The sequence below is a fragment of the Trifolium pratense genome, linkage group LG2 (genome assembly GCF_020283565.1).
Source record: "Trifolium pratense cultivar HEN17-A07 linkage group LG2, ARS_RC_1.1, whole genome shotgun sequence".
In the NCBI taxonomy this organism is placed as follows: Eukaryota; Viridiplantae; Streptophyta; class Magnoliopsida; order Fabales; family Fabaceae; genus Trifolium; species Trifolium pratense.
In genome coordinates, this window is record NC_060060.1 from 28,033,783 (window position 1) to 28,093,923 (window position 60,141).

The window sequence follows — 60,141 nt, forward strand, 5'->3', positions numbered from 1 at the left end:
CTTATTTTTATAATTTTTTATTTTAGGCTTTGGGTCATCTTCTCTTACTCAAAAGAACTGAACTGTGAGGTTGATGCTCTTGACATATGTCCCTTTGGAATATTTTTAAAAGGTATGTACCCTTTAATTTTATTTGTTTTATTTGAGTTTTTCTAATTCTGTCACTATTTATATATGTCAATTGTGTAACTTAGATTTTGCCACATCTCTTTTCATCCAATCCTTTGTTTATTTTGAAATAGATTCATATGTTGTGCGGAGATATATCATATTATTCATATATATATATATATATATATATATATATATAGTTATTCTGTTAATTATGTAAAGTAAACCATAATCCTTAAACCAATAATATTTCTTCATTTAACCACAACAATCAATTACAATGCCACATCACTTCTCCTTAGAAAATAAATATTTTGAATCTGTGATTCTCTATTTTATTATTATTATTTTAATAATATTTAATGTTTCAGTTTTATGCAATTATAAAATAAAAACAATCGCATCACACCCGTGCATCGCACGAGTAAATGTCTAGTTTGAATAAAAAATAAATAAGTAATGAGGGGCAAATATATTCATAAGGTTTAAAGTTAACGGAGTACTGCTCTGTCTCAAAATAGAAGCAAAAGGAGGTCAACAAAAGTGAATGTATCTAGACTAAATTTTAAATCAAATACATCAACTTTCATTGACCAATTTTTACTTATATTTTGAGACGGAGAGAGTATTTCTGAATCTTTGTGCTCAAGTCCAAAAGACTAAAGTTTCGGTACCGACTAAAATGTTAGATGTATTTTTGTTAAAAAAATGTTAAAAGTCTTACTACGTTTCGAGAAATCAAATGCACGCGAAAACGCCCCGTTAAAGTTCGAAGAGCAGAGCAAAAAATAATTTATATTGAACGGGTGTGTGTTTTTCTCATTTCAACTAAACAATTGATCATTATAAATTTATAATAATCAACAACGTTAGGTTAGATCTTTGATTTGGATCTTCATTTAGGGATTCAATTATGGATAGCATAATGAACAAGCTTCGGAATCTCGATGCATATCCAAAAATCAACGAAGATTTTTATAGTCGCACGCTTTCTGGCGGTGTTATCACTCTCGCTTCTTCCATTCTCATGCTCTTGCTTTTCTTCTCCGAGCTTCGTACGTCGTAATTCCTCTTTCTTTTCTCGTTTTTTTTTTTTTTTTTTTTTTTTTCTCGTTCTTGTTCGATTGAATCTCATTTGGTTCCGTTTTTTGTTACTGTTTTAGGGTTGTATCTTCATGCTGCAACTGAAACTACGCTTGTTGTAGATACTTCTAGAGGAGAAACGCTTCGTATCAATGTAATCTTTTGTTAAAATTTTATTTTATTTTGAACAGTTGTTTTGGATTTTTGTTTTTGTTCTAAGAGCCAATCGGTGAAATTTACACACTAAGTGAGTTGAAGATGTTTGGTTATGCGGTGACGCCGGTGAGTAAAATTGATTTTGAATGAATTGATTATGTAGAATTGATTTTTTTTAAAAATTGAGTTGAAGATAAAATGATTTATGTTTGAATACATTCATATGACTAAAAGTGAGTTTAACAATAAATTTGAGTGTGAAAATCAATTCTAGAATGATAAGTGTGGGCGAGTCCGGGGGAGCTCGGGAGAAAAAATGAGCCAATGCTTCAGGACCATAAGTGAGGGAGATGCCACATCTCCACCCAAAATCTTAAGGCATTAGGTTCATGGGTCACCTCTCTTTATATATCCAACATTCTTCCCATTTATAGTCAATGTGAGATTTAACTACTCACACTTGAAACCCAACAATACGCCACAAATTTTAGCATCATGTAGAATCAATTTTACTCTGAAGGAATCATCAAACATGTTAAAATCAATTTTACATCTCGAGAATCAACTTTGGCTCCTTCAAAAGTGGAGCTAAACATAGATGTACTTATGGGACTTGGAAATATGATATTACACTGTGCTCATTGTTTATGTATTGTGAATTTGTGATGTAATGTGGTTTGAATTGTTTGTTTCATGAAGTAATTGATCTTTGTTTTTTGATGTTGAAAGTGCAGTTTGATGTTACATTTCCTGCACTAGCATGTTCGATACTTAGTCTCGATGCCATGGACATAAGCGGAGAGCAGCATTTGGATGTAGTATGTATCATCAGAAAAACTTGCTAGTTTAATTTTGTTTTGTTTCAATTTTGCGGTTTAATTCATCTTTGTGTTGTTTCTAATGCATATTTTTAACATGTTATTTGTCATTTCATGTATGAGCTCAGAAACATGATATAATCAAGAAAAGAATAGACTCTCATGGCAATGTGATAGAAACAAGACAAGATGGAATTGGTTCTCCCAAGGTAAATAATATTGTTATTTGTCTTTGTGACAAATGTATTTTTGTAATTAATATTTTTATATTGGTTTGTTGATTACTACTGTAATTAGATTAACATTCTTTTCATTTTTAGTTTCTATATCCCACATTGTAAACCTTTTATTAAGTTTTACAAACTTGAGTGCTTGACTAGCTGAAATGATTTACAGGACATTTTCTCTTTAGGAAGTTAAATTTTATAAATGGTCATGTTACATGTCTCATTCACTTAAGATGGAAAACTATTTTCCCTTCTTAATATCATACTAGTTGCGCTTTATCCAGAATTTCTTTATATCTCCCTCTCTTGCTCACACTTGATCCGGACAGTTTTTTATAACTCCCTCTTGCTCACACTTGATGCAGACAGTTTTTTATATAAATATTTTTTTGTCCAGATTGAAAAACCCTTACAAAAACATGGAGGCAGGCTTGAGCACAATGAGACTTATTGCGGATCCTGTTATGGTGCTGAGTCGGTAAGCCTCGTTTAAAGTAATGTTTCATAAGAATAAGGATGTTATATTTTAATGCCTTATTTATGGATTGATTTCATTGCTATATTGAAGAGAGTGAAGGTTTTTCAATGCTTTGTTGCATAATAACTAATAAGAAATCTGGTATATTATAAGAATAAGGATGTTAAGTTTTGATGCCTTATTTATGATTGATTTGATTGCTATATAGGAGAGACTGAAGGTTTTTCATTGCTTTGTTGCATAATAACTAAAAAGAAATCTGTTATATTTTCCACTCCAAAAAATTTATGAAAACTTACTTGTACTTGATGAACAGCTTTTAACAACTAGGCAGTATTAGTAGTCAAGTCCCTGCAACTTTCTTCCTTCTAGCGGATATAATTGCATATATTCATGAAATGTTAATAGAAAACTGTTGGTCCAAACATTAAGAGAGATTTAAAGGTAAATAGTCTGGTTTGGATTTAATACTTGATATGATTTTATGGTGCCGGCTAATCAATGTAGCTGATTCCATCAAGTGGGAAAAAACTTGATTGATATTGCTTTTATATTCATAATATTATCCTACTTCCTAGCATTTCAGTTTTGATGCCTACCTGAATTTTACATTTGTGCTTGCAGTCAGACGAGGAATGTTGTAATTCCTGTGAGGAAGTTCGGGAAGCATATCGAAAGAAAGGTTGGGCACTCTCAAACCCGGATGTAATTGACCAGGTTTGTCCTTATGACATTTTGACTTTCAATTCAATATTATTCCTAAACGCATCCAACACATTGTTGACAAATATGTTCTTTTTGGGTGGAAGGAAACTTTATACTTTAATACTTATGCCTAAACAGTTCCAAAGTACACTGTTTATAAGCACCCAAGCACTTGGAGAACCCTCCCTTATAAGCTTTCAATCAAGGGAGAAGAAACAATCAACTTTAGTTCTCTACTGAACATCCCATACTACTCACTGTGGCACTTGGACTTCCCATAATACCCAAGTCCCTATCAGCAGTTCTCAGACTCCCTGTATATATTTTATTTATATTAAAAATAGTTAACTATATTTGAGATCCATTTGGTCACATTGTTCATATTTATACTAATCTTGGATTTCAATTGAAATACTTGCTGTCATCTGCAATGCAGACAATGTGGTTGATGTATTACTTTGTTTTACCGCTCTGTTTTCACTTTTCACTGTGAAAGAAAGTATTTTTCCTAACAAAACTTGTTTCCTTTATACTAACATTTTTATTCTTAAATGTCAAATGAACTGTTGTTCATAAGCAATCATTATTTTGTACTGCAGTATCATTTGATGAGTAAACAATTATGGTTTTGTCCTTTTACAAAGAGTTAATCTTACAGCATGTTCATATTGCTTGTTAATTGTGTTTTCAAATGTATACTAGTTTGTTAAATATACTTGGCTATATATGATGCCTTTTCCTGTCTATTAAGCTTATATATCTTCTCGAATTTCTCTTTGCTGAATCTTCAACAACGATTGGTCTTGTTCTCTTTCTCTTCTATTTATGTAATTTTGCTGCCCAAGTCAAATTATTAATCTGATATACCCATTATCGTGTATGATGTGAATCACTTAGTGCAAAAGAGAAGGATTCTTAGAAAGAATCAAGGAAGAAGAAGGGGAAGGATGCAATGTGTATGGCTTCTTGGAAGTAAACAAGGTGGCAGGGAATTTCCATTTTGCTCCTGGGAAAAGCTTTCAGCAATCTGGTGTACATGTGCATGACCTGCTAGCTTTTCAAAAGGATTCATTTAATGTAAGACATGATATGATTTTTGTTCACAGTGGTGACTTTTTATTTCAATTTTACTGCATTTATTTTATTAAAATAATAACAAATGGACAAGTGCCACTTTGGGGTTGGAGGGTACGAAAGGAGGTGAGGTGGTTATAAAAAATGTGAAGTGGGGTGGTGGTGAGTGGTGGTGCGTGTGGGGTATGATGAATGCGAAGTGGGAATTCAGGGGCTGCATATTGGGTGATTCCTATCTTAGAAGGGGTGCTCCCACTATTGACAGTATCACATACTTTCTTCCTATTGCAAGGAGATTCATTTCCATCCATTTTCATTTCCTTTACTGTTTTATTGCTATTGTATAAACTGAGTTTGTCAATAATCCATTTCCAACAGTTTCGGTTTATCATATTATTTGGTTCTATTCTACTTGGAGCTACCGGTATTATCAAAAGAATGGAGCCATGATGAGATGATTGGAAGAGATTAGGAAGATGATAGTAGGACAGAAACACAGGGAAGTTTTGATAAGAAATATGGTGGAGACTTTGGAGAGGCGTAGCAGAGAAAGGAAAATGATATTGCAGATTCTAGGAAACCAGGACCATGAAGAGGACAGGAGCATGGAAGAAGGCAGCAAGGTGGAAGCAAATTATCACTTTGAAAAGATGAGGTGGAGAACAAAAAGTTAGTGGCAGAAGAAAAAAAGGTTTCGACTGTCGTGCAGTTTTGGATCTCGCGTATGTTGTTCAACCAACAAACGCTTCCAGAAGCATTCAATTTGATTGAGGTCACTGAGGGAGTAGTGGGATGGCTCTTCAACAACGAGAGCTTTGGGTCTTTTAAGTTCCACTCGAAATACCCCCCACTAGAGCCACCAGAACAGTTACAGTTTCAATACCACCGGTTGTACCACCTAGCTCGAGTACAACAGTTGTGTGAGGAACAGATTGTGGGTTGTACTCAAACTGATTTGTCGGCCAATATAAATAAAATCCGCCGGACCAAGGCAATCGTGCAAAGAAAAGTAATTGGGGCAAAATGAAAAGGGTACCCGTGGGACTCTGCTTTCTAAAGCAAATGATTTGAACACAACCCAATAACAAGAAGAGTCGAGTCTTAAGAAATGTGGAATGAGTCCGAAAATGTTTTACCCTACCAAACTCTATACAGAAAGAGGGCACTCCCAAACCAAGAAGCTCTAGCATTAATGAGTCAAGCCAATGTGAGGAAAAGAAAATGTGGTCTGTTCACAGAGTTGAATAAGATCCAAGACCAGGTGATTAGAGACAAGGCTTATTTACTTCAGCAGCAAGGATGCTTAGTGTTTTGGCAAAAAGTACCACCCAAAACAGAGCATTTGATCCCAGGGATGTTCTTCTGCTTTATGCCTTGCTTGGTCATCATCCTTCAAGTTATGAGACCCCGGGGAATTTAGTTTTCTGTGGTGTATCCCTTTCACCTTGAGGACAAGGTGAATTTTGTTGGGGGCTGTATTGATAGCCACGTCAGAAATGTAGTGAGTATTGAGTGAATATGAATGGTTAGAAAGGGAGAGGGGAAATTATAACAAAATAGACAGGTGACACTTTGGGGTTGGAGAGTATGAAAGGAGGTGATTTCAAAGGAAATGAGGGGGGTTGAGGGGTATATGAGTGTGAAGTGGGAATTGAGGGCCCGAGTATCGGGTGATTCCCATCTCAGAGGGGGTGCTCTCACTATGGAGAGTATCATTTTTACATTCTTCTTTTTGCAAGGAGATTAATCTCCATCCATCCATCCATTATCATTTACTTAGTTTAGTTTTGATCTTGTAGAGGATTAATCCCCTGATTTTGTCATTAATTCCATTTCCCTCAGTTTTATTTATCATTCAGTTTATTTCTATCATAGCTTATGTGTATATAACAAAGTGAAAATAATTGTATTTGCTTATTAAATTCTTCCATCACTCACCATATTTCAAGACTCTAACTCGTCTACAACATCTAATACAGTTAAGTCACCACATCAATAGAGTAGCCTTTGGTGACTATTTTCCCGGTGTCGTAAACCCTCTTGACCGGTGAGCTCTTTATGTTCTCATAGCTGCAAATCAAATCAACTGTTTATCATGCTTAACTATCGTATTCAGATACATTCCAACGCTTTCTTGATTATCAGTGTGCATTGGACGCAAGAATCACCAACTGGGATGTATCAGTATTTTATTAAGGTTAGTGTCCTAGATCTCTATGTACTGCATACTAGTCTCATTCTGCAGAGGTAATTCTCAAATTTTAATATATACTAGACGCCGACCCGTGCGATGCATGGATTTGTTATACTATCATATATGATATTCAATTTGGTTTAATACAATTGTACTTCACTGTTAAACGTTTTATAATTCTGCACGGTTTTGAATTTTTGTTCATGATGTACAATTTTTGCTCATAATTTGGTCATGATAGCAATGTGGGAAAAAACTTAACTGTTGATATTATAATTAAGCCATAAAGGTTATTCATATGTTGATCCCATGAAGAGACAAAAACCGGTTAATAATATTCACATCTTCAGTAAGTTTCTTCACATTGGCATCGCTGACCTCAACCTTAAACAACATGCTTTTGTCCACAATTACATTGAGTTCTGGTGGATAAACCATATTCTATTAACAAATAATTCAATTAAGTAATTTTACTAATTAAAGGATGAATAATTGTTTGATAAAAACACAAATTAATCCTAAACTAAATTACTTGATCCATAGAATCAAGCAAATCTAAATAATTTGAGTAAGTAATTTTACTAATTAGAGGATGAATAATTGTTTTATCAAAATTTAATCCTAAACTAAATTACTTGATTCATAGAATCGAGCAAATCTTGCACATTTCTACCCAAAAATTGGGAAACAATCCAATCAAACAATATGAAAGTTGTTGACCCCGAATGTCCATCACTTGCACATGAACGTTAAACCTGAAAATTTGAAAGCATAAACATGATATCCATAGAAAATAAATAAAATGATAGTAATCAGATGATCATAGATTAAAATGAATATGATTCACTTGCCTAGGAAAATCATCCTTTGGTTTCTTGAATTTTACACAATACATTATCCCAGCTTGTGCACAAGCTTGTGTAATTACTTTTGATCCACATTTTGTGCAAGCTTGATAATACCATCCCAAATCAGTCTTTAGCTCACATGTCCTCGCCAAAACAGATCCAACACATTTCTGTCAATGTTTTTTATTAGCAACTGAAAAATAAACTGAAGATATTTACACGTACCTCAATCAAATCATGAAAAATTATGTTATAAATATTGTAACCAAACGACATACCTCAGTTTCTTCGATCAAATCCTCAATAGTCATCTGTGTCTGAAGCAAATCATCCAATAGAGATAGTGTAACAGGCCCAATTATTTAACTCGCAACTGGAGTTTGTTCAGCTTCTTTCCCATTGAGCCTGCTCATATTTTACAAGTAATTTAAGGGGGTTCAGACAGTGGAACATACTCATAATTAAATATGACATTAAAAAACTGATAAGTGAAAAGTAGGCATATGAATAAAACCTAAACATTCATGAACAAAAACCAGCAAATAAGCTTGATAGTTATAACCCAACACTTCTCAAACATACATAATTATGATAACAAAAAGTAGGCATATGGATAAAAATTTAACTTTCTTGAACAAAAACCAGCAAAAATGCATTTAAATTATCAATTAGCGAGATAGTTATAAGCTTTCTCTTCACATCCATAGATAATTATTATGATAACAGGCATATGAATAAAACTTGAATTTTCTTGAATGTTTAAAAATAACATGGAAATAGTCTTAGAGAATGTCACACACAAACACTATAAAAGCACATCATACTGGAAAGGCGTGCTGGAAAGTTGCATAAGTTAGATGAAAAAATGTCACACTCAGTGGATCAAATTCCATGTAGTACGTCCTCATCATCATCATGAGCTCGTCCAGACGGATCGAATTGGCCACCATCATTTACTTGAACTGTAAGCATGTAAATGGAAAATATTTTAATACAAATTAGTGTGATAAAAAAATCATCCAATAATAGATTTGATGTGAAAAGTTGAGAACCTTTTAAACCAAGCAAAGCATTGCAGCTTTCTCGTTATTGCTCTCATTGATGTGGGAACCTTCAAATTCATAGCAGCATGACAAACTTATTTTATGTTTTTCAATTAGAGCATCACCCCAAACTCTGGAACCATAAAAAGAATAAGCCAATGATAGGTTTGAATGTGAAGTAATTAAAGCTGAAAAACTTACACAAATTGAGATTTGAAATTAAGGAAGCAACTCACTCTAAATCTGAATTTGAAGATAAGCGAAATTTTTTACTCTTCGTGTCTCTCTAGTCGCTGAATCCAAACTGCCTCTGGGGCAGAAAGCTTCAATGGAAGCTTTAGAGATGCCAAAAACTTCATAGATTGGATAAAGAGTACAAATGAAGAAGATATAGATGGGATATTAGATGAATTGAAGAAGCAGATGAGAAAGGTGGAGAGTAATTTGTGGAAAAATTAGAGAAGGCAAAGGGTTAATTTTTTTATTCTCCTTGAAAATCGAACAATAATTGAGTGTGGCAGATAAGATTTGCAGCCGCTCTGTAGGCACTTAATGATGCTGTGCAAGTCTCTTCTGGAGAGGAAGAGGGCATGATAGCATGTTTATTATAGCATTCTTTTTTTTTCTTTCTCAAAAACAGGTCTATTATTAAGGAAGTTGATTGGAATTTGAAATTCAAATTTGTAGAGAAATTAGGAGGGAATTGGGGTAGTCATAATAGGGGTCATTAGGGGGGAAAAGTTGTTGCATTAGGGTTTTATCACACTATGCAACTTTTATATTAATATTAATTAAGGTTAAGATAAGATAAGATGAGTTAAATCAAGCTTCACTTTCCTTGATGAATATTGCTTGTCTATCTTTATGTCGACAGACCGATACATAAAAAGGTGCTGTAAATTTTACCACTTGTTTCGTGTTGTTTTTCAGGTTGTGCCAACTATGTACACTGATGTGAATGGGAACACTATCCAGTCAAACCAGGTTATTGATAAAGATCACTTTTTTGACATTTCTTCTGCGTTCTTACAAGTACAATATATTAAAAAGTGAAAATGTTTTTGCAGTTCTCTGTGACAGAACACTTCAGGACTGGAGATGTAGGCCAATTGCAGTCCCTCCCTGGAGTTTTTTTCTTCTATGACCTTTCTCCAATTAAGGTGGTTTTTTTTTTTTCTTTTCATAATAATTACTAGGTGTTTGAAATTTTTCATAATCAGTTTTTTCTTCTTTTTACTGTTTTCTTTTATAAAAAATTCTAAATCAATTTTCTCAGTCTTTTTTCATGCCTTTGATATTGCATTATATTGGAATTTCATTTTGCAGGTTACTTTTACAGAAGAAAATGTCTCGTTCTTACATTTTCTTACTAATGTGTGCGCCATAGTTGGAGGTATATGAATCTTCCCCTATTCGTCTTCAGTCTTGCATAATTGGAATGAATAAGGTCACAAGACTTGTATAATTTCATTTTTGTGAATCATGGCATAACCATGCTTGCTATTTGTTGCTTACAGGTGTTTTCACTGTTTCTGGAATACTAGATTCATTCATCTATCATGGCCAAAAGGCTATCAAGAAGAAGATGGAACTCGGTAAATTTAGCTGATAGTTATTCTCTCAGCACATACCTCACTGTTGTTGGAGTACTTTCCAGTGAATGATGGCTCTCAAGAGACCAAAGAAGATCAACTAATGAATGAAATTCCCCGTGCGGTTCCCTGCGATCTATTAGTTTCAACCTGAGGTGTGTCCTCAGGTCTTGTCATCAATGAAGTTTGAAACGCTTGATCATATCATGTACAAAAAATGCCAGTTTGCCATGATTCATATCTTTTCTGAAACAGCTGTGGTGGTGTATTCATGTCAATGTTACATACTTTTTGGAAAGTAAAGGGACTTTCATTTATAGCCATGGACTTACAGAACTCCTTTCCAGAAACATCAAAATGAGATGCTATAGGAAAACTTAAATTAAATCGAAGTGATAGTTTAAAATGACATTTAATTCAGTAGCTGCACTTTATTTTCTGTTTTGATGTGAAGAAGCTTTTATTTTTATTTTCTTTTAAGAAGCTTTTATTTTGAGTCTGTGATTTTACTCTTCCCATAAAATTGCGCTATTATTTATTCGATTCTAGGTGTTTAATTAAATTTTACTCGGGTAGTGTACTCTCTGATTATTAGAAGAAAAATTCAGCTTGACGCTGAATGATGATCTTCTGTAAAAAGCAAAAAGAATGGTAGTTAAATTCTTTTAATTTGGTTGAATGCCTTGGAATCTCCAATTTTTTTAATGAATGGTATTTCAACTTTTGCTCTTTTTTTTAATTTTATTTTTTATTTTTAAAATAAACTTATTGATTACAAGAGCATTTTGTAATTTTATAGGTTTGGAGAGGGTATATAGCTGAGGGGAGTAACAAGTACCGGTCAAAATATATATTTTTTACCCTCTTCATTTTCTGCCGATACTATAATGAAGAGAAAAAAAATACATTGGATGCTATACATTCCAACAAAATTAACCCATATTGATTACACCTCTAAAGACCCATGATCAGATGACTAAATGCAAAGCCCCGATTTGTCAAAAACAGCGTTCTAAACTTCTAATGAGTAATGACTTGCTTCAAAAAAAAAAATTCTAATGATTTTTTCACAATTTATTAGTTTGATTGTAGTTGAATAGTGGTTTAATTAATGTTTTACATCATTGAATCAATAAGTCTTATTATTGGATTAAACGAGATGTGATTTGGCATTTTAAATTAATAATGAGATTTATCGGTCCAATAATAAAAACAAATTTGTCCATGACGCAAAATTTGAGTCATTCGTGCACAATAAAAACAAGCTTCTATCATGATTATATAATAAATCAATGAGTAAAAAAACTAATAAAATGACCCAATATATTAAGGGAAATTTCATTTTAAAAATTTGGAAAAAATACAAAATCTGAAAAAACACAGTTCGCTACTTAAATACAAATTCATTTCGCACTTTGAACTAGTGTACCTTTTAAAAATCAAATTTTTTTGTCCCCCTCACTCCAATGAAAATATTTTAAATGAAACCCTGTTCGTGAGTTAAAGTGCGAACGCTTCCTTTACCTTCATGAAAATATGTTGAATGAAACACTATACGAGTAATTGAAAAATGAAAAAGTTGTTTCAATTTGTAGAATCTAGCTTGCGTGTGATTGATCATTGTTATGTCATAGCTGCTCCAGTGGCCAATTTTGACTGGCCACCAAAGGGGTTGTAACATTTCATCGACCAATCACACACACCCTATAATACTATAAATTGAAACTTTTTTTTTCTTATTTAAATTTTTCAATCGCTCACTCATACAGTATTTCATTCAAAATATTTTCATGGGAGGGGTGAGGGGGCAAAAAGATTAGATTTTTATAAGGTTAACTAGTTAAACTGCATACTAAGCTAACACTTTAAGTAACAAAAAATTTCCGTTCAAAATATATCTTTACACGTATGTCTAGTTTACTATTCTTGACAACAACAAAAAAAAAGTTTACAATTTTATCTTAAATACTCTTTCCGTTCAAAATATAAAAACTATTTGACCACCACACGCACACCAATGCATAACTTTTTTTTTTTTTTTTTTTGAAACTGCAATAAATTTATTGAAAAAACTCCACCTAAACACAAGTAGTGTTTGGTGAGAAAAAGACAGAATACAAAAAGTGGCATATAGGAGCTAGCAACAGAAACAACAAGAAAAGCTCAACAAGGGAGCCAAAAAAGCAACACAACCACAGCCACAATACAGAGAAACGAAAAACACCTATATATAATAGCATAACTTTGATTATGAATATCTTTAATTGTCCATTGATAACAATTATAGAAATTTGATATTTTGAAAATACTCGTCGAAACCAATCAAACAAGATCTTATATGATAATATTTACATTTATATACTTGTAAAAAAATACGGTCAAAACAAGACATATGAATAGTGCATTAAGTAAAATGAGGTCTTATAAAATGGAACAGAGGGAATAGTTTACTAGGAGAGTCTAAAGGATCATCTAGACTAAGATCAACTTTTATTTTTTTAAACAATGTAACACTTCCAACCTCACAATTGCTACGCAACTATAACGACATCGGACCAATTACAAACACGGATTGAATGCATTGTAAACTGTGTAGTTGAAAGGTATATAGTTTAAGGGGACCAATTCCACCGCCCATTTGAGGGGGCCCATTTAAAGCTAAAGTTTTTTTTTGCTCAGTATGGACTTAACCCACCAAAATTGACACAAGGGGGAATCGAACCTGAGACCTTGAGAGGAGCATACTCCAAAGACCCAAGCCAACACCACTAGACCAATCCTAGGAGGGTTAACCACCCGTTATTTAATCAACAACATGCATGGTAGAGGGATTTGGATCCTCTCTGAGAAGATCGAATCACATGGTTCTATAGATACCAGAGCAACAATCCATTTATGAAGCTAAAATAACAAGCAGTAATTGCTCCCTCCAACAGCAGCAACAACTCATATTATTAAGATATAGTCACATTAATCCAATTACATCGATGCCAATTACTCCCTCCGGACACAAATATAAAAAAAAAAAATTGTTTACGTGGTGTTTAAGAAATTTAGTTAACTGTAGTTAATTTTTTTGATTTAATGCAAAACATGAGTTACGTTTACTATATTACCCTTTGAAAAGTGATTTATGTCTTGGAAATCACTTAAACTTTTGAAAAGTGAAATAACCGTAAAAGCGATTAAATAAGGGTATATTAGGAATAGTAATATTAATTAGTTTAAAAATAGTTAACTCTTGCTTATATTTGTTTTCAAAATTTGAAGTATTTTTTTTTTTTATATTTGTGTCCGGAAGGAGGTGCTAACCAATACTAACACATTACACACATACCATTGATTAATCAACACTTATAAAAGTTTCTTGTATTTTTACACACAGACACATGTATAAAAATAAACACCTATATGCTCGACTCTCTATGTGGGGACCAATACTTGATCGATGTCCTCAAGTTGAGGGTAGACACGTCTATGGATTGGAGGGAGATCCATTATTGAGTAGTATCTCAATGGCAAAATAATGCATTACAGAACCATATGCCTTGTAGCATGCTAGCTACTAACTTAGTAATTATTAAAGCAATCAACAGTACTTGACTAATAATGATACTAGGACCAGTTGTCGTGGCTTCTAAGATTATTTCATCATGGGAACCAAGGCTCTTTTGAAAATCCAATTTTTTTTTTTTTTTTTTTTTTTTTTTTTGACAAAATCCAAATAATTAAGTTGTATTTATAATTTTAAATTGTGGTTGCGGTAGCAGTTGCAGTACTTCAAAAAAACGGTCGCAGTTGCAGTAAAGTTATACTTTGGAAAAATCGATCTCTTTCTCTTTTCATCGTCGTTTATGATATCTAAGGTGGTGTCGAGGTAGTGGTACCGACAAATTTGTACTGATGATTGCCAATCCTCCAACAAAATGCGGTATTTTATTAGAAACATGTTTTCGAATAAACAATCGTTTTCGGTAGTTTATTTTAAGAGAAAATATAGAGGTCGGATTGAAATCTACATTAGTACTGTCAAAGTTAGGCTCAACATCATATCATAGTAGTGAAGGGTTACAATGCTGAGTGTATTTTAATCAGAAATGACACACTAAAGGTCCATTCCTTTTCTTTTTTGCTAGTTCTTTCTAGTTCTCAGGTGTGCTTTATTTGAACAAAAAGGACACAACCGAAAGCTCTAAAAAGATCATGAATGATTGACACATACATTGTCCAATTTAGGCATCATAAAAAGTGAAGAGTGGGTTCAGTCATATGTATTATAGGGTGGTGCCCATTTTTCTACCAATAATTGGGCCCTTCTAAGAGTTTGGCTTTGGTTTATTTCAGGTTAAGACACCAATGATGAACCTTGAATCTATTGGTAACCTACCTTTACACGTATGAAAATAGAGGGTTAGGGTTACAAGTCCTTGTTTATGTTTAGTTTGTTTTGAATGTGTCAAAATTTTAGATATTTCCACATGTTCAAATGTTTTTGAAAATGTTTTTTAATAAACTTATTTTAGTCTTTAGATTCGAACTTGTAATTTGGATTTCATAGTTTATAACTCAAAACAAAATTTTAACACTCAAATTTATTATTTGATTTTAAATTAATATTAATAAAATTTTAATTGTATTTAGGGTCCGTTTGGTAAAAATAAGCTATAAGCTAGCTGATAGCTGATAAGCTAGCTGATAGCTGAAAAGCTAGCTTATAGCTGATAGCTGAAAAGCTAGCTTATTGAAATTAAAGTGTTTGGTAAAATTAGCTTTTAAAGTGGTTATTAAATATAAAATTACATAATTGATAGTGGGTAGTTTATTTTTTAGAGTGGGTAGTTATTAAATTAAAGGGTAAAAATGGAATAAAGTGTAAAAAACTATAAGCTATAAGCTCAAATGCTACTTGAAATAGCATCTGAAAAAAAGCTATAAGCTAGTACAAAAAGCTTGTTACCAAACACCTCTAATTTTTTGAAACAAGCTTATAAGCTCATATAATAAGCTATAAGCTAGCTTATTTGTGTTACCAAACAGAGCCTTAGTTCAAATTTGTGTCTAATACACTTTGATTTTTCTCTTATATTTGAAATTGGAGAGACAATTATTCAACTCACTTTTACTAATATAAATCACTATATATACATTTAACATATTTTATTCAAACTCAATTTTACAAAATTAATTAATTTAAAATCAAAATTAAATAATTAATTTATATTTTTTTTGTTGTGTAAATTAAGTATCTTCTGCGCGCAACTGCAAAGACTAATCCCTCGAGTCTTGTGGGATCTAAATAAGTAGCAAACTCTCCCTAAGAATTTTAACACTGGTGCATGGCCATGTCAGACATCAAACTCAAAACGATGATTAAGATAGAAGAGAACCGCACAATCTTATCTAATTACTATTGGATTAATTAATTTACACTTTGTAGAAGCATGTTTGATGCCTCATTAAGAATCCTTTATGGCTTCTTTAAGTGGATTCCAACTCCTCTTCCAACTAGTTATAAGATTCACCAATTAGTGGATTTCCCTTTCACAGACCTAACCCTTTGAAAAAACAAACAAACCATTAAATTAGAAGCTAGATCTCTTGTATATTATAAAAAAATTACTATTTCAAGATCCCACTTTGATGATAATTAATTTTTTGATTGAGTTTGGCTCTGTCAAATCAAATCAGGGTGCCCAATGGTTTAGGACAATATCACTTTGTAAGCACTTAATTAAAGACTCTATAGGGTTCAATATCCTAATTAAAAAAGATGGGGCTTTTAATTGTTAATTGTAGGGATGTTAGGAATTAGGAATCAAGATCAACTTAAGTGCTTCTTTTAATTAATTAGTTACTTTATTATACCAGATCTCATTTGATCTTTATTAGGATCTGCCTTAAATCTAAAATGATTTTAATAATAATATATATGCATTAGATTTAGGTTCTTCATGTTAGTCCTATTAAATCTTCTTCTTATATTAAAAAAAAGTTTAATCCTTGTGCCCATTCCTTTTCCAATCTTTGTCTGACAAAAGGGTGAATATGGATACCCCTGTATACAGGTTGGGAGGTAAAGGACCAAGGATATTTCTGTACTTTGAAATTGGAACTATAATAATTGTACTAATGTATGTGATCTCGTTATTTTTTTTTGGTACATACATTATTGTTTTTTTTGGGTACATATATGATCTCGTTAGTTATTTACTAGCCTATGTTTGGTAATAGCGTGACCGACTTATTTAAGGATCAATCTTGACCATAGTCCTTAAGGAATAAGGGTAGTTGGTATTACTGGAATGATTTTAAGACTTAGTGACACCTAGTTATATTGTGTAGGTACATATTTTTTTTATATACTATAAATTTTGAGGGTAATGTAAATAGTATCTCCGAAGCACTAGTTAAAAATATAATTTTTTTTATTGGAAATAATACTTTATAATTTACAAATATATTGACAGTACAAGTTTTAATTTAATTTTACTATATTGAATTTTTTTAACTAATACTTTGGAGTACTAATTGACATTTTCCATAATTTTTTTTTGGTCTTAGCGATTTATTAGCTTTAGAAAAAAGTCTGCTAACAAAGTCATCAACATCGAAATTCAAACTCAGATCGTTGTAAGATACGAGTTCTAATATTCTTGCTAACTAGATTAACCTATATCAATATCAAATTATTTTTGTTATGGACTAAGCCACAATCCATACCTCCACCCCAATCTACCAGGGTCCAATTTTCTCAACGTCCGCTCACATCAACATAATAGAGGATATCTAGTGCGCCTTACACCACCATAATATGTCCCCATAAACCTCAGCGACTCTTTGCACTTCACACCATTTCATTTGGATACGTTTAGGACGTCATTGCCTATATAAGCGTTACAGTGTGTCATGTCAAGGTACAATTCACTACATAATTGCATATTCTCCATCTCAATCATACATTGTCTTAAACATTGAAGTCTTAACCTTTTTGCATATACACTTGCCACCGTTAAAGATTAGTTTTTGTCATGTCTTGGAACTTCCTCCATTCTACCGGAACCTTAATGTGGTGAACACCATCATCATAATCTCTTAGTTCTGATCCTCATCGGAACATTATTGCTAGGGATGGACATAAGCTACTTTCTCTTTAGCCCTTTAACCTTGATTGGAGCAATTATATATTCCGATACACCTATTAATTACATTGCTTGAAATCAAGGTCAATGATAGTTTATTTACAATACCCATTATGGGCTCACACAACATAGAAATCAAACAATACCTCAAAATATACTATGTACTTAGAAGATGGAACCAAACAATTTCTTAATTTGAATGGTTAGGTCTTTTCAATATCATTTTCATAGGTTATTAAATTAGTAATGGGTGTAAAAAGCATAATTCGCGTAAGGAAAATGTGAGCAACTAAAAAAGAAACATGAATAATTGATTAGCAGAAGCAACTAAAGAATCGATGTATGCTCCCACCTAAACTTTGAATTTATACCTTTTGAAGAATTATTCCATGTTCATTGAGAAAAGACGTAAGGCAAAGCATGATCATTGATTGTTAAAACCTTTCTATATAATCACAACGTGCATTTGTCTCTAATGAATTTTATGGCTGTTACAACACATGATTCGTGATGATAGTGACAAACTTATGACTTATTTGTCACTCTTTTCACAAGAGATCCACCCAACCATAATAGTCATAACAAACTTGCAACATTTGTTTTTTTTTATTTGTTTTAGATTTGGAAGTTAATTAGACCTGTTTCTCTTTGTATCTCTATTAAGGATTGCAATGTGGTCATTTAATTCAGGATCACGCTAGGCGTGAAGGTGTGTGTTAAATGTGTAATTGTGTTGTTGAAGTTTTTTTGAAGTCTTATATTGCTTATGTTCATGACCTGTTGAGTGTATAAATATGTCTAGACCATCTCACATTTGATGGGAGACTTTTCAACATACCCTGTAATGCTCATCACTATTTGGTTTGATGTATGAATATAAATTGTGGGTGACCCGATAGCAGATGGTCCAATGAATTTTGGAAAGGCTCTGACACCATCCTAAAATTGGGAGTTGGACCTAAGTTAACACTACAAAATTGGATTGTAAGGTGAAAATTACCTCTTACATATAAACTCATGTTTAAACCAACTTAATTCTAATGCGAAACTTCTTAACTTTATCTAAATGAATAAATACATGAATGCTCTTTTTTTTATAATCAAATTTTATTAGAAGTAAACTAGTACAAGTTGAGAATAGCTGCTGCCATAGAAACTAGTTGTTGAATACTCAATTACTTCAATATCTTAGATCGATAGTTGTTGAGAAATCCTACACAATTTTGAAAGAAACATGATATCAAAATGTGTTTATAATAGATAGTCGTCAATTTTAAAACCAAATTTATAGAGTTGAATAAAGTCTAACTCAAATTTTAAAATATAGTCTAAGCGATTATTATACATAGATCAAAGATTTTTATAGAAAAATGTTAGAGGTTTTAGTTTGTTAGGATTGAATAATGTACGATCCAAAATTTAAATTGTAGATAAATTGGAGAGTTAAATATGTTTTTAGTCCCAACATTTTGTCATATAGTCAAGAATAGTCTCTACATTTTCTTTATAGTTAAAAAAATTCTACACTTTTTTCCGTTATCAAAATTGGTCTCTGTCGTTAATTTTTTTAACAAAATGTAGATGTGGTGCAACTGACCAATAACATGATGGCACATGTCTTTTTCCACAAGAGTTATTGTGCACTTTTTCACACCAAATCATCTTAATGTATTTGCATTTCCAGATATAAGTGTTTACAGAGAAATACAAATACAAATAAAAGATGATTTGGTGTGAAAAGGTGCACAATAACTCTTGTGGAAAAGACACGTCTCATCATGTTATTGGTCAGTTGCGCCACATCTACATTCTGATAAAAAATTTAATGACATGGACCAATTTTGATAACAGAAAAAAGTGTAGGATTTTTTTTAACCATAAAAAAAATGTAGGGATTATTTTTGACTATAGAGCAAAATGTAGACACTAAAAACATATTTAACCCTAAATTATATTAGTGTTCAAGATTTGTTAGACTGCTATCGGATCACTTCTCATTCTCAACTAAAATTCTTAAATTAGTAATATACCTATACATAATACATGCATGAAGGGAGTAATGCTGGGAGACCCAAATTATTATTTTTTTTTTTGGACTGAATGAAGAGGACCACCTTGAATGATATATGGCCATAAATTTATTATTGTATTTATAAAACACTTTTTTTAAAAAAAAAATATTAATTTAATCTCATGACAAATTCATGCCGAAAAATTTAGTGTTTCCAACTCAATTAGCCATCAAATAATTTGTGAGTGTGCTAGGCATGTCCTCCTCTTAAAAAGACAAACTTGCCAATTAATTATTAAAGCCTACCATATTTTATTTTTGATAAAAAATCCAAATTTCAATACACGCGTGCACTTCCAAACAAGTGAGTTCCATTTTACCAACATGACATGAGAAAGGGTATCTTGACAACTGTATTAATTATATACAGTTGTCACTATTTTTGCGAGTTTTTTTTTCTTCCTTTTTTATTATCAGTATTCGATTTATTTGACTGTTTAATTTGATTTGGCCGTTGGTTATGACATCAAGTTATTTTAACCTTATTTCGATCGCAGTTGTTAGGAATCAAACTATATTCCTCTTGTCCTTTATATAAGGTGATTCATATAATGTGGAAATTTTGAAAGTTTATTTTTAAAGTACATTTAATTTTAAATGCTTAAAGTAAAACTATTAGTGAAGTCTTAAAACAACACAATACTTATAAAAATAAATTAAAATATTATATTTTGCCAATATGTGTTTAATTGTTTTGAACTTTTTGGGGTATTTTGTTTTGTCCTAAAATTTTTATGCTTAAAATTCTTGTTTGTGAAAATCTTGTTTGTGTTGCTTGGGCTTTAGACCAGTCATGCTAATACGAGTTTAATTATATTGTTAGGGATTTGGCTAACAAGTGCACTATATGGTGCATAGTGCACAAATTGGCTAATGAATACGAATTTTATAAAATTTATCGTTGGATTGAAAGTTTATATCATATGGATCATTCATATAATTTTTTTTAAAAAAATAAAAATCATTTAATATGATATTGAGACCCGTCAAAATTAACGGTTTATGAATTTTTATTAAATACCGTTAATCTTTACGAGTCTCAATAACATATCAAATGATTTTAAATTTCTTTTATGAATGATCTATATAATATATATTTTCAATCTAACGGTGAATTTTGTAAAATTCGTATTCGTTATAATAAAATCGCCGACTTGTTCACCATGCACCATATGGTGCACTTGTGCATGTTAGAACTTGCCTTTCAGTAAATGTAAAATGGTATAAAAGTCATTTGAAAAATAAAATACATTTTAGATTTTTTGATATTTTTGGGGGAATTTTCTTAGTCATAGCTTAGAATCTAATAAATACATCTTAATTAATTATTACTAATATCTAAATTATTTAATTTTACTATAATTAATCTTCTATCACATTATTAGCCCTCTAAAATACATACTATAAATTGTACCCAATAAAAATAAATAAATACTATCATATGAACAACATATCATTCATAATAAATAATATCCTTTGTTTTGTATTATGAGCACTTAGTTTAGTGCTCTTTGTTGTAAGGGTTTGAGTACCCCTTTATACTTCTTTATAATAAATTTTTTATTATAAAAAAAAATTCATAATAAATAATGAGTCTTGTTAACGAGTGTCTCCGTAAACTCTTTAAGTATTCAATTTAAAGAAATTATTTATTCAAAAAATAAAATATTTCAATTTCCAATGTGTTGACTTCACACATTTCCATAAATATTTCACAAAACATTACTATATAATGTAGTATTTAAGGTACTTAAATAGTGCCCAGAAAACACAGTTTAACATTTTCCATAAATAAATAAATAAATACATTTTCCTTTACTCTAGTTTTCTTTACTCTTAACCTTCACTTAATTTTGTTAAGAAACTTCACTTAATAGGATGTTCGACTAACTAAGCTGAATTCTTTATTAAGAACCCCAAGAACACCGATATCTAGAAGTTTTCTCTCCGGTTATAAAATTTATGTTGGGACACCAATCAACTATGCTTAAAAATTTACCAAAACCAAGAGTCAAAATTTATTAAACCTATGTTAGTTTGCACTTTTATAGGGACGTAAATTTGACTCATATCCAATGAGCACTCGCAAAAAATATTCATAACGGATAGGGTAAAAACTTGCATTTTGGTATGGACGGACGAGTATGGGTACGGGTAGGGGTACCTTAGTACTCACCCCGCCCCATACCCACATAAGATATATTTATTTTATATATTATTATTATTATTATTATTATTATTATTATTATTATATAGTAACATATGTTTATCGATTTAAAAAAAATACAACACTATTAAATTATTACACATTATTAATAAAATGTTTATTTATAACCTAATACAAACACAATATAATATGTTAACAAATAAATGAATTAGCTTTAAACCACTCATGATGTTAATCAAATTTTTGTTTATAATTTTCATGAGTCGACATTAAAATCTTTTAAAAAAATTAATTATATTAAAACGATATGATATTTTATAATCGATCGATTTATTTTTAGTAAAAATGTGGGTAACGGGTACGAGTATGAGTACTTAGGTACCCATTGGGTATGGACGAGTACAAAAGTTGTTACCCACACGGGTATGAGGATGAGTACGTGTATTTTTTCAAACTGCGGGTATGTGAATGACTACTATAGTACCCTACTCATTTGCCTACACTTTTATTTTAATTTCTTTCTTCTTTTAGTCAACGTATTTTCCGCGCACAATTGTAAAATAAAAAAATCAATCTTCTAAAATAATTGAAATTATTTAAGAATTTGAGTTATCTACAAATATTTTTTTATACGCAGATCACTCATGTATAATTAAAAGATCACCTGTCACATGTTGGTGACTTTTGTTTGTTTTTGTTTAAGAACTCAAATTTACATCTAAATTATTTTATTGGTGGTCCTTAATATAAGAAACAAATTATTTTTTAAATTTATTAAATTAAAAGTATATGGTCTATAATACATTTAGATATATTTATTATTCAATTAATCTATAAAGTAATTAAATTATTTCTTATATTAAAGATTAGAAAGAGTAATTTAACAATTCCTTCGTTGAGGGATGTGTTCTAAGTACCAGAACAAGGCTCAAAATATAGTAATAAAATGCTTAAACACATCAAAGAGAAACTTCTATTATATTATACTCCATTTTTTATTTTATTTTGTGGTATAAAAAATTAAGGTGAGGAGATGGTATCCCTCGAGACAAGTTAGAGAAGACTTTAGAGCTCTTAAAACAACAAAAACACTAGCCGGACTCTCTTTTATACTCCATTCTCACGGAACATTATAATTTTTACTTTTTATTTTTATTTTTTTAATTGCATTATAACTCTTACTAATAAATTAATAAACAGATTTTAAGCGCAATAAATCCTAGCCCCCTTTTTGTTTTCTTCTTCTAATCACAGTTCTTGCTAACTAACAATATTAATATTATTACTAGGCAGGAACCTTCATCTGAGTTGCAATCTAAAATCTCACACTCATGTTTGAGTTCATTTCATTTCGGCTAACTAACAAAAGATAAATAAATGTATAATATTTATATATATTTTTTATGGAAAGCCATGCATATCTCCTTTTATAAACTCATTAATTTTGAATTGATGATATATATGATTGTCAAAATCAGCTTTTCATGGTTGAAGTCGGCAATTTCCATTTTCATTACATTTTCCACACGTACAATAATAAGTACAATTGAGAGTAAGAAAGTTATAAACGTCCCATTTTGCAAATGAGGCATAAAACATCTGTCTTTCACTATCCGCATGCGCATGCAAACGTGTGAAAGATCAAGAATAGAGTTATACATACATTCATTAAAACCAAGAAAAGAAAATAGATAATCCTATTTGGACTTTCTAGCTAGTTAATTATAGTCCCCTAAAAATTAAAAATATTTCCTATTTTCAACAAGGAAAAGGGTGCCCCATTTGAACTATCCCTTGACCAAATTTTTAATTTGGGTCGGTGTTAAATCCCTAAACTCATCGTCCATTGATTCTCTCCTAGCTCTCTACAACTTGTGAGAATGAGAACTCGTTCTTTTCCAATCCACCAAATGCCGCAAAAATTCCCCAACCTATATATATACAATAATAGATGAAAATAATTACATCGCCAATTTTATATAATTTTAATATAAATTAAATTAAATAAAGATCATTGCTTGAATTTCTTACCTCAGATGGATCTTGCAAAGTGTATGAAGCGTTGGTTTCTTTTGGAATTTTAGAGACAAGAATTCCACTCCCTTGGCCCCTATTGCTTAAAACCTATATTATTAATACATCCAAAGTCACAAGTTAGTATAACATAATATAATAGTAATTAATAATTATTTTTAACAAGATAGCAAGTGAAGTGATGACATTTTTACCTTGAAAGCATCTTCGTCAGTTCGATCATCACCAATATAAATTGGAAATACGTTGTTAGAATTTGCAAAACCTATAAATAAATAAATAAATAAAAGTTAGTTAGGATATCATGAAATATAATATATATAATTTTAATTAGTTATCAAATTAAGAAAGACTTCTTTTGCATGAAAATTAACTTACCAAGTGACTCTAATAAAAATTCAAGAGCCCTTCCCTTGTCCCATTTAATGGTTGGTCGAATCTCCAACACTTTTCTCCCTTGTGTTAGCTTTAGCTTTGGGTACTCATTCAACACTAAGCTTACTTGTTCAGCCAATGCTGCCCAACTCTAAAACAAATTAATAAAAGAAAAAATGGTTAGAAATTACTTAGCTATATAAAAAACATTTTTTTTATTTTTTTTTATAAAAAGTATATATTATTATACCCATCAATTTTTAAAAATAAAAGTATATATCCATGAATTAACGTGTTTAGTACTGTCCAAAATATAATTAACGTGTTTAGTGCGTGTGGTGCGTATATTTGCTTGCTAAGCATTTAATTAATTAAATTTTCTAATTATTGTTTTGTTGACCGTTGTTGTTACCTTTTCGGCAACACGGCGAAAATGTACAGATAAACAAAACTTGTTATTTTCCACCATAGCCCCTGGAACACACTTTGTTTTTTCCACCAAGATTTTATAAACCTGACCCATATATAAAAAAACAAAGAAAAATTAGGCACATAGAAAATCACATACCTAATAATTGGAATATAGATTCAATTTGGTGGTATAATTGTAAATAATCATAAATAATTAAAATTAACGAACCTCATTTATCATGGGCAAGAATTCATTAGCAGGCTGCAAAAGTACCCCATCATTATTACCCTGAAATAATACATGCACGAAATTAGTAAAATAAAAATAAAAATAAAAATACTAATAATCTTAGACGCAATAATTTGGTTAGAGAAAATTATTTCTCACTTTCTTAGTGCTTCTCCTATTTGTTGGTCCCTTAATATCCATCCCATGACTTCCAGCATAGTATAATTCTGACAACCTTACAAAGCTAAATAGCTACAAAACAAAAATTATAAACAAAATCCAAATTAGTATACATATATATATATACACAACATAAAAAATGTTTATTTTTTTAATAAGAAAAATGGTGAAATTATTTTCATAAAATAATATACCTTGTCTAAACACCTTCCACTAACGATGGCTGTGGGGAAATGCTTTGCTATATCCTTCAAAGTCGCTCTCATCTAATTTAATTATATAAAAAAAAAATAGTTATATTCTATTCTATGAATTTATGAATTAGTATGAAATTAGAATCAAACGTGAGAGAAAAGGGTAAAATTGTAAACCTTTTTACTCATGAAAGCTCTATCTGGATCTGTAACAATTGGAGATAGAGTTCCATCATAATCAAGAAAAACTACGATTTGTTTCCCATTTGAATTGTACATTATTTGATTAAACATGTTTAACGCCGACGGATGGAAAAGCTGCAAATTACAGTTTGAAAAGGACAAATCAGTCAAATAATTGTTACGAACGAACATAACATACCATAAATAAATATCATCATTCGTTCTAAATTGCGGTATGTATTAGTCTCAGTCGCATATATCTGCATCTACATAATCTGAGAATCACAATTGTGACAACAACCGCAATTTAGAACATAGTTTTGTGTATACTAATTAAATAATAATGCTTACGGTCCAGTGAGTTTGGTCCCGATTTTCAGAACCGTGTTTGGTTCGTGCAGGAGAAGAAGCTCTCATGGAATCAATCCATGAGTTAACTTTAGTTGTTGTTCCTTTGCCGTTATTATCTTCCAAAGGTTTAATGAAATTGTTTTTGGGCTGAGCCAATATTCCATCAAACCAAGCCATTAATTCTGGTACTGAAGTTCTTGGTAAAACATTAGAGTTTGAAATCGACATTGCTAACTCCATAAGCCTCTCATTCAAACGTGATTTTCCTAACACATTTTGGTTTGTCATATTTTAAGATAAATAAAACAATAGCAATAGCAATAGCTTATGTTGAATTCTCTTATGAGAGGAAAAATAAGAAAGAGGGAAAGACAGAGAAGAACAGAGAGGTGAGTTTGTTATGTTTATGTGACTTGTTTCTCTATGCTCAACGTGGGTTTTATAGGGGAAAAAAGTTTCAAGAAAAGGAAAAGGCAAAACAAAAAAAAAAAAAAGAAAAAAAAAGAAGAAGAATCAAAGGCACTTTTTACTCGTTGGTTGGTTTTAGTTTTAGTCATGATGAATTAGTTTAGGGGTATCTATGGTCAATTTATAACTTCCGTTACACGGCATGAACGGACCAAAATACACTTATTTATTTTCTTGTACTTTTTCCCAAAACTAAAATTGGAGGATGGTACCAACCGTTAGTTCATTTAGTGGTGATTGCCGCTGAATTTGATAGGGAGGATCACGATTCAATCCTCCTCAATTGTAATTGGGAGAGAGTTGGAACCACTTAATGCTAGAACTGATCCTTCCTCGAACAAGATTAAATTAGTGGTAAAAGTAAAAAAATAATAATTGGAGGATAGACATCCTATGAGTTTAGCTCATTGGATAGGAATGTCTTATTTTATATTTAGGGTTGAGGTTCAAGCCCCAGACATCCTATAGTAAAATTTCTAGTCATTAAACTATTTTAAAAAAAAAAGAGAAAGAAATTGGAGGAGGAGCCGCATAATAATCTAACATGAACCTTCTTTTTTAGATATTTTTTTTATCTCTTTAATTAGTTTTTATGTTTACAATTGGGAGAAATTTCACTCATAGATTATTTTCTTTGATTTTAGTTTATAGAAATAAAGTGTTGGTTATGAGAAGGTTTGAAAATCATCACAATTTTGAACAACAATACAAATAAAATTGAATATTTATGTCATTTCATGGGTGATTATTTGCACACACTTGACACACTAATATAAAATATTTGTTTTCTAATTTTGTTGATAATTAATCTCTAAAGAACTTGGTCAGTCACTTTTGGTGAAATATCCTCTCTCAATTGTATGTCATTTATAAAAATATACTTAAATCTGATACTTTAGTAAAAAAAAATTGGACTCAGTTGAGTCCAGTTCTACGGACCAGGATCACCTGCGGTTGAATTAAACTGCAGGATACACAGTAAAGCAAACTTGTTCTATTTTTATTTAACAAATTAAAATAAATTAAAAAGTAAAAAAGATAATGTGTTACGGCAGATCCTGAAGTTAAATACAACTGCAATCCAGTTCTACCGAGAACAATATAACCCTATTATTGATAAAACAATTGTGATTTTTCTTCAATAAAGAATAACAATGAGGATACAGTGTTTTAAGGTTTTTCAATTATTCTTTGTGTATTAGCCTTACCTTAACTACTGATCCAAGATTATTGATATTAGTAGGAAAGAAATTAAAGCTATATGAACAGGATTTATTCATATTCCTCTAAATATTAGACCAAATCAGCATTTACTATTTTATAATATTTACATGTGATATTCCTCTTAAATATATTTTTTGATTTGTCAGAAGAATCTACTCCATATACATTTCTTTAATACATAAATAAATAGATCAAATTCTAGATAAAAGTATCACATTTCACTCCAATTATTTTAGCCAGATTCTACCTAGCAACCTATCTTAAAAAATTATATGAAGGAAGAACAAGAATATGAAATTTTGAATTAACCAAATGGAAATAGGGATTTTTCTTCCTTGTGGTTATAGTTAATCGAAGGAACAACCTTAAGTCCGTAACTGAAAGGGAATTTCTCTGATACTGCAACAAGATTAAAAGAAGCAAAATAAATTGTTGAACTAGCTTCTGGAATGAGGAAGGACCACGTATGTTAACAAACTATAATAATAATTGTACCAAAAAAAACTATAATAATAATAATAATTTATATTGTCGTGAACCTCATGAGTGCAGAATTGCCAGCCACATACATAATTTATTTAATTTACCTATGAACATTGGCATCTCTCTTTTTTTGTTTGTTTTGGCATCTCTTATTTATATAGTAAATATTTATAAATTAATATGTAATTAAGTTTTATTGGAGTTATCATTTCCATAGTTTCCAGCCTGATGGATATTTTGTGCACCTTCACTTTTTTTATCAGCTCTTTCTAGGACAAATAGTTCGGAAAAGTCGAATTCGATTCCTGGTTTAAAATATTTTTTAACTAGACTTTACATTTCTTGTTGTCGAATTCTAAATTATCGAAATCCCTTTTCATGAGAAACAGATGGTTAATTAAAAAAAATTAGCAAAATTTGATAGAATCGGAGTTTTTTTATTCCATGAGAACCAGATGGCTTAACTCTTTGGTTTTTTTTTTTTTAAGTAGCTTTGTGACTAGAATTTTACTTTTAAAGGTGAAATAGTGGGAGTATCGGAATTCGAACTACGGTCCTTACATTTTACATGCAATGTCTCAACCAAATGAGTTATGTTTATGAGAACAACTCTTTGCTTTATTTAGGAATAAGCCTCGATTAATTTTGCCTTTCCATGGTATTTTTGTGTTTATATTGTTACAATTAATATGCAAATTTCTTATATATTTTTTCTATTATAGGCACATCTTGTGCTTAACTTATTTTAATATTATTTGGCTTCTTAAAAAATATTTACTTGTTTTTTCATGTCTCTACTCTATATTTAAAGCAGGGCTGTGTCATCAACCGCATTGTTTTATAGACAATTTTTTTTTCAAGTACTTTAATAGTTAAATTGTTATCTTCTAATGTAAATAAATAAGTGTATTAGAGCGTACCCTTGATTTCACATTTCTTTCACATTTAAATATGTGAGTCTTGCCATTTAACTACTTAAACAAAAAATAAATAAATAAGTGTATAGAGTTTAAATGTCAATTTCTACATTTACATATGATGTCTGGCCAACAATAAGTTGGTCAAATGGTAAAGGTCTTGGTCCCCTTAAGCATATGATCAGGGGTTTGATTTCTCATCTTGTGTGTCCCACAGATTTCCCGACGGATATTAGTCATCGCTAATGACGGTAACTTTTTTACCAATATAATGGTAATATATATATATATATATACTCTTTTGGGGTCCTTAATAAGCTTACCAATAAAATTTGAAATTCTGGCAGGCTGGTGACGGATGTTGAGTTTGATGTTCCAACATCGTACCAATTCAGAATACCAATAAACAGGCCGTCTATGTGATCCAATTTTATGCTCAACACTTCTACATTATTTAATTAACTTTCTATCTTAATAACTTCTTTCAAATAAAAAATAAGTCTATACTTTTTTGTTTTCATCAAACATTTATGTTTTTTAGCATATTTTTATTTTCATAAAATCGGATCACACAGACGGGCGCGGAACGCGTCCGTCTGGCCACTAGTTATTATAATGAGAATGAACACATCTATTAATTATAGTTCAAACTGTAAATATTGCCTACATACGAAAATTTTCTGGCTCCATCACTCGTTTTTAGCATAAAGTTTGTAATATAACAAACAGAAAAGACACCAAAGAGACATCTTAAATTTTTCCATTATTTAAAGGAACATGCCACAATTATCATGCCACGATGCTTATTACATTGTAACATGACATCTTTTGCTTTTCTTTTTCTCTTTCTCTCCCAAAGTGGTCTCTTACCAAGATTTAAAAACCTCCAAATTGTTGAGTCTTTTTTTTAGGGTATAGTTGAATGCATAATTACAAAATTATTATTTCGTACTAGTACCTTTTAGATATTGCCATAATTTTTGTCAAAAAAAAGAAAAAGATATTGCCATAATTTGAAACATATATATAAGAAACAGAATCTTAATAACCATGAGCTATATAAATACATTGACCAATCAATCTACGCCCCTAGCTTGTATATATGGTTTCATTGAAACAAATACAAATTTCCAACCTTGTATACAGAAAGCTTCAAAACCAGGGGCAGAAATGGCTTCTTTTGTTTGTTGTCTTGCACCCCTTCTTTATCGTCTTCCATTGAGTATACATTTGTATATGCTAATTGATATTCATATGTAGTTATGTACCATTTTCTAGTTTAATGCACTCCACTCTTTACTTTTTGTATGTAAACAAAATTTAGTTGTTATTTGCTTCACATGAGTTTTAAAACTTTCTATTAATTAATTATTACATGCCACAGATGGATACTCCCCGTGGCCCGTGGGTTTAATTAAAAACAAATATAAATTATCAACATATAGATTAATGTTAGGTTGTTAATGTGAGTTTAACTCAATTTGTGATTTCGTCGTCTTAAAAGTGTGACGAAAAAATTTCGGGTTTTAGTGGCAGGGTCACATTTTCTGGTTTGTTTCACGGAGGTGAATGATGAAAATATTTGTAGGGGTTTTCCTTGGTGTACCGATTAGGTACTAGTTCATGCTTTCACTTTTCCGATCTCTGGTATCCGGATTTGTTGAAATCTGCATGCTTCAAGGGTTTCGGTTCTGCGATGTTGCCGGATTTTTATTTGTATCGGTCCTTGTGATTCATTCTAGACTGACTTGATATCCTCATCATTTGATGGATTATTTGACTCGAAAGAATCGTTTTTCTTGCTAGCATTCGCTATAGGGAGTTGTTGATTCTTGAACTTTCCTGTGTTGACGATCGCTCCATTCACCATACTATAGATCTTTGATTAGTGCTTGTTAGGATTAACTAATGGTTGGATTTAGTTGTGTTGTTTCAATGGTTTGTAATTTCTCGACCTACACATTGTTTGGACTCATTGTCAAGGTGTATGCAGTTCTAAAAAAACGGATTAAACCGACGATCCAAACCAATGTAAATCGAAAAAACCGAATTTATGGTTCGGATAAAAAACCAAACGAACGAATTTAAAATCGATGTGGTTTGGTTCGGTTCTCAGTTTCGGATTTTAGAAACCGAAGAACCGATGAAACGAACCGATGGTTATATTACCAACCATTTATTGAGTTCATCCCATCAAACAAGCCCACACCTAAAACGGCCCAACCATTTCTCTTTGTTAATTTTACCCTTCCCTCAAACCCTAACTTAATAACACGCAGCATCAAAATCTTGTTTCTCCTAATTGGTTGATACTTGATACTATTGTATCTCTGTTTTCAATTTTCATATTCCATCTTTGTATTTTATGTACTCCATTTTCCATAATTTTTTTAGTGTATAATTTAATCAAATTTTGTTTCTCCTACTACATCTAAATTCAACATGGTGTTTCTATTTTTTCCTTACATCTTCAAAATTTGTTCTTTATGTTTTAATCCACTAACCCATTTGCTTTAAATTTTGTTTTGTACACAGCTTATTTGATCTTCACCTAATATTCCTCCTAATTTGAAAATCATGTCATTGTCTTTTCTTTTAATTATTTTGATAATTGATTAGATCAAGTGTTACGTGTGATTGAAAAAAATAACTATTGTTAAAAAAACATTTTTCGGTAGACTTGATTACCCACCCAAGAGGCCAAGACTCTTTCGGTAGACTTTAGCCTTTTTATTTTTATAGATAGGGAGAATGACAAAGTCATTATAAACTTATACACACAAGTGAAAGAACCGGGATTCAAACCCCGATCATAATATTCGATCTAATGATTTCGTCATTTTTTGCTAGTCCTTTTTTATCTTTGCAAATCTTTTAATAAATGGAATCCTTACCTATTATGAATTTTGGAGTGCCCTTAATTTAAATAATTTGTTGGTACATTGAATAATGATTAAAATCATTAAATTAGTTCTGCACATTCATATAATGGTATCTGCATTCAGGACCTAACCTTCCTAACTACAATTATGTTAGTGAAAAGCATAGTATCTCGTAAATAATCCTACTATATAGAATATAGAATAATTAGCATCCGATCGAAAGCTCTTTAGCATTAGCTATATTTGTTTGTGGATTTAAACACGTTCCACCATTTTTGTCTTTGTTGCTTAATATATCACGTCCTAGCTGCATTTTTTTTTTTTTTTTAAATAATCGATTCACATGTAAGTTCGTGGATTTTTGGTTTTCACCTCTGTATTTTCCCTGAATGTGCAAATGATTTTAGTTTTCGTCCCTAACATTAAATGTCGTTTCAAAAATGATGATATGGTAAACGGAGACTGACGTGACAACGTTTGACATGACAAACAATTATGATGTGCAAAGATGATGCTCAACCATCCACTTAGAGTGACCAAATCCAAAAATGAAATTGCAGAGAGGGATCAAATCCAAAAAAATGAAATTGAACCGAAAAACATATTTTTCTTTTTATTTTCCTAAATCCAAAATCTCTAAACCCGGAAATCTGCGTTAAAGGTACTAAAACAATACTATTTTCTTCTTGTTTTGATATTGAAACTATTAGGATTCTCTTTCAACCTATAAATCAAATGTGTTCTTTTTCATCTTCATAATTTCTCTCTCTTTTTTTTTCTTCTTCTTCAACGGTACTAGATTCAACATAAATCATTTTATTATTGACAAATTCAACGCAAGCTATTTTTCCTTATACACTAAACTTAATTTGCGTGCGTGTACACCACACTTGTAATTTGTAAAGAATGTAATTAATTATTGTGTTGATGATTTGACTAACTTAGCTTGTGAAAGAATTCGAATATATTCTATGAGCACAAATTGAGTCCGATTTTACCTGATCAAAAGATCGTAGCCCGTGAACGCAGCTTCAATTAATACAATAGTTGTGAAGGAGATGTGGTGTATTTGTCAGACACTTTGACACAGTAGTCAGTGTTTACGTGGGAGGTTTGAAAGCTTAACAATAGATCACATGACCCTTCTATATGAGAGGGCATATATAGCTTCCAATGCGGAGTCAAGGTATCGATGTGAGGGCGATCTTGCGGTTTATAGCTTCCGGTGCGGAGTTAAGGTATCGATGTGAGGGCGATCTCGCGGCTTCGACATTTTGTCGGAATAAACGATGGTAAAAAATAATTAACCCAACTACGGGAAGCCACGGTGGACACACGTGCCCCTCTAAATACTTTGTTTCCTTTTCTGGTCCCCCACACTAAGCCATCAATGAATCCCATCATTTTCCCACTGATCCTTCTATTAATTTTCTTGAAATAACGTCTATATGCCGACAAGAAAAGAAAAATACGAAGGACTCTCAAGGGAACGAGTGGGAAATTTTACACATAAGAACACAGTCACATACTAAGAAAAAAGTATACTAGTAGTTGATAATACCTTAGTCTAGTCAGATTATTAATAAAATAAAATTCCTTTGTCATTCTTTACATCAAAACTCTTCTCTTTGTTACAATTATTAATTTCTTTCTTTTTGGTAGAATCAGAGAAATTATACCTTAGTCTAGTCAGATTATTTGACTTTTTTTGATTCGTTCATAACACGGACAAATATTTGATTCCAAAAATGACCTTAAAAGTCCACCGTCTCACTCTCACAAAATATCTTAATTAGTTAAGGTAGTTTGGTTCACCTCAGTGGCGGAACCAGAAAAAATATCATGGGTGGGCCGAAAAATAGTCAATCTATTTTCAAATTGAATTTTTTGCTCCTCTATTTTCACATGTTACAATTTTGGTACCAACAAACTATATTTTTACTCTAAAAATTGTGATTTTTGGCTATAAACGTGATTTATTGTCTCCAACATTGAATCTAAAGATGAAATATCAAATTTGAGACCAAAATTCACAATTTTTTCCCATTAAAATTCGCTAATTTTACAGCAAAAAAGTAATAAAAAAAATATTGAGATAGGACTAAAATTGCAACAAATGTGAAAATATGGGACTTGAAAAATTTAATATTAATTAAACATATATTTTTATGTCATTTCATATTTATATATGCTAGTTCAACTGCTAATTTTATCTATTATTATAAATTTAATTAATTATGAACTAACATTTACACTAATACTTGAACTAATATGTGTACCGAATTACTTATAATCATCAATAATATACTCTAAATTAATATTTACATTAATATTTGTACATATATATATATACCGGACGACTTAAAATCATTAATAATACATTTAAATTAATACCCTACATATAAAAAAAAATTATTTTTTGGGGTGGGGGTGGGCCATGGCCCACCTCAGCCCACCCCTAGGTCCGCTGCTGAGTTCACCTAAATTTATGATCCTGTTCATTTTAAGTTAACCAAAAACCTTGTATCTTTCATAAGAGTATATCTCTAATACTATAATTTTCATGAGGAAATGTATAATCAAATTTTATAACATAACGTAACCAATGACGACAAAATAAACTAAATTATCCAAATTTTGTTTTATATGTATTTTCATATATTTTTAAAATGTATGGTACTTTTACTAAAAATACTATATCAAAGTTCAATGTAGTGTCCAATTCATTTATATTTTTGTTCTGAGCCTAGAATGAATGATCTCTCGGTGTCCGCTACTTTGTGACCCAACACAATCTTCACCTTCTAATATGTTGTTAGTTGGACTCTTGAAGTTGTCAATTTATAAAATAAATTAACTTAAAAATAATAAGATGGGTATAGTGTCATCTAATTATCTCTTAAGAGAAATTAATTTAAAAAGCATATAATTGTGTTATGAAAACAAAAGTTATTTTTCTTTTGGGAGGATATATAGAAATAATTTGAGTGGACTAAAAAGTAAATAGGCAACAAGATAGCTTCCATCTCTTCAATATTTAATATTTTCACTTATTTATTCACTTTCAAATACATAAAGTTAATATTTTAATGTTATCCTAGTTTAAAGCCATTGTAGCCAAAACAAAACAAAAAAAGACCCATACGAATATTCGATATTTAAGTTTGTCATTATATTATGGTAAAAAAGTTATTTAGAATAAAATGTTTGAAAATTTGTTATATAATATTGTTAAAATATAAGTGAAACTATTGTGCTATTTTTTGTAAAACTTATTTAAATAAATAAATAAATTTGACTATAATTATCAATGATAAATTATCCAATTTTTTATGTATCCGTCACATACAATTGTCTCGTGTATATTTTTTAATAAAAAATTAAGAAATTTGATTAGAAATATTTAGGATAATTTAGTAAACTTGATAGTAATTAACTTTATTGTATTATTATTATAGTATTATTAATAATTAATAGTTAATAGTATATTATCTATTTATTTTTTTTATGAAAAATATTGTTTATGTTTATATTTCTATATTCCTAATTTTACGCATATTCATCTTATTTTTTCTACAATTTTTTTATTGACTATTTTGTTCTCTTTTTTCTTGTAATAGATTATTGAGTTGATCGTACTAATCTGTTTTGTTGCTATTTTTATGAGTATAGTTTGTTTTGTTTTGTTTCAATCTATATAATATGTTTTGTTTCTATTTTTAAGTATATCATTTTTTTGTATTTATCTTATATTTTTTCATATATTTTTTTTAAAATTTTTTAGTGAAATTACAATGAAGGATGTAAAACTTGCAACATGATCAAAAGTACTAATAAAAATAAATTAATAACTTTGATAGTAATCGATTTTAATATATTAGTAATAAAGGATAAGGGTGAGGTAGGGAGAGGGTGGTTTAGAGAGTATGTTCTGAGACAGGTGGGGGATGGTTCAGATACTTTTTTCTGGACTGACCCCTGGGTGGATGGTACTTCGTTGCGGGACCGATACGGGCGGCTGTTTGACCTGGCAGAAAACAAATCGGCTACAGTGGCTGAGATGTTTATGCGTGGGTGGGGGGCAGGAGGGGAGGCGTGGGAGTGGCGGCGTCAGTTGAGGGCGTGGGAGGAGGAGATGTTGGGGGAGTGTCAGGCTTTTCTTCTTACCATCTCCTTGCAGGATCATATTTCAGATAGGTGGCAGTGGCGGGCTGACCTGGAAGATGGTTACACGGTTCGTAGTGCTTATCAGCTTCTGACGACTCAGGATGTCGTTACTTTGGATGCTGCGTCAGGTCTTATATGGCATCGTCAGGTTCCTTTGAAGGTTTCCATTTGTGCCTGGCGACTATTACGGGACAGGTTACCTACCAAAGCAAACCTGGTTACTCGAGGGATTTTATCTACGGAGGCTCACCTTTGTACTTCTGGTTGCGGAGAGGTTGAGTCGGCTCAGCACTTGTTCCTCTCTTGCAGCTTCTTTGGCCCCCTTTGGTCTCTTGTCAGCTCCTGGATTGGCTCTTCTGTGGTGACTGCTCAGACTCTTTCAGATCATTTTGTTCGGTTTACAGACTCAGCAGGTGGTTCTCGAGCACGCCGTTCTTTTATGCAGCTCATATGGCTTGCTTGTGTTTGGGTTGTGTGGACTGAAAGAAATCATCGCTTGTTCAAGGGCTCAACAAACACAATACATCATATGTTGGACAAGATCAAGACGTTTTCTTATAGGTGGTTGAAAGTGACGAGTTGTACTTTAGCTTTGAACTGCCATAGGTGGTGGTCTAGTCCTTTGCTCTGCTTGGGCCTTGTTTAGTTTCTTTTGGTTCCTGTTTTTTGGACTTCAGTTGTAACCTTGTTTAGTCTTTTTGGCACGTCTTGTGCTAATAGACTATTTATATATATATATATATATATATATATATATATATATATATATATATATATATATATATCTCATTTTGGCTTGTTCAAAAAAAAAAATAAAGGATAAAATAATAACTTTGGTGATAATTCTCTTTTCTATTATTTATCAAAAGATAAATATATAAAAGATTCCTTTAATAAAATTCTCTTATTAAATTTATGAGGGTAAATGATCATTTGCCCCCCTGCAAAATAAGCAAATTTTCGTTTACCCCCCTGCACAGATTTTTTTTCTGTTTACCCCCTTGCAAAAAATAGATTCCCTCATTTCGCCCCCTAGGTGTACAGCAGGACAAGTGACTATGCAAACCTGTTGACGTGGCTTGTACATGTGGAAAAAATCATTTTTATTTATTTTTTAAATTCCACGTCAGATAATATTTTTTTTTAAAAAAAAAAAATTTCCTACAAAATAAAAAAAATTCTGTTTTTTTTCCCCAAAATTTTTTAAAAAAATTCCTACAAAAAAAATTAATTTTTTTTTCATACAAATGATTTTAAAAAAATTTCCAACAAAAAAAAAATTTCCTCCCAAAATAAAAAAAAATGAATTTTCTTATTTTTCTCCCAAAATAAAGATTTACTCCGAAATAAAAATTTTAAAGATTTATTTTCAAACTTTTTGAATTAAAAAAAACATAATCTTTATTTTTTAAAAACAAAACTTTATTTTTTGTTATTCTTTTTGAATTAAAAAAAATAGAAAAAGATTTAAAAAAAAAATATAAAATAGAAAAACAAGTTTTATTGGTGTTTTCCCCTTCTATCAAAACCATTTGCCTTAAAACTAGAAAAATATAAAGAAGCAGAAGACAATAATGAAGTAGAAGATGATTTCGGCGATTGAAGAAGACGACGACAAATACAATCATGACGGTGGAAGCAAACGATTACGGCGAAGATTCTGTTTTTTTTTTTAATTCAAAAAGATTTGAAAATAAATCTTTATTTTTGGAGTAAAATAAGAAAATTCGTTTTTTATTTTATTTTAGGAAAAAAAAAAGTCAATAATTTTGTACGAAAAAAAAAAAGTTATTTCTAGGAAAATTTTTTTAAAATTTTGAAAGAAAAAAAAAACAAAATTCGTTTTTTAAATTTTGTATGAATTTTTTTTTTTTTTTTTTTGAAAAAAAAATTATCTGACGTGGATTTTAAAAATAAATATAAATGATTTTTTTCCATGTGTACCAGCCACGTCAGCAAATTTGCACAGTCACTTGTCCTACTGTACACCCAGGGGGCGAAATGAGAGAATCTATTTTTTGCAGGGGGGTAAACAGAAAAAAAATATGTGCAAGGGGGTAAATGAAAATTTCCTTATTTTGCAGGGGGTAAATGATCATTTACCCAATTTATGAAATCTAAAATCGCATGTGACTCGCTAAAATGATAGATTACTGCTAAGAAACCTCTATGAAATTTCCATTGAAAATGCTCTAGTGGCTAGTGAGTTTGTATAATGGAAAATGTTAGGTAAATACATTTATTTGACAAAAATACAAAAAATATATATTTTATATTTTTTTAATATTTTTTACATTCATCGTTTTGTGTACTTTGTGAGTGAAATAAAAAATATATGTCAATTTTGTGTCTCAAATTTGTGTTTGAATAACATATCTCTTATATAGTTGGTATCAGTTCTTAAATGCATTAAGATTCAGGAATGAGAATAATGCTTCAATGTTGAACCATGTTCCATGTCCCCCAAATACTTTTTACTATTTTACTATAAAGCAATAATACCTTGATTTACTAAAGACTACTTACAAGAGAAATAATTGTCTTTTACTTGCATAGGGATCTGCCGTGCTATTTTTAACCTGCCTAACTACTTTTGACTATACCTTTTGTAGTTTTTTTATCAAAAAGTTATAATAATCACCATAAAACAAAAATTAAAGCAACACCTTAATTTTGTTTCAAATTAGTTCGGAGGAATCATCCATGGCCACCACTTTTGACTCAAACCGAACTATATATATGAATTAGTAGATTATAAGAGGGTTTAAATTAAGAGTGTTGTTAACATGTGTTTTTCGAATAATTTTTAATTATTTTAAATAGTAAATTTTATAAAAATATTGAGAGTCGATATATTGAGAATTAAAATGTTTAGCTTTTTAAATAAATAATTTTTATAAATAAAATATTAAAAGAATTCATAAGAGTACTCTTTAAATAAATGATACAAATACAATTTTTAATCTTATGTTTTATGAAGATTTGTCATTGTTAAACAATAATAATAAAATATTTTGATAAGGTGAAGAGGCTTTGACATATATTATTTCCAGCGACAATAATTGATGTTGGGATAAGTCATTTTTCCCAACAATGAACATTTAACTTCTTTCTTTTGACGCTTTCTCTTTCTAAAAACGCATTCTCTGACTTCCCTCTTCCAAAAACTAAATCCGTCGCCATCCTCCCCCTTCATCCAAAATCGTTTTGTCACGATGTAGCCGCATCGTCCTGTGGTACAATCGAGCCTATGGCGTCGCATCACCACCTTCTTTGGTACTATTTATACGTGTTTTTGCGTTGGTCAACTGCAATGTTCAAGGTTTGGGTTTCATAGTTGCCTTTTCATCAGTGTTGCTGCGATCTCTAGTTTCTGGGTTTGGTTCCACGAATTTGGTTTATGCTATTTCGCTGCATCCTTGGTGGAAGATAGTTCCATATTGTTTCTGGTTCTGTGTGAAAAATCTAGATCTTCTGATTTGGATCTGATTCTAAATGATGGTGGTTCTTGCCAATGTCGGTTCTGCCGTGTTGGTCTCGGCTTTGCCGCTTTTTTATCCGCGGCTCTTCTTCGATTTGACAACGACTGTTGGCTCGAAAGGTCATTTTTACCTGTTGTGTTTTGTCATAGAGGGTTGTAGTACGTGAACTTGTCTGTGTTGGCGATCTCGGTTCATTCGTTGTTTCATACCTAAGCAAATGCTCACACGTATCACTTTTTTTGCTATTTGGTTTCGCGTCCGTATGCGAGTTCACTGGATAGTGTCTAATGGATTTATGTTTGCTTTGGTTTTTTGTAATCTTTTTAATTTTATGTTTAATATATTTGGGTTGTGTAGAGGGTTTCCGTCTACCTTCCTTTTGCCTAAAAAAAAAAACTAGGTGTTTGGTAACAAGCTTTTTATACTAGCTTATAGCTTTTTTTCAGATGCTATTTCAAGTAGCGTTTGAGCTTATAGCTTATAGCTTTTTACACTTTATTCCATTTTTACCCTTTAATTTAATAATTACCCACTTTAAAAAAAAAACTACCCACTATCAATTATGTAATTTTATATTTAATAACCACTTTAAAAGCTAATTTTACCAAACACTTTAATTTCAATAAGCTAGCTTTTCAGCTATCAGCTATAAGCTAGCTTTTCAGCTATCAGCTAGCTTATCAGCTATCAGCTAGCTTATAGCTTATTTTTACCAAACAGACCCTTAGTCGTTTTTGTCAACAATTTGAATGTTGCTGAGAAAAAGTTGATGCAAAATATCTTATTTCTAGTAGTGGTAGAATATAAACATCGATTCTATTAGGTAATTTTTAACTAAAAATACTATTTGCTAACATATCATCTCAAGGCTATTGAAACCAAAACAGCTACCGAAACCAAAACAACACCACTCCACAAAAATTAAAATAAATGGACTAAAACTATATTTATGAGTATAGATAACTAATCTATTGATACTCATATGATATTATATGAACATTAATAATATATAACTATTAGTTTAGGGCCTAAAATTTAATCAATTAATATACATCTGATATTTTATAGGTATAAATAATATATAAGTAATATTATAGGACCTCAAAATTTTGAGCTGAGCCGCCACTGATATTCGGTAGATCATTTGTTCATGATGAACCACTTATGAAGGTGATCCACCGTAACATTAGCCTTGACAGTTCCCCTATAAAACATATCTTTTTACGAAATTTGAGGTTTCTTAGATTCGAATAATGTTTTATTTGAATACAACCTTTTCCAAGCTCCCTTTTTGCCTGCCAATATAACATGTGCAAAGTTTTGCATCCATATATATGATGACTATAGTCCCCTTCGATTCCATGGCTAAACTGTCATAATGCATGAACCTCTTTGGGTCAAAGAAAGAATCCGATACTTCCATATATATTCACAAAGAGAAGTACAATTATTTAGTTTTGTAAATTTCCACTAGCATAAGTTTAATATTAAATATAGTGAAAAGAATACTAAACTTTTAATATTTCCTCTATAAAATATCGTATGTACTCAAAATAAAAATTTTGAGGCCCTATAATAGTTATATATTATCAATGTTCATAAAATATCACATGTTTAGTAAAAAAAAAATCTAATCAAGTAAAAAGAGAAGTACAATTATTTAGTGTTGTAAATTTCCACTTGCATAAGTTTAATGTTAAATATAGTGAAAAGAATACTAAACTTTTAATATTTCCTCTATCTCTAATTTTTTTTATTTTTTTAGTTTTTTATTTTTGTCCCAAAATTTTAGTTATTTTAAAAAACCAAAGTAGAGTTAATGATATTTTTCTCTTTGTTCCCTTTTAAAAACTAAAAATATTTATTAAATAAATTTTTGTTTATAATAAAAAGTAAGAGTAAAAATAACATAACATTTCAATAAATTTTGGCCACACCAACAAAAAAAATCCTAGTTCCGTCACTGATACACACTAGTCTAGACAGCTAGGCGAAGCAATCCAAGTCCAACAACCTCGTCTAATTGCCAACCAACAATTACTAAACAAGAGATAGAGTTTCTTGGATAGCCGATAGCACATGGAACTATGCTCTGCTGGGCATGTCACTATTATTTTCACCCTTTAAGATCTTCATTTATAGCACTATCAACCAATTGAAGCACGAAATTCTGAGCCCCAGCCTCTCCATGAACTATATATAAGAAGCACACGAATTTTAGATCTATAATTATCTTCAATGTATTCCAAAATTAGATATAATTTTGATGTGATGCTGCCAATAGTTTTTGATTTAAGCTCTTCAGAATGTTGATGAGGGAGAAAAAAGACAAAAGGAAAAAATTATGATATAGTCAGCTCACAATAAGATCTATAGACATTCATAATCTAATAACCTTTAGAGAAATGATATTTGTACAACAAATTTTGAACAACTTTTAAACAACTTTCTCTTTCATACTCTCATTATATTTTTACTCTCTCTCCTACTTTCTTTCTCTTTATTGGTTTTGCCACAAAACTAGAAGGAAAAAATGTTGTCCCAATTTATTGTCCCAAAAATTGATGTACAAATATCACTACTCTAACCTTTATGAGTTGGTCACGGTGAGAGATATGATAAGCCCTCTCACCCTAGCCTGAGCCCAAAACATATAGTATGCTTAGACTAATAATTTGATCGTGACTCGTGAGTGAGTATAACAAAATCAATGTCATACACAACTTACGTGATTTTGTGTTGATAAATTAAAATGATAGCAACTCATTTTTCCAAAAGCATATTAGTGGAACCAATAAGAACTAGTGGAACTAATAATTTGGTGTTTATGTCTCTCATTTGTGGTCTAATAATGGTTCTAATCACTAATCATATAAACAAATCCTCAATAGATATACTACTCCTTTGTAGTTTCTATATTAGAATATTTTTATGGAATGAATCCAAATAAAAAATGCACTTAAATCTAATGGAAAGGAATGAGAACATTCAAGAAACAAAATTATTGTCGTGATCTAGTTATCTATATGATTGATTATAAATAGCTAAGATAATAATTATCCTGGATTATCCTTTGAATCTTTGTCAACAACTTACAAAAGTTAATTATTTGTTAGGCAACAACTAGAATGGTCCAAAATATAGTTTGATACGAACGCTTAGAAAATCATCATATTATAATATGACAGTTTCTATTTTTAGTTTATGTGGTCTATATAAATATAATAAGTTATCCAAGGCATATTAAATTCATCATTTTTCTTTTTGGCCTGAAATTCTACTCTCATGGTAAACATGGCTTTTCTTTAAAATAAAAGATAAAATAAAAAAAGAAGCCAAAAAGATCACTTGTACATATGAGATTGTACATATGAGAGTAAATAAAATTCCTAATTAGGATTTCAAACTTTTTATATGTTTTGGTGTTTTTAGTTTTCAATTTTATACAAAAGTTACGATGGATATATAATGTCACAAATGAGGGAGATATAAGGCCAAAAATACAATTAAATCATTTGATAACTACATTTCACACAATGGTTCCTACATGTAATATGCAATGAGTTCATATATGCCTTCTAATGGCACGGATCTAAGGCTATGCAATTGGGGGCAGCTGCATTCCCCCACTATATTCTTGTGTTTGATTAGTATGATATATGGCTAATGTTACTGTGGACCACCTTCACAAGTGGTCCACCGTGAACAAATAATTTACCGAATATGAATTTTACAAAATACGTTATTGGATTGAAAGTTTATATCGTATAAATTATCTATAAATTTTTTATTTTTTTTTTAAAATCATTTGATATGTTGTTGAGACCCATCAAGATTTACGTCATTTAATAAACCGTTAATCTTGATGTGTCTCAATAACATATCAAATGATTTTCAATTTTTCTAAAATTTTTATGGATGATCTATATGATCTAAACTTTCAATCCAACGGTGAATTTTGTAAAATTCGTATTCGTTATAATTTTATTCGTGACTGGTCCATCATAGACCACTTGACGAAGTGGTACATATTAGAATTTACCATGATACATTTAGTTTTCGTGGCTATGTAAAATAGTGTTTTTGTGGCTACGTAAATATGAGCATAACTCAGTTGATAGGAATATTATATGTAATATGTAGGGATCGAAGTCCAAAACCTAGTACATCCACTTATTCATGTTAAAAAGTGTAAAATTTTAATTGTAGTCTGATAAAAAAGATGTCTTCTTTTTTTCATTAATAACAATGTCATCATTATTTTAGTACTTATGGAATGATATTTTAAAAAGATTGATTTTGCCATTCAAAAAGAGTTATGCAACTTATTTCTTGTTTGTCTTGTTAGCAGGGACGGATCTAGAAATCAATCACACGGGGGGCCGAATTTTTTTTAACAATAAATAATAGAGTTAAATATATTTTTTATCCTTATAAAATAACGAGTTTTTATGTTTAGTCCTATTAAATTTTAACTTAAAATATCCTTTAAAATATTGCAGTTTGGTAAGAATAGTCTCCATTTTGAAATATTCTTACAAAAAATTGATACTTTTAGTCCTCAAAATAGTTCCTATAAAATACAAATATGGACTAAAAGTAAATTTTTTGAAGGACAAAACTTAAAAACTCATAATTTTATAAAGACTAAAAATATATTTAACTCAAAATTATTAAATAAAATCACAATAATTTATTTAAAAGGTGTCATTAGCAACTATATGCATGTGGGAGGGGGGGTTGAAGCCCCTGCTTGCCCCCCCTTCAGTCCGTCCCTGCTTGTTAGAACATTTGTTGGGGGACTGCTGCAAATACTCGAACTAGAAGAAGATGATGAACGACATGATGATGGTGCACATAATTCCAAAGCGTGTGTATCACACTAAACTTTAGGTTCGATTCGCCCCCACCATAAACTGGATGCAAAAGGGTTAATCGGCGAATCCCCTTCAGGATACTTTGGAAACCTTGACATGGATTGCACATACATATTAAGCATATCAATCAATGATATTTTACAGAATAAAGTTTCTTCAAATACTCTCGTGCACTAGAGAAATGAAGAAATGATTTAGATATTATAGGCATAATTTCTTACTCATGGAAACATGATTTTCTGATATGTGTTTTCTGCCTCCTAAGTGTCTCTAGTATAACTATCCATTCTTATTTTATATACGGTGTCATAAAAACTTATTTATTTGCATAATTTATTTTACGTAAACTAAAAAATATTAATCCAAACAAAATGAAAATCGATTTTAGAAAGAAAAAAAGAGAAAGAAAAAAGAAAAGTAGTACTGTTCTAAGTTTTGAGTCCATGTTAAAGAGAACACTATGACCCGGCCCATACAAGATCCACTCGTACATAATAATACTAACCCTATTTCCAATCGCAAAACCAAACCTACACACTCGCCGTTTTCCCTCATTCTCTTCACCGTTCCCCGCCGCAACTAAAAAATGGGACGTGTTATCCGTGCTCAACGTAAGGGTGCCGGTTCCGTTTTCAAATCCCACACCCACCACCGCAAAGGACCAGCACGTTTCCGTAGTCTCGACTTCGGCGAACGTAACGGTTACCTAAAAGGAGTTGTTACCGACGTTATTCACGATCCAGGTCGCGGTGCTCCACTTGCCAAGGTTACTTTCCGTCATCCTTTCCGTTACAAGAAACAGAATGAGCTTTTTGTTGCTGCTGAAGGTTTATATACCGGTCAATTCATTTACTGCGGTAAAAAAGCTACTCTTGTTGTTGGTAATGTTCTTCCTCTTAGATCTATTCCAGAAGGAGCTGTGATTTGTAATGTTGAAGGTCATGTTGGTGACCGTGGTGTTTTTGCTAGAGCTTCTGGTGATTATGCTATTGTTATCAGTCATAACCCTGATAATGATACCTCTAGGTATTTTTTTTCTTTCTCTATTTAGGGTTTATGAGATTTGGAAATATTCATGTTATGTTATACTAGTGGAAATGATTGATATTGTTTGTTATTGTTACATTGTTTAATTAGATTTGTTTTAATTTATATATAGGTTCTTATTTATATTGTTCTATAAATTAGATTAGTTATCTAAATATGTGTTATCTGTTTAATTTTAGGAGATAAAGGTGAAATTTATTGCCTGCAGTAGCAAAATTAATAATTTCATGTTTGTAATTTGAGTTTTAAACTTAGTTTGTGCATCTTGAACTGTGAACTGTTAGTTCTCAATGCAGAAAAGGCTTGATTTGATTTTGGTACAGCATACAATCTGATTTGATAAATGCATGATTTTGTATTTAAATGTATCTCTTTGAAAAAAATTGTAGCTCAAGTGAGTTCTCAAAAGTATTTGTTTTGATGACTGAATTGAAGGGAAATATGTATTGGGATTTTTGAGGAAATGAGATCATATTTGTTACTACATTTTTTAGGATTTTGTTTCGTTATTTAGTTGTGTATAATTGAATAGTAATGTTTCTTGATGATTAAATTGAAGGGAAATATATAGAGGGATTTTGACTAATTTTATGTTGAGGAAATGAAATCATCAATGTTACATTTTTTATTTTATTTTGTTTCATTATTATACTGTTGTATATGATTGAACTTGACTGGTAATGTTGAATTGGGCTTGTTACAGGATCAAGCTTCCTTCTGGTGCAAAAAAGATTGTACCAAGTGACTGTAGGGCAATGATTGGGCAAGTTGCTGGTGGTGGTAGAACTGAGAAGCCACTTTTGAAGGCTGGTAATGCCTATCACAAGTTTAGGGTGAAGAGAAACTGCTGGCCTAAGGTTCGTGGTGTTGCTATGAATCCTGTTGAGCATCCCCATGGAGGAGGTAATCACCAGCATATTGGTCATGCAAGTACCGTCAGACGTGATGCTCCTCCTGGACAGAAGGTTGGTCTCATTGCTGCCAAGAGGACTGGTCGTCTTAGGGGTCAAGCTGCTGCAAGTGCTGCTAAAGCCGATAAATAAGAAGCTTAGATTGTCAGAGTTATAGGTTATTGCTTGGTTTCCAGTTTTGTTTCTTGTTGAACTGTTTTTGTGAACCATTTCCCCAAAAATTTATTGAGCTTTTGTTAGACATCATTTTATTTAAATGGGTTGCATCTATATCCTTGTGTTGTTTCTGTGCTTTCTGATTTATCATTTGTTTGGAATGGCTAAAATATTTTTTACAACTTGATTTATATGGAACTTTATTTAGATTGCATTTTTGAGTGAAGAACTTCTGAGAATTGATGTCGTGCAGTGAGAAAGAACTATTTGCCATTTAATTGGCTTATATAGGGATAAAACTCCATTATCTATTATATACTACACTATGCTATTTAGCAACAATTTTCTATAGTATCATCCAAATGTTGACGCGACTGCATCAGATGCAATCTTATTTTGTCGGCGTTTCTTGTGAACAAGTAATGGTTGCATCTTTCGTACACCTCTTTGAACAGAGGTTGTGGTGATAATCACTGCTATTGTCTCTAGAATCATAAAAAGATAACTCTGGTTGTTAAACCGTGTGATATTGAGACAATAGACGATGAAGAATGATTAGGTTTCATTGTCACTTTTCTTCTTTATCTGAATATTACTCTAGCTCGTCAAGGAGCAATTGACTGTTTAAAATTTAAATTGGCCTGTAACATTAATGTCGTCGGTAAGGTGGTAACCTGCAGAAGATTCCGTCTCTTGAACTGTGAAGAACAAGCCCCGGATTGTTGTATATTACTGACTAGTTAGTAACAAAATTTGGAAATTGGAACAGATGACTTACACAAGGATGAAATATGGTAGGAATAGTGTCAACTGTCAATTTGGACCTTAAATCCATTGAAGCTTCAAGCTCCTAATGCTTATCGAAGAGTACAATCCCCAAACAAGTTTTGTTTACTAATTGTGAATTGCAGATTCGTATGTGTGTGCACCACATATTGTATTGTTTTTGCATCCCAAGTTAAGTTCAATGAAGGTTGCTAAGGTTTTTGTTCAGTTTTGAAGTTTTTTCTTAGGAACTTCATCTAAAACCGGCAAAACAAATTTGAGAATAAGGCGGAGTTTTTTTTTTCTTTATTTCTTTCTTAATACTCTTTTCATCTAAAACCGTTCAATATATCCAAGGGCTGTTATAGTTAATGCAGAGACAGCAGCAGGGGAATAGGGTTTTTAGCTCCCTCTTCACACCATCGCACACCAATTTCAACCATTGTCAATTGCCTCATCGAGTTGATATCATCACTCATCTTTAATCGTCTACTTGTGCACAGTATGAGGAAAAACAAAATTAGTAAGAGGAAAGAAAATATTGATCCAAGTAAAATATTGATCCAGTCACAGTCTGCAACGATCAACGATTCCCCAGACGATATACTATTGCCACCTATCAACGATTTCCCCGTCGGTAGAGAGTATAGATGACTTCTCCGACGAGATACTATGTCATATTCTCTCTTTTCTCCCAACCAAAGAAGCTTTTAGAACTACTGTTCTTTCCAAGAGATGGCTCTTTTTATGCTACTCACTCCCCGTTATATACTACGACGACAACGTGAAAAGTCACTTCCCTCAATTCATGGAAGCAGTTATGTTCTCCCCACACTCTCAACACAAAACCCTAAAATCTTTAATTCTCAAGTTTCACTCATGTAATAAGTACTTGGATGATACGGCTGGCTGTTTCCCTTTCGACAAATGGATGGAAGCTGCAAAAAGCCGGAACCTGGAGGAACTCGACATATCCTATTTGTTAGGTATCCCTTTGGTGCCTACTATTTTCTGCCGCAAAACACTAGTGGTTCTCAATTTGACCGGAATAAGTGTAGCCACTATGCTTCATTGTTCCGTTGATCTTCCTTTGCTCGAATTCTTATCTCTGTCTGAAGTTCGTTTTAAACACATGGAGGATTTAATGAAACTTCTCTCCGGCTGTCCAAAATTGTTGGATTTAAGAACTAGACATGTTACAGCAACAACCGGTATTACTACCGGAGGATACTTTAAACCCTTATCCAAGTTGTTCTATGCGATATCTGTTTATTTGAGGTTCCGGTCAGAGCAGTTTCTAATGTGGAACATCTAGTCTTAAGGAAGCTATGGGTATATGATATAATGCATCCTTTTTTATCATCAAATATTATTATCGGCATGTTTTGATTGCATTATCTATATGTTGTGTGTGGAAATAACTTAGATAAGCATTCATATGTAAAAATCACATTAATTATTACTCCCTCCGTGACAATATATAAGTAAAAATCACATTTCCAGGTTCATTGCATTATTAATGTATCTGACCTATAATATAAACCGGATACATTGAATATGCAATGAACCTAAAAAGATGATTTTTGCTCATATATTATCACGGAGGGAATATATTGTTTTTCCTGTCCAAGTATGGCCTATTTTTCTTTTGTTCAATTTTGTTTGGTTTTATAATATGTACTTATTGTATTGTATTGTTTGTGTGCAGATGTGGGAAAGTTTTCTCAATGAAGAAATCAATTCATATTACAAAAGTTATCCGGTGTTTGAAAACTTAGTTATACTCTCACTACTTTGGGTTGATCCGGGGTTTATTCGTGACTGGGAGTACGAGGTAGTGAATATGTTCCAGAATTGTCCCAAACTTGAAGAGTTTAATATGTCAAAGGTTTGTTGGTCACGTTGATGGATAGTAATTGTTCTTCTTTTTCTGTTCTCTTCAAGTATTTTATTTTAACAAAGTATATTTTGTATCTGATTGACAGTGGTGGAATTTGAATTTACCAAATTCCAAGGACAAAGAGGATTGGAAATACCCAGATCATGTTCCTGAATGTGTTTCACTAGTAATCGGACCCGTGCAACGCACGGGCACAAATAGCTTATATGATTAAATAATGACATAATATTTTTTAAATATAACAATTAGCAAATGTTAAAAAAAATAAAAAATTATATTGTTACCAACATATTTCTCCCAATTGCATGACCAATAGCGATGTTTAACTCTAAAAACCTTTCGGCCTGAATGCTTTCCTCAAGAATAAAATTTATCTAGTACAAAATATGGGATAAATAAACTGATTATATGGTAGAATATTGAGTGTCAAGCTACAATATTATAGTATATTGATGTTATAGTACTTGATGTTAAACTACAATATTTTTGGGTGTTTATTTTTCAAATGACAAAAGTACTGAAAATACGGTTATGGTAAGCCCCCGCGTTTTTGGGAGACAGATTGATAAATTATCCTAAACATATTGTTGAAAACAAAATAAAATTGTAGAGTAGTGTAGAAAATACAATCAACCTATTAACAAAAAGGTAAAGTAGAAAATAATTAAAAAACCAGCTGATAATAAAATCCCAAAATAAGATTCAAAAGTCAAAATTGTACAGCCTCTCGTGTGTATAATAAAGGCTACATAAAATCGTATAGCTCTGTCGAGCCCCCCGCGTGATTTTTAGAGTTATAAAATTTGGAATTTATTGATGCTAAAACTTAAATTATATTACTCTGTTGTATTATGAAGTTAGAATTTCTAAGTAAAATTTAATATAATTAGATGAGATATCACTTGGAGTTAGACAAAAAAAAACCACCTGATAAAAAAAACCCCAAAATAAGATTCAAAAGTCATAATCGTACGGCCTCTCGTGTGTATAATAAAGACTACATAAAATCATAGCCCTGCCGAGCCTCCCGCGTGTTTTCTAGACCCTTACACGTGCGATGCACGGGTGTGAACACTGTTTTATACTAAATTAGACACTTGTTATAGCAATGCATAGATTAAATTTCATTTTGGTTTGTAAATGAGCATGAGAAAACTAAAAATGTTTTCTATAATAATGGAACAAAAATTAAAGAAAATTAAAGAAAATTAAAAAAATTAAAGATATATATTATTACTTAGGATAAATGTTTTCATTTATAATGGAACAAAAATTAAAGCTTCACATTAAAAAGTCAAATATTAGTTTTCTGCCTAAAATGTTCTACCATTTCAAATTGAACAAAAAATAATATATACAAAATATTGTAGCAGGAAATGTAGTTACAACATTTGTATCAATGACATTCTGTTTTGTTGTTTTCATGTAGTTTGAATACTTGAGTCATCGAGATTGTTGCAAGATACTTGAAATTTAGAGAGTGCTACAAAAAAAAGATAACCAAATCATGTATTTTGAACACTTGAGTCATTCTAATGAGATAGTTTGAAGACTTAGTTATACATAAATGAATAATGAAAAGATAACTGCTAAATTAAAAATCCAAAAAAGAAATAGATCAAATATTTGCATTATTGAAAAACAAAAATGAAAAGTATTCAGAGATTGGTTCTAAAACCTTCAACAATGTTCATGGAGAAAAAAGTTAATATTCACAAAAAAAACTGAAATCAAACTTAACTCAGAAGAGGAAAATTCAAAATTCAAAGTTCATAATACTTACTTCAACCCCTAACTTGTCAACCTGAACAAACAATGAAATATTGCAAGAAAAAAAAAATCAAAATTAGAATATGAAATCTAAAGTGATTGAGAGGAGGGAAAACAAATTCAAAAATTTGCCCAAAGAAGTATGATTTTTGTCCAGCTACTAATTTGCTCTGCAGCATTGTCCCTATTCAAAGATAAGACAAAAATAATGTGACCTTAACTACATAAAATATAAACAACAGAGCACATATAGTAAATAAATAGAGATCTTTCAAAATCACACAAAACAAAGGAACATATATGTTATTAAAAAATCATGAGAAAATATAGCTGTGAGAAAGACATGTTTATATTTTTATATTTTAAGTAAACATCACAGAAAAATGGATTTTTCAATTAAACCATAATGGATGTGGCATATGTATATTAACAGCAAATCCATTTAAAAGTTACAATTATAGTGGACTATATCAAATATTGAATTGATGGTTTGAAGAAAAATAACTGTAGTTTTCAATTTTGTTTCAAAACTAATGTTTCAAAGACATATTGCTAAGAGCCTGTGTAAAAGGTAATTGAAATCAACCTTCATATAACCTTCATATAAACTTACCCAAAACCATTGTAATTATTTGATTCGGAGATAAGGAAAAGCCTGCAAACCAAGAAAACAAAAGACATGAAGTTAAATAAACTATAATAGAATACCATACAAATTAATACATAGCACGAAATTTGCAGATAAAAGACTATGTATGTAACTAATTGTAGCATTAGCAAACAAATAAAACCAAACATAGTATATCGTTGCAAGCCGTGTAAATGGTAGAAATTTCACAGCAGTAGAACAAACCTTGGTTAACTAAAATTTCCTACTAATAAGGCATATCTTAATAGATTGAATCAAACTAACAGTCACTGTTCCTAGTTAATGGTTGATGTCTATGCACATGTGAAAAAAGGGAAAGAAACCAAACCTCTTCATTATTGTGTGACTGCACAAAAAAAATCAGAATTTCTTTTAACCTGATTGCGATTAAAAAAAAATAAAAGACTTAATAATATCATGTAATTATAGGTATAACAATATCACCCTTAATTCTTGATACATCATTCCCAATTTTGTGGAAAAAGAGACATAAAATGGAAATCAAAATGAAGCTACTATGAATAAGAAAGAAAAACTACATAAATGAAAAACAGAATGAAATAGAAAACAAATTAACCATCCCTCGCCAGTTCTTTCTCTATTGTTCATAAAGCCATTGTGAAACTCCCCGAATACATTCTTGTTGCCTTTTAGTTCAAACCTGCAAGCCAAATTTGTGGAATAGAAAATTAGAAATACAAACTGAAATCGAAAAACAAATTAAGTAAAAAATTAAAAATATGGTATTTTGAAAAAGAAAGAACATACCCAAAATCAAACAATAACATTGTCATGGCTGGATCGTGTGCTCTGTTTCATCGATCTCTGTTTCATTTATTTTTCTCAAGTGCAGACAATCCTCTTTCACTATTTCATATATAACATTAGTTATTGGTGGAGAAAGAGAACAATAAATGAGGGGAAAAAAGCATGTAAACACTTAAAGTTCAAAGCTTAGTGTAAATTTCCATATTAGTCCTAAAAAAGTTTTCATTACTAAACTTAATTTCAAAAGATTTACAAATCAGTCACCAGGTTCATTTTCCTACCACTTTAATTCTTCATGAAGGTGAATGTGATAATATTTTAAACCTTAATTGAGCTAGTTTAGCGATAAAACTAATGTGTTTATGTGCTAATATTTGCAAAAACAATTATAAGTTTTATGTAACGATTGCAAAAACAATTTAGTTGAACAACTTAGAGCTTAATGGTTATTATTCAAATAACTGAAAACCACGTAATAACTATACCACTAAATACACATAAACTAATAGTTATCATATCTTTGCACTATTGAGGCATGTTTTGGGAGAAGTATAAAAAACGTTGCTTGGTGTAGTGATCCAATTACATAATAACTATACCACTATACCTGAAATAAGAATAGATCTGAAATTCAAAAATAAAAATGAGAGAAAATGATTAAGATGGAAGTGAATCTGGGAAATTGAAAATTATGGTTACCTGACTATTGCAATGGAAGTGAATCTGTAAAGAGAAGAAGAAAAAAAAGATAACAAAGAGAGAAAAATGATTGAGAAAACATGAATATGAATTAAGTAAATGTTAATGATTCAACTGAATATGACACAATCAATTAAAGTTTAGAAAACTTACTCAATTAAACCCTAATTTGTGAACCTGAACAAACCATTAAACATTCCAAAAAGAAAACAAAATCAGAAATGAGCAATCAACATCAAATTGAAGGAAATAAAATAAAACAAAATAGAATTGATCTGGAAACCCTTACTTTGAAGCTTAAGGCTGCCGCCACCTTCATGGTGTGTGCTGCTTCTTCATTCCTTATGAGAGAGATGGAGGAAGAAAAAAAAACAAAGAGGAAGAAAGAGAGGAACAAAGATAAGTATTGTTTTTGAAACTTTTAGAGGGACTTTTAGAGGGATTTATGAAATTTGAATTGTGAAAGTATTGGTCAGAGTTTGCAGAATAGGATTGCAAAGCATCAATTGGTTTTTCACCAAAATGGAATGGTGTGAAGATGGTGAAAGAAAGCAACCTGTGGGAAGGAAAATAATAGAAGGAAACCACGCTGAAAGTGATCACACGTTGATTGAATTGTTTTTTTGTTTGGCGTCAAAGCTTTTCTTTCTTCGGGATTGGGCTTTGCTGGGCCAGATTGTGTTGGACTCAATGTATTTGGCCCAGTTTCACATAACATGAGAGGAGGGAAATAGCATTTCAAATTTCAGCCAAATGAAGTAGTTTTTTTGTCTTTTTCCATGTAGGATTTGCTCAAATTGAATATGGGAGTGACATGTGTACAAACTTACCCTACAACTGTGTTGGTTGTGTGTAGTTATAAAGATCTCATCTAAAAATATGTAAAATTAATGACTATGAAGCTGTGGAAGCTGATTTTCGGTTTGTAACATATATTTTGCAGAATGCAAATCATTTACAGTCTATGGAAATCAACTATAGTAAGAACCGAAATTCAATGGAGAATCATCAATTTATAGAAGATTTATCCTCTTGTCCAAGGATCTCTCCCGTTTGCGAGTTTTCAATTAATCCCCGCTAACGATATTTCTAGTTCGTAAACGCAGACATGGTATTTTTATTAGTTTCTTTATATGCTACTACTGGATGTGATGGATCTGCTCCTTCATATGTTTTGAACATATATTTTATAGTATGATATTTTTTTCAGTATCAACACTTTGGTGTTACTATATGAATTGGTTGTTTGTTCTGTTTCAATTTAACATGTATTCTGCATTGGTCTAATTTCAATTTAAATGTTTCTCCAATTTCTTTCTACATGTTTGAGGCATGTATAATGAATGTTGATTAAGATACACAAGAGGCTAAAGAACACATTCCTACTGTTAAAAGTGTTTTGGAAAGATAATTCAACAACTATGATTTACTGACATATTCCTACTTCACCATATGCGAGTTTGAAACAGCACCCATTTTAGCCAAGACATCCACACATGCATTACCCTCACGAAGGATATGTTTAATAACCACCTCTAAATCATTAGCAAAACGATGATGTGGTGTGATCCCTTCTCGAATTAAATTAATTGAGAGAAGAGAATCCGAGCAACAGAGTACTTTCCGATAACCACTATCCCAACAAAGTTGCAATCCGTATAACACTGCCATGATCTCGGCAAACAGAATGTTCTGTTGTGCAGCAACACTATAAAAACCCCAAATAAAATTACCATTACTATCCCGCTACAGTCCATCATACCCAGCCGTGTTGTTCGACCTCAACAAGCTCCCGTCCACGTTGAGACAGACCATGTCTTCTGCTGGTCGACACCAAGTTAAGTTACCCTTCGATGATAGTTACGATCCATTTCCATCCATCCAGTGAGATTATAGTTATGATATGATGATAAAACTAGTTCATTCTTAGATAATTAGTCCTTCAAAATTATGATATGATGATAAAACTATCACTTTGTTGGTCAATATAGTCCCTCCTTTGACAATGACCTCTTTTTAGTTCTTATTTATGTCCTAATCCTACCAGAGAGTAGTTCATTCAAGGAGGGACATTCTATGTCGACTTGGCAATTATTTATTTTGCCATTTTAGAAATTTAGGGATACTTGATCATTTAATTTCAAAGATGAAGACAGTAATTTACTTGTACCTTAACCTTGTTTTATGTTCCGATATATATTGATTGGGCTCAACATAATATTTAGTGGGCCTTTCGTATATTGATTGGGCTTTGTTCTTCACTATTGAGAGGATTTCAACACAAATGTGCAAACAAAAAGTTGGATTTGATGAGCTTTTTGAGTTTTGGATGGTGTGGAGGTATTTTTGGAAAGCAATTAATTTTTTAAGTAATTGTCGAAATGAGGGGGAAGGTGGTAAGGCTCGTGTTATACTTTAAGAGATGTTCACACTTTAAGTAGCGAATATGCGTTTTGTCAAACTAGGGAATGGATTCTCTCAAGTATAATTTACACTTGAGAGAATAAAGTGTGGTTTGTTACCATTGATCAAGAGAGAGAAACATATAAAAATTTAGAGAAAATGAATTTAGATGATGTTAGATTACACTTTATTCTCTCAAGTGTAAATCACACTTGAGAGAATCTATTCCCGTCAAACTAGGATGTTATTGATGGAAAGTTATAACAGTTAGCCATAGATCACTAGATACAATATTATAACATATAAAAAGAACGCATTAAATGTGTACGTTGTATGATGAAGAGATTTTGATCTTTAGAGAAGAAGTTAAGGTTGAGAGTTCTTCTACCTCTCACTGATGAGATTGTGTACTGTCATATCCAACCTAATGGGATGATTAGTGTATATATACTCATCATGGAGGAAAGGATCACTCAACGGACTTATTATGAGAAATGACCCAACCCATTACGATTTGTTTCCAAATATATATAACCCATTAATAAATATCCTTTTAATTACAAATTTTAGTGCAATAATATAACTAGAATATAAAAAAAAAATACATTCACTACTTAATGTGCAAATTGAGCTCGCTACTTAGTGAGTGGTTAAAATTTTTAAAAAAAATAGGGGGGCACACTAGAAGTAAGAGCGGGAACGAAAAGAAATTCACTGAAAAAAATATTGCAATGAAGTTTAGGCTTTTATTGCTTGGCTGTAATTAGCAGGAGGTTTTTTTCAGAGACCCAAAACAAAAGATTTTCTTCTTTTTTTGGAAAATTTAGTATTCGATTTAAAGACCGACTAATTTGAGACATCTATCATGTCGTCTATTAGCGGAAGACTCGATTAAAGCAAACACAAAACTTTATATATAGAATGATCCAATGCAGAAATTAGCACCAATATAATATGAAAATGAAATTTAAAGAGTAGGATATTTCAAGTCCTTAAGTTTATACCAGCCTACCAATCCGTGGAGTTTAAAACAAAGAGATTTACTTGCCTAGCCCTTGGAATGGGCATGATCCTAATGGGGAGTGATTATAGTGCACAAACTTTTTCCTTATGTACAAATAATGAAAATTGCTTAACACGCCCCCCGATTTTTTTTGCAGTGTGGCCCCATATTTTCTCGCGCGCCCCCGATTTCCAATTAAATAATTACTTTTGTTCCTTTGAAGTACATACTATAAGAACACATTTTAAATTAATTGTATTGGATGATTATATAGCCATATTTTAATTTAAAATTACATACTAAACACATGGTGCGCTAGAAATAAGATATGCATGACTAATGAGTTGGTTTCTCAATTCTCTATCAGGAGGTGTATTGAGGATTACGCCCAAGTGTTAATGAAGTGCTTCTTTAAACAGAATTTGAACTCGACAAACAGGCTAGTGCGATGGAATGCTCTTGATAGAACGGACATGATTTTAAATGTGGATGGTAGCAGTATTGGTAACCCGGGAATTTCAGGCTTTGGGGGGTTGATTAGGAACTCTCATGGAGCTTGGGTCCGAGGATTTGCTGGGAATATTGGTTTCTCAAACATACTACATGCTGAGCTTTTGGCAATGTATCATGGCCTAAACCTAGCTTGGGAACTGGATATAAAAGATATGATATGTTATTCTGACTCCAAAACAACCATTAATTTGATAGAAAAACCTATCAATGAATGGCACCATTTTGCAGCAATCCTTCACAACATCAAAGATCTTCTTGCTAGGGACTGGCGAGTCACGGTGGTACATACTCTCCGGGAGGGTAACGCATGCGCAGACTACTTAGCCAAGCTTGGCGCCCGAAATGTTGAAGCGTTCTCGCTGTTAGCTACTCCACCTGTTGGCATAAACCTATTCCTTCTAGCTGATGCTAGTGGGACTTGGTTTACTAGATAGTTTCCCTTCCTGTTTTGTTTTTTCTCCCTTATTGTACTAAAAAAAATACTAAACACATGTAGTGTAATGATGGTTTAATTTATCATAATTAACATAAAAACTATTAAGTACATCTAATGGTTTTGGAGTACAACCCTCTGAAACCATTCCACAACAAAATGATTTTGGCATGATTAAGTACATTTAATGATTTTGGAGTACATATCTCGAAAACCATTACACAGCAAAATGGTTTTGGAATACAGATCTCTGAAACCATTCCACAACAAAATGGTTTTTGCATGATTTTATTTTAAAACTAACTACTAAAACATTTAACCATACATAATACTCTGAAAATTATCCCTATTCAATAAACTAAAATTCAATTAATCAAAATTTAAAAAAAAAAATAAAAAATCTAGGGGGCACGCACGCTAAACAATTTTGGATATTTATGCATGGTGCATAACTTTGCTCATCCTAATGATGATAGACAAATTTTAATTTAAGAGATAATTTTAATTGGTGAACTATATTGTTTGAGCATTTAATTTCAAGGATAAATATGGTGGCTTATGGATTTTTGTTGCATTTTTTTTTAGTCTAATGTGCTTATTGCATTTAATTTATAATAATACTTTGAATATAAGTACGAATATTGATTATAATGTGAAAATTAGTTAAAGATGTGGCTACTCTTACAAGAACATGGGTTGCCTCACTGAATTGCCTCATAACAAACTCTACCTTAGAATTTCTAAAATGAGAATTAACAATATTTCGACAACTATACTAATAACACAACCAAATTGAGTCCTATATATTTTGTCACTAAACAAGGAATCGACAACCCGTTTAGAATCCAACTCAAAATTAGCATGTTTTAAGTGAAGATCTTTCACCCATTGCAACACTGGTCAATTGCTTTGCCCATATCCACATCACAAAGAGGAAAATGTACCATTTTTGATTTTACAAGAACAAAGTGACCTCATTCTGAATGCACATTCCAACACCAACCAACTCTATTTAATGTTGTATTACGAGATTATCTATGTGGATTTATCTTTGGTCTTTTTTTATTCTAATAAACCACCATCGTGTTTTTTTGACTAAGAACCACCATCATGTTTATTATCTACGTTATTAGGTGAAATTTTATGCGTATCTTATTAGGCTTTTCTCTTTTCTTTCTTTTTTTCACAAAAAAACAATTAAGTTAATTTTTTTTTTTTTTTATAATAACAAATAAGTTAATTTTATCAATAGAGAAATTCAAATAATCTAAGCACTCAAACAAAAAGATTGCAATTTCATGTCCACCATCAGAAAGTTAGCAAGATCGCAATATGTGTTAGGTAGTGTATACTATAGAACCAAAAATGTGCATAGATTCCTATGGTGAGCTTCCCAATGTCACGACCCTTAAAATAGGGGCCAAAGACGAAGATAGAGCAGCGCCGTTTACCTTTTATTTTTTCCATCCCTTTTGGCTCTTTATACTTTTAAATTAAAATAGTTTTGTTTTATGGGTATGGCCTTATCCTTTATAATCATATCATATATATGTAATTAAGGTACAATATATAAATTATTATTTTTACTACCAACTCTTCATTAATCAAACTTGTTACATTTAATAATTCTATATATCAACAAAGGATTTAGTTGGGGTGTGACATACATAGTGAATATAAAAATGTTGATTCCCATCCTCACGTGATATGGCCTCAAAATCTGGAATGTTGTTTTTTCTTTTGTTAAAAGCTTGTTGTTGCCACCCCACTATCTATCATAAATAACTTAGTTTATTAGAATGTTAATTATTTTAGCCACCTTAGGTTATAATACTCTTACATATCAAAGAGTCATGGTTTCATATTGCTTTGTTTTGTTTTTTACATTATTTTTTTCTTTACTTTCATCTGTTCTCAATCTTTTTTTCTTCTTTTGATGATTATGGAATGTGGAATAACATTGATACAAATTATGTTTAGGTACTAGCTTATGTTTCCAAGTGTTTTAAGTCACATGGTTGCCATATAAATGTTTGGCAAATTAATTATGCAATATGCATGCATAGTATAACTATATGCATGAACAAAATCTATGACTTTGGTTCTATTATGTATCAAAACAGGGATATATTTTACATGTTTAAGATAAGATTAAAAAAAAAATGAAAAAAAAGATGCTCGGCAGTTTTCTCATGTCCACAACCTCTTGCACATAAAAGAGAATCAACATGAAGAATTCTGTGTCAAACAAGGTTATCCTTAGAAAGGGATCCTATTAATTTTATATCCTCGAAGTAAAAAGAGACACTTTCGGATGAATTGATTTGTACGAAATAATATTTAAGACGTCGGAATCTAAATCGATATATAGTGTGTCATGTTAGGTTTGACGGGGCTAAAAAAGATTGCACTTCAAATTAAGTGCATCCGCCCTACATTTAACTCATTTGAACTAAAGTTAATTTTCTAAGATCAATTTATGAAAATCATTTTTGTCACTGTAAAATCAATCATACACATAAGTACTTTTACCCTATAGTAATCATTTTGCCCATAGAGAAAAGGAAAGTAAATATATATAATCAGAAAACTCAAGGGCGTATGGGAACAATGAAATGGGGTGTATGAAAGAACTTTACAACCACAAAAGTTATTTATTAAATTAACATCGTTTTGAACTTTGTGTGTACCAGTACAATCCAGCCATAACATCACTTAAAAAACCATTAGTTACTAAATAATTAAATCTGGTGAATTTTATGCATATATTGAACTGAGTTATAAGAAATGCAAAATTCCATTGGATCCATCAATAATCTACACCACCCAATGTATCATTTTCGATGCTTTAATATTTTACTGTATTTATGCTGGAGAAAAAAGAAAAAAAAAATAAAATAAAAGAGAGAAATAATGTTACACTGTCGTGGTGTAATGTGTGTAAAAACTAGTAATACGCAC

At 31.2% G+C, this 60,141-nt stretch overlaps 4 protein-coding genes and 1 long non-coding RNA gene across 8 annotated transcripts; 3 read left to right on the forward strand and 2 right to left on the reverse strand.

Annotated features, from left to right (window-relative positions):
• The first annotated feature begins 791 nt into the window (after window positions 1-791).
• LOC123908112 (endoplasmic reticulum-Golgi intermediate compartment protein 3-like) lies at window positions 792-10,782 on the forward strand. 2 transcript variants are annotated; one of them, XM_045958648.1, is made up of 14 exons: window positions 804-917; window positions 1,015-1,166; window positions 1,275-1,348; window positions 2,085-2,168; window positions 2,297-2,377; window positions 2,793-2,873; window positions 3,498-3,590; window positions 4,476-4,655; window positions 6,632-6,699; window positions 6,798-6,849; window positions 9,668-9,721; window positions 9,805-9,897; window positions 10,064-10,130; window positions 10,255-10,782. In XM_045958648.1, exons 2-14 carry the CDS (start codon window positions 1,025-1,027, stop codon window positions 10,344-10,346), a joined length of 1,161 nt encoding a protein of 386 aa, XP_045814604.1. In that variant the 5' UTR covers window positions 804-917; window positions 1,015-1,024; the 3' UTR covers window positions 10,347-10,782. The 2 variants fall into 2 exon arrangements, with proteins under 2 accessions (XP_045814603.1, XP_045814604.1); XM_045958647.1 differs by having other exon boundaries at window positions 792-1,166.
• A 12,403-nt stretch (window positions 10,783-23,185) lies between these two features.
• On the reverse strand, window positions 23,186-26,220 carry LOC123909093 (probable trehalose-phosphate phosphatase C). The gene is made up of 10 exons (XM_045959869.1): window positions 25,664-26,220; window positions 25,307-25,447; window positions 25,130-25,201; window positions 24,915-25,007; window positions 24,756-24,815; window positions 24,528-24,629; window positions 24,119-24,266; window positions 23,935-24,005; window positions 23,738-23,830; window positions 23,186-23,637 (listed from the first exon to the last, which is right to left on the reverse strand). Exons 1-10 carry the CDS (start codon window positions 25,949-25,951, stop codon window positions 23,572-23,574), a joined length of 1,134 nt encoding a protein of 377 aa, XP_045815825.1. The 5' UTR covers window positions 25,952-26,220; the 3' UTR covers window positions 23,186-23,571.
• A 9,477-nt stretch (window positions 26,221-35,697) lies between these two features.
• On the forward strand, window positions 35,698-39,445 carry LOC123904496. Its single transcript, XM_045954155.1, has 2 exons — window positions 35,698-36,302; window positions 39,274-39,445. Exons 1-2 carry the CDS (start codon window positions 35,698-35,700, stop codon window positions 39,443-39,445), a joined length of 777 nt encoding a protein of 258 aa, XP_045810111.1.
• Window positions 39,446-44,644: 5,199 nt separating this feature from the next.
• On the forward strand, window positions 44,645-46,391 carry LOC123909659 (60S ribosomal protein L8-3-like). Its single transcript, XM_045960534.1, has 2 exons — window positions 44,645-45,189; window positions 45,914-46,391. Exons 1-2 carry the CDS (start codon window positions 44,750-44,752, stop codon window positions 46,251-46,253), a joined length of 780 nt encoding a protein of 259 aa, XP_045816490.1. The 5' UTR covers window positions 44,645-44,749; the 3' UTR covers window positions 46,254-46,391.
• A 3,820-nt stretch (window positions 46,392-50,211) lies between these two features.
• LOC123909908 lies at window positions 50,212-53,445 on the reverse strand. 3 transcript variants are annotated; one of them, XR_006810036.1, is made up of 7 exons: window positions 53,118-53,425; window positions 52,982-53,005; window positions 52,829-52,852; window positions 52,130-52,228; window positions 51,326-52,022; window positions 50,726-50,896; window positions 50,212-50,425 (listed from the first exon to the last, which is right to left on the reverse strand). It is a non-coding gene; the product is annotated as an uncharacterized LOC123909908 (long non-coding RNA). The 3 variants fall into 3 exon arrangements; XR_006810034.1 differs by lacking the exon at window positions 50,212-50,425 and having other exon boundaries at window positions 50,597-50,896; window positions 51,326-51,367; window positions 51,690-52,022; XR_006810035.1 differs by lacking the exon at window positions 50,212-50,425 and having other exon boundaries at window positions 50,597-50,896; window positions 53,118-53,445.
• Between the last annotated feature and the right edge of the window lie 6,696 nt (window positions 53,446-60,141).

Coding starts and splice junctions, on each gene's coding strand:
- LOC123908112 (XM_045958647.1), top strand. CDS start 1,025: ATGGATAGCATAATGAACAAGCTTCGGAATCTCGATGCATATCCAAAA. Junction 2,378..2,792: donor ATGGAATTGGTTCTCCCAAG/GTAAATAATATT, acceptor TTTTTTGTCCAG/ATTGAAAAACCCTTACAAAA. Junction 6,700..6,797: donor GTCGTAAACCCTCTTGACCG/GTGAGCTCTTTA, acceptor CTTGATTATCAG/TGTGCATTGGACGCAAGAAT.
- LOC123909659 (XM_045960534.1), top strand. CDS start 44,750: ATGGGACGTGTTATCCGTGCTCAACGTAAGGGTGCCGGTTCCGTTTTC. Junction 45,190..45,913: donor CCTGATAATGATACCTCTAG/GTATTTTTTTTC, acceptor GGCTTGTTACAG/GATCAAGCTTCCTTCTGGTG.
- LOC123909093 (XM_045959869.1), bottom strand. CDS start 25,951: ATGACAAACCAAAATGTGTTAGGAAAATCACGTTTGAATGAGAGGCTT. Junction 24,816..24,914: donor ATAGGAGAAGCACTAAGAAA/GTGAGAAATAAT, acceptor GTATTATTTCAG/GGTAATAATGATGGGGTACT. Junction 24,267..24,527: donor TTCGCCGTGTTGCCGAAAAG/GTAACAACAACG, acceptor AATTTGTTTTAG/AGTTGGGCAGCATTGGCTGA.
- LOC123904496 (XM_045954155.1), top strand. CDS start 35,698: ATGTTTATGCGTGGGTGGGGGGCAGGAGGGGAGGCGTGGGAGTGGCGG. Junction 36,303..39,273: donor ACTGAAAGAAATCATCGCTT/GTTCAAGGGCTC, acceptor TGAAAAATCTAG/ATCTTCTGATTTGGATCTGA.